Source organism: Halichoerus grypus, chromosome 4, assembly GCF_964656455.1.
Source record: "Halichoerus grypus chromosome 4, mHalGry1.hap1.1, whole genome shotgun sequence".
Lineage (NCBI taxonomy): Eukaryota > Metazoa > Chordata > Mammalia > Carnivora > Phocidae > Halichoerus > Halichoerus grypus.
In genome coordinates, this window is record NC_135715.1 from 70,093,647 (window position 1) to 70,165,735 (window position 72,089).

At 42.0% G+C, this 72,089-nt stretch overlaps 2 protein-coding genes across 3 annotated transcripts in view; both read right to left on the reverse strand.

Moving 5' to 3' along the window:
• Window positions 1-22,126: 22,126 nt before the first annotated feature.
• On the reverse strand, window positions 22,127-52,719 carry TEX26 (testis expressed 26). Of its 2 annotated transcripts, XM_036099655.2 has the most exons (7): window positions 52,364-52,718; window positions 47,044-47,125; window positions 42,565-42,730; window positions 38,055-38,211; window positions 30,143-30,319; window positions 28,271-28,432; window positions 22,127-22,765 (listed from the first exon to the last, which is right to left on the reverse strand). In XM_036099655.2, exons 1-7 carry the CDS (start codon window positions 52,584-52,586, stop codon window positions 22,638-22,640), a joined length of 1,095 nt encoding a protein of 364 aa, XP_035955548.2. In that variant the 5' UTR covers window positions 52,587-52,718; the 3' UTR covers window positions 22,127-22,637. The 2 variants fall into 2 exon arrangements, with proteins under 2 accessions (XP_035955548.2, XP_035955549.2); XM_036099656.2 differs by lacking the exon at window positions 28,271-28,432 and having other exon boundaries at window positions 52,364-52,719.
• A 5,494-nt stretch (window positions 52,720-58,213) lies between these two features.
• Window positions 58,214-72,089, reverse strand: part of MEDAG (mesenteric estrogen dependent adipogenesis) — a 17,141-nt gene continuing 3,265 nt past the window's right edge. The window contains exons 2-5 of the mRNA XM_036099660.2: window positions 64,823-64,932; window positions 61,899-62,011; window positions 61,187-61,472; window positions 58,214-59,389 (exon numbers count right to left, since the gene is read on the reverse strand). Coding sequence (XP_035955553.1) covers window positions 59,265-59,389; window positions 61,187-61,472; window positions 61,899-62,011; window positions 64,823-64,932 — 634 coding nt within the window. The 3' untranslated portion in view covers window positions 58,214-59,264. The remainder of the gene's footprint in view (window positions 59,390-61,186; window positions 61,473-61,898; window positions 62,012-64,822; window positions 64,933-72,089) is intronic.

Here is a 72,089-nt window from a genome sequence, read left to right on the forward strand (position 1 = left end):
ATGAGGGTGGGCATGGTGGCATAGCATTGTTGAAATTATCTGTTCATGTCTTCATTCATTCTCTTACTTGGATCAACATTTATTAAGCCCATGACCTATAGACATTGTGTTAGACCCTGACACTATGAAGACAAAACAGTACAGACAGGTGAGCCAATAATTTTAACACTGCAATAAGTGCCATGTTGGAGGGTATCTGTTGGAGCCCTGTAACAACAAAGGGGAAGCACTTAACTCTGGCTGGACAGGTCAGGGTGGGGAGGTACTTCCCAAAGGAGAAGCCATTGAAGAGATAAGTATTAGTTTTCCAGGAAGACTAGAGGGACTGTGCCTTCCAGGAAGAGACAAAGTGAATAAAACAGAGGCAAGAATGAACTGGATGCTAGATGTAGTCATGGAGCTGCAGGCAGTTGAGCAGGGAGACAAAAGATAGAAGGGCAAAAAATCAGTGGAGGGTCAGATCCTGAAGGAGCAGGTATGTCGTACTAAGGAGATTTCATCCTTAAACAATGGAGAGCCACCTCAGCAAGACATTTTAGAAAGGCAGTTCGTTCTGCAGCAAGGAGGAGAGATTAGAAGGGACAGAGGCTGTCTGGAGCAGTCTAAGAGAGAACTGCAGAGGGCCTGAACCACAGCAGTAGCAGGAATGGAGATATGGGTAGATGTATGAAGTAACAGGCTTCCGTGACTTTGTTGTTGGGCAGATGAATAATGAATGGCTCCAGAGTTCTGGATGACATAAATGGGGAGAGGTTATTAGAAAACCATGGGGGGAGAAAAAGACGTGCCACTTCAGATCAGACTGAACTGAAGCTCCTGTTGAGATAGCTAGGAACAGGTGTCCGCCAGGCAATCAGAAGTAGAGTGCTGGAGTTCAGGGGACTGGTCTGGGAGACCTCCCCACAGAGGTCATTGTAGTATGAGGGGAGGCAAGGAAGGAAGGTGTGTGGAGAGTGTCCTGGTCTCAGAAATGTCAGTGTCACTGACATGCCTATACACAAAGAGCCAAGCACCTAATGGTGATGCTCAAGGTCAACATTTCAGAGGAAAAAATGCACACAGGTTATAAAAAAGGATCAGGTCTTGGGGCAGATATTGGGAAATATGAAGCCAGAAGACTTGAGAACAAGGGAGAGAAGAGCAAGAGGCACACTCTGGAGCCAGAGACATTGGTGCTCGCAGTAAGGTGGAGGTGGGGGTTCCACTGTTCCTGAAATCCAGGGCAACCTTCACTGGCTGCAGGATCTCTCCTTTTGGTTGTCCTTATGGCTTCTGGATCCCAGCATGCTGAAAGCTGCTCCTGTCTCATTTCCTGGGAATGACCCCACTGTTGTCCTCATGCCATCCCTCTACTGGAAGCCCAGCAGCTCCCCATTGCCCTACGGTCTGTACAAACCCGCTGCTCTCTGGTTTTCTGACCTAGGGCAAATCGTTTAACTTCTGTGACCTTAATTTTCTTGTCTGTAAAGTGAGGTGGTTGGATCAACTGATCTCCCAAGGGCTTCTTATGATTCCTCTGCTGCAGTTTAAAGACTCTCTTCACCTCACACCTGTTAGGATGTCTTATTATCAAAAGACAAGGGATAACAAATGTGGGCGAGAATGTGGAGTAAAGGCGATTCCTGTGCACTGGTGGTGGGAATGTAAACTGGTGCAGCCATTATGGAAAACTGTTGGAAGTTCCTCGAAAAATTAAAAATAAAAGTACCATATGATTCAGCGATCCCACTTCTGGGTGTTTATCCAAAAGAAAAAAGAAGGAAATCCTGTCTTTTGCAATAACATGGATGAACCTGGAAAGCATTATGCTAAGTGAAATAGACCAGACAGAGAAAGACAAATACTACATGGTATCAATTATTTGTGGATCTAAAAAAAGTCAAACTCATAAAAACAGAGAAGAAAGGGGTGGTTGTCAGGAGCTGGGGGTAGGGAAAATAGGGAGAGGTTGATAAAAAGGTATAAACTTTCAGTTATAAGGTTAATAAGGTCTGAAGATCTAATGTATAACATGGTGACTACAGGTGATGATACTGCATTATATAATTAAAATTTGCTAAGGGAGTAGAACTTAAATGTTCTCACTTAAAGAAAGGTCGGGGAAAAAAAGACTCTCCTGATGGGTCTCCACCCCTACTCACATAAACCCACATGGTTACAGGGCTCCTCCCCAACCTAGGAATGAACAGTGCTAGTCTCACCTAAGATCCTCTGCTCATATTGTCACCTGAGGCACCTCCTGGCTGTAGTGGGTGTATAAACTGAGGTAGAAGCCTCAATCACAAGTCAAGGCCTGTTGCCATGCACTGGCAGCAGTGGGATATAGCCTAGGTCTCTCTGTCAGTTTGCTCTTCTTTGAATCTGACCAAGACTAGGGCCAGCGAGGGAGGACAGGTCATGTTATAGCATCATAAAACATCACCTAATTCTAGGGAATGCAAGTTGGTACAGCCACTTTGGAAAACAGTGTGGAGGTTCCTCAAAAAATTAAAAATAGAGCTACCCTATGACCCAGCAATTGCACTACTGGGTATTTACCCCAAAGACACAGATGTAGTGAAAAGAAGGGCCATATACACCCCAATGTTCATAGCAGCAATGTCCACAATAGCCAAACTGTGGAAAGAGCCGAGATGCCCTTCAACAGACAAATGGATAAAGAAGATGTGGTTCATATATACAATGGAATATTACTCAGCCATCAGAAAAGATGAATACCCAACTTTTACATCAACGTGGTTGGGACTGGAGGAGATTATACTAAGTGAAATAAGTCAAGCAGAGAAAGTCAATTATCATATGGTTTCACTTATTTGCGGAACATAAGGAATAGCATGGAGGACATTAGGAGAAGGAAGGGAAAAATGAAGGGGGGGAAATCGGAGGGGGAGACAAACCGTGAGAGACTATGGACTCCGAGAAACAAACTGAGGGTTTTAGAGGGGAGGTGGGTGGAGGGATGGGTTAGCCCAGTGATGGGTATTAAGGAGGGCATGTATTGCATGGAGCACTGGGTGTTATACGAAAACAATGAATCATGGAACACTACATCAAAAACTAATGATGTACTGTATGGTCACTAACATAACTTAATAAAATAAAATAAAATTTTAAAAAATCACCTAATTCTAAATGTTTTCATAATTTTTGTGAATATCAGTGTCTCTCTCACCTGGAACATCTCATAATTCAGTTTGTGTCCCCACCCAATATATATGCTGAAGCCCTGATCCCCAGAGTGATAGTACTTGGAGATTCAGTCATGAAAGCAGAATCTTCCTCAATGAGATTAGTGCCCTTGTAAAAAGAAACACAAGAGGGATGATGTTTTTCCATAATGTGAGTATACAAGAAGTTGATTGTTTATAAACTGGGAAGAGAACCCTCAACAAGACTCCCACTGTGCCCACTATGCGAGCACCCTGATGCTTGGGCTTCTGGTCTCCAGAACTGTGAGAAGTTAATGTCTACTTTTATGCCACCCAGTCTGTGGTATTTTGTTATGGACGCCTGAGCTGACTAAGACAGACTCTTTTGACAATGAATTTTGGTTTCTGTTGACGTATTTAAATGGAACCATCATGGACCATTCCTGTGTGCCCTCCCTTCCTGCAGCCCTTTTAATGGGACCTGCCTGCCTCTCACCCCATTCCCAGCGTTGGCATTTGCCCGACCACCTTCTCCTTTCCCTTCATGCCTTTTTGTTTCTTGCTCTTATTTTCTCAACCAACATCTGATCAGGCCCTCTTTGGGCAAAGACCCATTGGGCCCAGTGTTCTAGTTTACTAACCAGCCTGTTCCCTCACCTCTGACCTTCAGCAGCTATGGCAGAGTTTCTTGTCACCTGCTCTCATCCACACAGCTCCTTCCATGGTCCCCACTCTGTCTCCCAGCCTTCTTAAACAGAGTCACGGAAGGGATATTGAAGAAGTCCTATGCAAATAGGAGTTTAAAAAAGCTGAGCAGTTCAATCAAGAACTAATCCAAACCATCACAGGGGTGCATTTGTGCGGCGGTCAGATCAGAGCCAACACTAACATCCTTGGCTCCCTTGGATTCTGTCTGCAGAATGTGCTTACCAGGCTGGGAGACATGGGCCTGTTTCAGATCACGAGCTGGCATGCCCTGGTTGCCCATGGCAACCCAGCTGCGCTGGAGTGTTAGCATTTGTAAATGTGTGTGGGCTTAAAATTATATTATTGATTCTGTCTGGAAGACGATAGTCTGATTTGTATATAGCTCTGAATAAATTACTCATTATCCTTTACAGCCATCAGAGTATGAGTCTCTCTCTTTCTCCTTTTAAAAAAAAATTAGAGAGGCAGCAAATTGTGTCAGCAGATGTGAAATGAAATGTTTCCCATAACAACCATACTACAGGAACCAACATCTAGGGCACCAGCCTGGGAAATTGTCTGGGCATTCCTGAATAGATAACTAATGGGATGCCTTTGGGAAGGATGGAGACTGTATCAGGTAGTCTATTCCAAAGGGACTGTAAGGTGTAGTTTGAATTACAGTGACAAACAGATGGGAACAGAGGAGAAGCAGTCCCACCCTGGGCTTGATCAGTTCAAGCTGAACCCAATCTTTCTCTTCTGTTTTCTTTCACATGTAGTATATACTCGGGCAGATAGAAGTATTGTTCTGATTCATCACCCTTCCCATATCCATGCAACTTGCCCTGTAACTCAGTAGATGGTCCCACAAAAGGCATCATGTACTGCTCTTAGTCTTGTAGCTTGCTTTGACTAGTTGGCCAAAGAGGCAGTCTGCCAGTTATGAGCCTAGGCTTTAAGAGGCTTCAAGTGTTTCCATTTGCCCTCCTGTGCCTTTATTGTCATCACCATGAGAAGAACTTCCCTTGGGAAGCTGCTGCCCCTTTGCTTGGGACCCACAAGTGGAATAAAGTCACCCCCTGTCAAACCCAGCTTCAAGAACTACCCCAGCAATGTCCAACCTAGATGAGCCACTTCAGCCAAGCTGAAGATGCATGGGAAATTAATGCTCATTGCTCTATGCCATCAAGATTTTCTAGGTGCTTATTAAGCAGCAGTGGCTGACTGGTGTAATTCTCCATCTTTTCAATGTCATAGCTTATTAGCATCATTGATGATGGAAAAGACAAGAATAACATCTCTCAGCTTTCCATTTCATTAGTCACTGATCACAAGCCTTATTGAGGGAAAATGTAGGTCATGCATTACAACTTCAATTCACCCTGGGCTCTCATCGTACGCTGCACCACCAAACATGGCATTGCTACCAGGAGCATTATGGAGGCCAATGCCTCTGAGAGAAATTGTAAAATTTCATGTCCACCCCTTCTTTAGTGCTCATGGAAGTCCTGTCAAAAGATTGGTGGGATTATGTTTGAATTAGAGAGGAAGAATGGCATTGTACCTCTCAGAAAGTGCTGTGAATGTTTCTTTCAATTTATCCCAGAATGAACATCTTTATCAGAATGCCACCCATTATTACCCTCATGCTCTTTCTAACCTCCACACTTCCATTCTCCAATCAAGGTATGTACCACATAAGCACATTCAATCAATTTTCAACAAATATTTATTGAGCACCTACTATGGGCTGAACCCTTGGAGTGGCACGTTAGATGCCATGTTGAAAAGTGGTTGTGATGGACAGTTAAGGAAGGTAAGTGTCAAGACGGACTGCCACACATCTGTTCTGAAAAACTAGGCAGATGGAGGTGCTGTTTACTAGGACGGGAAAGCCTGTAGAAGGGCTGGTTTGGGGGAAAACTAAAAGTTCAGTTTTGGATGTACATGTTTGAGATGCTTCTGAAGCACAAAAGTGAGCTGTCAAGTGGGTAGTTAGATGCCAAATGTGGAGCTCAGAGGAGAGTTATGGGCTGAAGATATCAATTTGGAGGGTTGCCAGCATGTAAATGGCATTTAAAACCACAGGACTGGATGAGATTTTCTAAGCAGAGTACACATAGAGAGGGGAAGAGGGCCCAGGCTGAGTCCTAAGGAATCCCAATATTTCAAGGACAGGCAGAGGAAGGGAAGTAAGAGGACCACAAATGAGCAGCTAAAAAGATAGGAAGAAAACCAGAGTGCCCATGCATTTCTACCCAGCAGCATCTCTCCCCCACCCTGCCTTTGATGACAGAACTCTGCCTTTGTTTGTGTAGGTGTTGGGAGCCGTGCCCTTCATGAAAACAAGGCTCCTCCCTAGTCTCAGGGGGTGAATCATGGGGTCTACGACAACATAAGTAACCCACTGTCCTTGCTGGTTTGGGTTTAGTCATGAGCACGTAACACAACTTGGCCAATCAAATGTGAGTGGACGTCCACTGGGTGGCTACTGGGAAAAGTTTCATGCTTTTAAGAAGTGAAGAAAAGGACACAGAATTCTTCTCCTGCCTTAGATGTGGACTCTGGTTGGAGATACCGTAACCACATGCAACCCAGATAAATGTGAGACCAAAAGCCCGAACAAGGAGGATAGAAAGGATACTTGTGTTAAGTAACACTTTGAGTTGTTGAAGTAACCAACCTCGGAGCACTCCCTGCCAACAAAGTGATGTTGTGAGGTAATCAATTTTCTAAATGTGTAGGTGTTGTGGGTCTTCTATGACCTGTAGCACTAAGCCTCCTAGATGGTACCTGTGGTTTCACAAGACAGAGAGCAAAGTGACTCACACCTACTGGTAACATGATTATGCCAAGGGCTTGAAGGTGATGTTTTGGCCATACCTTAATGGTTTCTTTTGACTTCTTTGAGGAACTAGCAATTAACCAATTTTTAAGTGTATTCTTTGTCAATATAAATATTAATTTAATACTATGTTTACAGTTTGTTTCTTTCCACAGTCCAAAAACATATTTTTCTGCCAAGCTAAAAGCACATTTTGTCTTAGCCAACTCAGAAAACATGGATCACTTTTAATTATGATACTTCATCAACACTTGGCCAGTAAGAAGGATGGGTTGAAAGACTGAGTTGGAAGTATTCTAGAGCTTCTTTTTCTGCCAATATGACTGGGCAATGTGAGAAAAAAAAAATAGACACCTAATGGTCAGGACAACAAGAAAATTAGATGGAAACAAATATAAATAAAGTACCCTGAAGTCAAAATGTTTGATGACACTTAGTACTTTAATTAGCCAGATTTTAAGATAATGACTGTAGAGTCCGTACCTTCAAATGGTTTGGGATGTCCTTAAAGCTCTTTGAATAGTGTTCTTTTTATTCAATTAATGCTTCTGAAAGAGCTTTAATTTTGCATTAATCAAAAGCCCTCTCGTGATGTTCTCAGGATTTACTCAAATTCAAGGTTTGTTTTTTTCTTAAGTGCAATTAAATTATCAAGGCAGAGGCTCTGATTACAGATACAAAATTCCATAGCAACAGCCAGTTAAGTACACTGAGCCCAATCCACTGCCGCACACTGATGTTCGTGCCAGGCCAGGGGGTGTGGTCAGGCTCCACAATGAATGCGACAAACTTCCCTTTACCTTCCTTCTGAGGAGCAAAACCTGCTGCCTTGACAACATAAACCATTACGTTATAATATCCACTGTTATGGCAAACAGCTCTCTGTACTGAAGCAGAATTCTAGAAAATTCTATGAGATTAAAAAAAAGAAGCAAGGAATGAAGGTAACTTTTCTTACCTGTTAACATGAGATGTTTCTAACCTTCCCAAAGCAGAGCCTGCTCTTTTTCCTCTCCAGTTCATGCTATCAGACAACACAACCTGCCAGGTACTCCTTTACTAATTAGAATGGTGTCCACTCGGTCCCCTAGGACAATTACTAATGATCAGAGAGATGCCAGCTGAAGAAAATCTTGCTGCTTTTTTGCTGGGATCAGCCAATGCTAATGAGCTCTGCCCACGGTGGTGGCGTGCCCTTCACTGCCAGGGTTTGTAACTGGAGTACCAGGCTAGGTTCCTCTTCTCTCTGCTCCTCCCCAGGTACGTTAATCCCATCACCCGAGAAGGTAATTGATGCTAACATGAAGTTGGAGGTGGGGTGAGGAGGAAATGCCAGGGAGTGAACAGAGAGGAAAATAACTCTGGTATTAAACGTACTCTCTTATCACTTTGCCCTGCTGGGGCACAATAATAATAATAATTACATTTGAGTGATACCCACTGTCCAAAACTGAACCCTTGATTACCCAACCCCACTCCCCCACCTTCCCTAACTCAGATAGCAACTCCATTTTTCCAATTGCTTATGGAAAAACTCTTGGAATTATCTCCTTCTATTTCGTCCCAAACACACATTCAGTCCACCAACAAATTCTATAGGTTCTACTTTTGAAATATCTCCAGAATCCAACCATTCCTTACTTTCCCCACCAACACCTCCTAGTCTGAGCTAACTCATGTCTCTTGCCTGGAATTGGCACTAGCCTCATGTTGGTCTCCCTGTTTTAATTTCTGCCTTCCTACTATACATTCCGTGTAGAGAGACATCTTTTAAAAGCAGAAGTTGGATAATGTCAATCTTCTACTCATGCCATGACTCTCATCTCATTCAAGCAAAATCCATAGCCTGACCTTAACTCCTACCACTATCTTCTGGCTTCTCTAGGACCACACTAATCTTCTCTTAGAACATACAGGGCTTCTGCCATTGTTCCCTCTATGTGGAAGGCCCTTCCTTCATCTAGCCACAAGATTCTCCCCTTCTCTCTGACTTCTGTCAGGAATGAGCTCAATGCCCCCTTATAAATGCCTTCCTGACCACCCCACCGAAAACAGCAACCCCTCATGCCTCTCTGTCACTAGTCTGCTGTATTTTCCTTCATACTTCTGAATTCCACAGTGTATCATATATTTACATGGTGTATTATATGTGAATACATACCTGTATTATGTTTATGTTTTTCTTCATACTGCTGTAACTCTCATTATATCATGCATTTATTAGTTTGTTATTAATTTTTTTAAAGATTTTATTTACTTATTTATTTATTTGAAAAAGAGAGCACGAGCAGGGGCAGAGGGGAGGGAGAAGCAGACTCCCCACCGAGCAGGCAACCTGATGTGGGGCTCCATCCCAGGATCCTGAGATCATGACCTGAACCAAAGGCAGAGGCTTCATTGACTGAACCACCCAGGCACCTCTGGAGATACTCTGACTTTAAGCACTACATGTGATATATCATCTGGTAGCACTCTGATATCCATTCTTCGAGATAAAGTGCACCATGTTAGACATCAGTGTATTTTTGTTTTATTTTACACTAATGTGAAGTTGTACAATTTTATAGAAATGGCATAACATCATTTTGTATTCTACTTTTTTCACTTAGCAAGATGTCTAGACTGTGTTTCTTTATCAATAAATAGAGGCCTTACTGTATGCATGGTGTTCCATTCTGAATTTACTTAACACTCCCTTATTAATGGAAATAAAAATCATTGACATTTTTCTCCAGGTTTAGGGAAAGCTTTGATTTAAAAACCAAACTGGGCATGTAACTTTCCCCATTCATGCAAAGATCTCATTATGGTAAATTCATGAGGGGGAACTCTGAAACGTATTGCCAAACTGAGGTCATACTGCATAGGGTGGGCCCTTGTCCAATTTGAAGAATGTCCTTATGAGAAGAGAGAAATTTGGACAGAGACACAGAGGTAAGATGGTCTTGCGAAGACACAAAGACACAGAAAGAATGCTGTGTGCCATGGAAGCAGAGGTTGAAGTGATGATTCTACAAATCATGAAATGCCTAGGGTTAGCAGAAGCTGGAGGAAGCCTGGAAGGATTCTCTCCTGGAGGCTTTGGAGGGAGCAGGGCCCTGCCAACACCTTAATTTCTGACTTCTAGCCTCCTGAACTGTGAGACAATAATTTCTCTTGTCTCAAGCCACCCAGTTTGTGGTACCTTGTTTCAACAGCCCTAGCAAACTAATGCCCACCCCAACCACACACGAAAGCATCCTTTCCCACCCTTGCCAACTCTGTTTGGTTCATCTTTGCCAGCACGGCAAACCTTTGCTTATCTTTCCATTAAGGTGTTTGTTAATTTCTGATTGATTTATAAAAACTATTTGAATCTACTATTGCTACTTTGTTATATGTGATACTAATACTTCTGTTGTCTCTCACTTTTATGGCAGAGATTCTTTGGGGTGGGGGCTATTTTGGCCATACTGAAGGTTTTAATTTTTAGGTGGACAAATTTAGTAGTCCCTTTATTTAAGAATCTGGGTTTTTTACCCTAGGTAGGAAAAAAGAAATTCTTCTAGTGTCTGGATGATTTCATTTTTTAAACATTTTACATTTATTTATTTTATCCATCTGCAATTTATTAAGCGAGTGATGTACAGATACCTTTCAATGACATTTATTTGATAAGCCATTTCCTTCCCATGGTTTTATACTGGCACCTTTATTATATACCAAATTGTCCTATATACTTTAGTCTTTGCCTGGCCTATTTTTGTTCCATTAATCTGTTCATTTTCCCCTGCACCTGTGACAGAGTGTCGTATGGTAACTTTACCACACATTTTAATACTTGTAAAGGGCATTTTAACTCAATTATTTTCTCCAATTGTCTTCTGGATTAAAATTTTCATGGTTATTCTTGACATTTATTCTTTCCAAATGAGCTTTAGAATTTTTTTGTCACGTTACATACACAGCTATCCATACTCATGAAAATACAGTAGGAAATTTTATTGATATTAAGTTTATAAGTCAGTTTAGGAGAAAGTGGCATTTTTACAGTATTGAATCTTCTGTATGAAACTATACTGCTTCTTTATTTACTCAAGACTTACTTCATGTTCCTTAGAGAATTTTATGAGTTTTCTTCATATGGGTCCTGTGCATTTCTAATTAAATGTTATCCAAAGTATTTTATGGGGGTTTATAGTTACTATAAAAATAAGAAAAGTTAAACTAATAAAATAAAACTAAAAAACTAATAAAATTAGTTAATAACTGACTACTGATTATTTATATCCACCAATTAATTATAAAAAGCTAGTCAATAAGATTTTTAAAAACACCGTATGATTTTTAGTGATATAATTAACATGCCAAAGCATTCATCCTTTTAATTTTTTTAGTTTTATTGAGATATAATTGATATATAACATTGTATAAGTTTAAGGTATACAATGTAATGATTTGATACATGTTGATATTGTGAAATGATCACCACAATAAGTTTGGTTAACATCCATCACCTCATATAGTTACATATTTTTTCTTGTGATGAGAACGTTTAAGATCTATTGTCTTAGCAACTTTCAAATATACGATACAGCATTGCAAATTATATCATGCTGTACATCGCATCCCCAGGACTTATTTATCTTATAAATGGAAGTTGGAAACTGTTAAAAGACAAATAAAAACCATATTTCTGACTTTCAGTTTCTGCTCAGGGATCTGGAGACCTAGAAAGGGTAGAATTTCTACCCTTAGAAGAAGAACAACAGAAAGCTGGACAAACTGCAAGTTTGCAACTTGTTTTGTGCCTATCACAGAGGGCAACCGACAAGCCCCAAGTCTAAGGAGGCACAGACATCTGCAGGATGAGATGGGAAGTAGTATTTGCTGACCTGGGACAGAAGCAGCTGGACGCCAGAAAGAATTCAGCAATAATAGTAATTTGATGGAGACTGAATACGGGCTGGCAAGAGGGTGTGGAGCCCAGGGATGCAGCACATATAGGGGGAGTTCCCACCCCCTTGCAGACTTCTCCATGGACCCCACAAGGAGTTCATAAAAGGGACTGGTGATTCTCCAGAGAAAACATGGCGCAGGCCTTAGGGAGAGTAGCTACCACAGACTCCCTTCTCCCCTACGAAATAAAAGCTTTAATCTGTAGGGGGAAAGAAAATAACACTGCCTTTAGGGTACAGGTGAAAACCCATTGCTGCTGAGAGAAGGGAAGTGAAAATATCCTCTACTCATGGGAGAGGAACAGGAACAAGGACTGGGCTCAGAACTATAGCCGGAGGGGAGGCAGGAGTCCCAAGAAGGCCACATCCCAGGACCCAGGAACACAGTATCTGCCTAATAAGGCTTAACCAGACAACAAAGAACACCCCTCCCCGCCCCCCCCCCACCACCATAAGGCTAACAAGCTCTGTAATGAGTAACAGTAGAATACTGCTGGGAGAATTGCAAGTGCATTCTCAGGAGGTGCATTATACAGGAAAGACCTAAAGTTGAGGATGGAGCAGGAATTGAAAACACCCTCTGGAAAACCAGCTGCTACCCTACAAGGTACTGTTACACTACAAGGTATCGTTAGAGGAATCTGAAGCCTGTGGTGCTACTGAGGGTAACCATAGCAAGTTATACAGTCTCACTCCTGACTGCATAAACCCTAACTCCCACACAAAAGGTCTACTAGAAGAAAAAGCACACCAATGTCCAGTCATGAAAACTGTTTACTCTAGTTTCTACTGTCATACACAAGATGTTCAGCTTTCAGCAAAAAGTTATGAAGCACATGGAAGCACAATTTAAAAAGATAAGTACACTGCCAAGAGACAAAGCAACCAACGGAAAAAGACTCAGATATGGCACACATGTTGGAACTATATGATGGGAAATTTTAAACAACTATGATTAATATATTAAAGTCTAATGGAAATGCAGACAATATACAATATCAAATAGGGTAATATCAACACAGAGATGGAAAATACAAGAAAGAATCAAATGGAAATGCTAGAAATGAAAAATGTAGAAATAGAGATGAAAAACCCCCTTTGGTGGACTCATCAGTAGACTTGACACAATCAAGAAGAGAATCAGTGAACTTGACAGGCCAATAGAAATTAGCCAAACTGAAACACAAAGAGAAAATAGAGCAGAAAAAAAATGAACAATACAAGATATTCAAGAGCTGTCTGACAATGTTCAATAAGAAATGTGTACTTGGAATCACAGAAGAGAAGAGGAGAGAACAGGGCAGAAGAAATATTGAAGAAATAATGGCTAAAAATTTCCCAAAATTGATGACAGACACCAAACTATAGATATAAGAAGCTTAGAGAACATTGGGCAGGATAAATACCAAAATCAAACAAAAGAACAAACAAAAACCTCAATATTATCCTCAAACTCCTGGGCAAAAAAAAAAAAAAAGAAAAGAAAATTTTGAAGGCAGCCACAGAAAAAAAAGACATACTGTAGAGGATAAGAATAAGAATTACAGCACTCCTTGTTAGAAATGATGCAAGCAATAAGGCAATAGAGTAACACCTTTAAATGTTGAAAGCAAAGAAATCCGTCAAACAAAAATTCTGTACCTAGCAAAAAATATCTTCAATAAATGAAAGAGAAATAGACATTCTCAAACAAAAACTGAGAAGAATTTGAAGCTTTTGTCATACCGAAGATAACCCTACCAACAATGAACCTCAAAGCCAGCCCAGCTTATGACAAGATTAACATTAACTCTCACACTAAAGTCTAAAAGAAGGAAAAGCTTTGGAAATGTTAAAGGAATATAGCATCAGACAAAAACTCAGACCTGCGCAAAGACATGAAGAGTGTCGGAAATACAATAAATAAAGATAATATAAAATTTAATTTTTCTAAAAGAAAGCTGCCTGAAAAATAATAGCAATGTATTATATATTTATAGCATAGGTAAAAATAAAATGTATGATAACAACAGTACAAACGAAAGAAGGGGGGAGTTAAGCATATACAATTATAAGGTCTTTAAACTACGTAGGAAGTAGTAAGATATTTGATGGTGGATGTATATTAATTAAAGATGTATATTGGAGAAACTAAGGCAAGCACTAAAAATTATTTGGAAAACAGCATAAATAATAATAGTAGAGACAAAGATGGAATAATAAAAATATGCTGAATTAATCCAAGAGAAGATAGAAAAAGAGGGGAAAAAGAACATACGAAATAAAATGGAAAACAGATATCAAAATGATAAGTTTTAATCTGATCATATCGATTATCACATTAAATGTGAATGGCAGGAGGACACCAGTTGAAAGAGAGAGATTATCAGATTGGATAAAAAAGCAAGTCCAACTATTTGCTATCTACAAGAAACCCACTTTAGTTTTTTAATTTTTTTTAAGTTTTAATTTAAATTCCAATCAGTTAACATACAGTGTACAATACAGGGATTCAACACTTCTTACAACACCCGGTGCTCAACACAAGTGCCCTCCCTAATCCCCATCACCTATTTCCCCCATCCCCCCACCCACAAAATACTAATTCAAAGGGATACATGCACCCTGATGTTGATAGCAGCATTATCTACAATAGCCAAATTATGGAAACAACCCAAGTGCCCCTCGACTGATGAATGGATAAAGAGGATGTGGTATATATATACACAAAGTAACCCACTTTAAATGAAAAGACAAAAGTAAAGGGGTGGGAAAAGTCATACCACACAGAAACTAACCAAAAGAAATCTGAAATAGCTACATTAATATGAGACAAAGAAGACTTCAGAATACGGAATATTATCAGGGTTAAAGAGGGCCAATATAGAATGAAAAAAGAGTCAGTTCTTCAGGAAGACATAGCACTGTGTTTGCACCTAACAAAGCAGCTTCAAAATATAGGCGGGTAAATGAAATGATAAATAGATAAACCACGATTATGTCGGAGACTTGAACACTCCTCTCTCAAATAGAAAATCAGTAAAGATACAGATTTGAACTACACAAACGACATAATTGACATTTACAGAATACTCTACCCAGAAGTACATACACATGGTTTCCAATGTCTCTGATTTCTGTATCTAGCATGGCACGGTGTTTGGCACAACAGTCTCTTAAAAAATATTCTGAAATAAATGTTGAATGAATGATAAAGTTTAAACTGTTCATAATCACATACCTTAGATTTTCTGGAACAACCCCGATTTCATGAAAGGTGATTATTTTTTAAGATGATTCTTTAAATAATTTCACTTCGTTTTGTAAAGCATTTTATAAAATTACATTTAGAAATCATATTCAGTACTTGGCCACACACTCTGCTTTTGGTTTTGGTTCAGAAAGCCTGGCTAGTTGTGTTGCTTAAATTTGGTGTGGCCCCCCAAACCCTTTTAATGTCCTTCTCTAGTCACTCTGTGCCACTGAGGGTTGACCCTTTGGACTGTAGCTCCCTCAATACCTTTCTGGTGGGAGTCCATTGGGCTTGGTCAATGGGAGCCATTGACAGGGGTTCAGATTCTATTAAAGAGCAGGAGAAAACGAGAGCAGAGTACTTCTTCCCCCATCTCTCCCTGTTGCATGTCTCTGGCAGTGGCTCTATCCCTCCATAACTACAACTCCCACGGGACAGGGGCTTCTCCATGCATCTGGGTCTCACTGGGCTCCAGTCACATTGTCCATCAGCCCTAGAGCTAATAGCTAGGTAATAGCTTCCTTCCATTGCTAGTCCATTTAAGTAGAACTCCATTTAAGCTTTATCATATGAAACAAATGGGATGGATTCTCTTTCCTGCTCAGACCTGGACGGAACTAGCAATTTAACCTTAACAGGTACACCTTGCCATCTAGGTCACTTCTTTAGGTCAGTGGCTCTTCATCTTTGCTGAACATTAGAATCACTGGGGAAATTTAGAACCGAGCACTGCTGAGTTCCACCCCCAGAATTTCTGAAGTAACTGGTCCAGGGAGTGGCCAGGGCATCAGGATTTTAAAAAATCTCTCCAGGCCATTCTGTTGTGCAGCCAAGGTTGAGAAGCATTGCTCTGGCTCATACACTTCCTATACAGAGAGATTTTTAGCACATAATGAAAATTCAACTTCAAATGCCCCATTGTGACTTTTCTTTTTCTTTTTCTTTCATTTGTTTAATAAATTAGTGCAGTCTTTAATTTCAAGTGATGTTATTTTTCTACTCTTCCATTCGTGAAAGCACTTTTTAAACAAAATAGAACAAATTTAAACATATTTATATCACAGTTTCCTCAGGAGATTAAAACAAAGAACAGATGTTTCTGGAGAGCATAGAAATCTGTTATATGTACATTTTTTTGATTGGATGTGTGTGCGGGGTGAGTTTTGCAAGAGACTAGAAAGGGAATCAAAAAAGCCATCAGGGGATTCCACAAGAGAAACAATTTCAGAATCATTATCTGTGTTGAAACACTACTCTCTTTGAAATATAATAATAGAGGTACTAGTACTACATAATTAACTCATGTCAGATGCACTGACTGATCTGGTCTCGACAATCCACTCTGAGAAGGAACCATATTAAAGCAATCATTCACATCCTTTGGCACATTAAAATAAGCAGTGGCTACTGGCCTCATGAGAACCTTTCAAGTTTTCAGTGTTTAAAATGCCTTCACCATGAACAGAGAGAACACAGAGGATTTTTAGGGCGATAAAAATACTCTATATATTATAATGATGGATATATGCCATTATACATTTGTACAAACCCATACAACGTCCAACACTAAGAGTGAACTCTAAGGCAAACTATGGACTTTGGGTGATTATAATGTATTAGTGTAGATTCATCCTTGGTAATAAATGTACCACTCTGCTGAGTGATGTTGGTAATGGGGAAAGTTATGCATGTGTGGGGGCAGAGGAATATACGGGAAATCTCTGTACCCTCCTCTCAATTTTGTTGTGTAACTGAAACTGCTCTAAAAGTCTTTAAAAAAATAAACCTTCAAGGGGGACTCATCCCCAGTATTTTGTGAGATTTACTAAAAAAATAAATAAAATAAAATAAAATAAAATGCCTTCACCATTTGGCAGGCTTTAAAATACAAAGGAACCACAACCACACTCTCCTATGTTAAAAGACACCCACTTTTTAAACACTATCTATTTTTAGTGGTGATCAGACTTAATATTTTTAAGAGGCTGAACTGATTCTGCCAAGCCTTTCATTTCATTTTGAGGTTTCCCAAGATGTCTCATCTAAATAAATACTGTGCTTGGATCACTTAGCTATGCTACATTAATCTCAGTAGCATGCAACAAAAACCATCTATTTCTCACTCACCGTTTGTGGGTCACTAGGGTAGGTCGGCTGGGGTAGCTGTACGAGTACATTTGGGCTGCTATAACAAAATATCATAAACTAGGTAGTGCATAAACAAGAATCATTTACTTCTCACAGTTCTGGAGGCTAGAATTCCAACATCATGGAGCCAGCAGGTTAGGTGTCTGGTGATAGCTTCCTGGTTCACATGGCAGTCTTAGGGTCCTCAAAGGCAGAAGGGGCCAGGGGGCTCTGTGTGTCCTGCTTTATAAGAACACTAATCCCAATCATGAGGGCTTTGCCTTTCAAAGGCCCCATCTGCTAATAATCACTTCAAGGATTAGGATCTCAACATATGAATCTGGGGACACACAAACATTCAGACCATAGCAGTAGATCTCCTCCACAAGTCTCTCATCCTTCTCCTGGGACCAGTGGGCAGTCCAGGCTTATGTCTGCTACCATCCTATTGACTGAAGCAAGTCACATGGCCAAGCTCCCAGTCAAAGGTCTACCTACATTCCATCCTTGGTAGGAGAGACTACAAAGTTGCATAGCTAAGGGTATGGATTATATACAGAAAGAGATGAAGAATTAGAGACAATACCACAGTTACCACAGTGCCTCAAGAAGAAGTCAGTTAAATAGCACATCACAATGCTGTATTTACAGGTAGAATTTCTGGCTCTAGAGTGGCAGCCAATTACCTGTCCTACAACTCTGTATGTAGCATGCCTTTCTGTGTCCAGGCAGATGGATGTTAAGACTCAGCTGTAGGCTGTCTCCCACGAGGCAGTAGATTTGGTGTTGGCTTTTCTTGGCCCTCCTGCCCTTAGAATATCAAAACCATTTCCAAAAGAAGTAATGAGAGGTTTGGGAAGAGCAAGGGAAGGTGGAATAGGTGACTGCCAGGTGATATTTTAGGGTGGTGAAACTATTCTGTACAATACTATAATGACTCTATGCTTGTGTCAAAACCCATAGAACTTCACAGAACAAAGAGTAAACTTTGTAAACATTAAAAAAAAATCATTTAGGAGGGAGGTCAGGGATCCCATTTGGGACTCCCAGAGTGTGGAGCCTTCTCCTTAAGATGCATCTACAACGTGGTGTGCAGTGGCTAAGAAATCCAGTCCTAGACAAAGCTTTCCAGTGAAGTTTGAAGAGGAGGATTAGCATTCAACCAAGCCATGTTCATGAGTGATCCACAACTTGAGTCAACAGAAATGTATTAAGTAATCTGGAGCACAGAAACAAGAAGAACAGAGTCCATGCTACCAGGAATCAGCGGCATTCAGGCCATGCACGATCTGAGCCTTGCCTCCTTGGCCTCCTTTTCTATGACTGTGCCCAGCCAACTCCCCATATGTCAGTCACTCTGCATTCTGCCAGTTTCTAGAACACTTCAAGATTTTTCCCACCTTAATGCCCTTGCTTAGCTATTTCCCAAGCCTGGAAAGCTATTGCCTCATCTCTTCACCTGGCTTGCTCTTTCTCCTCTTTTTTTTTTTTTTTTTTAAGATTTATTATTTTAGAGAGATAGATAGATTAGGGGGAGGGACAAAGGGAGAGGGAGAGAGAATCTCACGCACACTCCCCGCTGAGCACAGAGCCCAAAGCAGGGTTTGATCACACGACCCTGAGATCATGACTGGAGCAGAAATCAAGAATCGGACACTTAACCAACTGAGGCACCCGGGCGCCCTGCTCTTTCTCCCCTTAAAGGCTCAGTTTAAATTATCCTTCCCCATAGAAGCCTCTCACTATTCTCTATCACAGCACCATTCATATTTTGCGTAGCACTTATATTCTGTAATTATACTGTTCATTTTTACTTGTTTATGATCTGTCCCTCCCTCTAGAATGTATGCTCCATATCTTTCTTTTCACTACTAATGTATTTCTATTACCTAAAACACTGCTTGGCATATAGTAGATGTTCAATAAATATTGACTGAAGTGGCTATTCATTGTTTAATATTTGGCTCAAGATCCCAGTGGAGTGTGGACCATGCCTTGGAGTGGGTGTCATGAAGATAGTCAGGAAGTCCCACACCGCACACACTAAACTTAGAAAGAATCCATGTGAAATAACTGGTTGGCCACAGCTAAATCCTTAGTCCTCCAAGAAAGGCATCAATAGCAGCTTGATGTTCAGGTGCTGGCCCACAACTGCTAAAGTGGGGCAAACACCAGCTCATAGGTAGAAAATCACCCATCCGAAAGAAAGAGACACCACTGGGACATTACTGCTTCGATACAAAATGAAAGTGGAAAGTGGAACAGGTCCAAATAAGAGATCCATAAAAACCTTAGTGGTCAAGCTGTCCCCCCGCCATGCAAATCTTGCTGGCAGTTGCCAGTCAGGGCAGGGAGCAGAGGAGAGATGCTGCACAGGACTTCCGGGGAAGCAGAGAAGGGGGTGAGACAGAGAAGCCTTGAAGCTACTCCAAATCTCGAGAGCTTCAGACACATTAGAGTGCCTCACAACAACCAAACTGCACACTATTGAGAGGGGCCCGGGCTGTGTGTGAAGCCACAGATTCTTCAGAGATTTGGAGTAGGTACAAAGCTTGTTTTCCTTGAACCCTGTGCCATGATAGAGCAGTAGGCACGGAGCCACGGGAGAAGGCACTCTGCTGGAGCCCACGGCAAGAATCTCGGATTTCAGGCTTCTCTGATAGGCCCAGATGGGCAGATGTGGGAATATGCCTTCCAGAATGGCCATTCCTGTCCCCTTGTTAAACAAGCTGCCCAAGCCTGATAACCATATACAACCTGGAGGGGTTGGCAACAGTGGGATAAACTTTTCCTAGTCTGTGCAGCTGAGGAGGAGCTGTCCATCCCCTTCTTGGAGGAGTCCAGAGGGAGCATGGGACTCTTGCATGTACTTCAGCAGCAAGTGAACCCCTTCTGTGTTAGCCCAGCCCCTTCGCTGCTCATCCAGTAAACAAACACTGGCCAGCCTTCCCTTAAGGCTCATTTTTCTTGGCTCAGAGGCCCCAAAGGACTGGCCTAACCTGAGGGTACAGACAACCCATGATATCCTCTTTGAGCTCTCCATATGTTGAGGGAGAAGACCAGACCCAGTAATTAGAAAAGGTGGTTCCAGTGAAGACAGAGTCAGTGGAGAAGATAAGGATACGTTTAACAAAAACAGAAGTAAACTCTCAAGGAGATTCAATCATAGAGGGGAAAAAAAGGACTTTCGAAAATTAATGGTAAAATAAAATTTGATGCCTGGATTTTAAAATAGGATAAACAGAACATTCATTGCTAAGAACCAAACGGATGTTCTGAGTGGGCAAAAGGAAGAAATATTCAACAGAAGTCAAAAACATTTTTCAAAATGGAAACTATGGGATGAGCCCTGGGTGTTATACGCAACTAATGAATCATTGAACACTACAACAAGAACTTATGATGTACTATATGCTGGCTAACTGAACATAATAAATAAATTAATTAATTAATTACCAAAAAAAAACCCAAAATGGAAACTATAAACAAAAAGTCAAAAAGACTCAAAGGACAGATCTAGGAGGCCTCTCCTGCAAATATTATTATATTCAGAAGGAGAGAAAGTATCATAGAGAGTAACATAGAGAAGAAAGGCCATAATAAAGTATGAAATGAAAGAAATTACCTGAAATTAAAGAAAAATTCCAAATGAAACTGAATATAGCCTTAAAAATTATTGAAATACTACAAAGGTAAAGAGGCAATCTTATAAACTTCCAGAAAAACAAAACCAAAAAACCCAGATCACTTATGACAGTAATTGAGCCAGACCAGTATCTGAGTTACAAACTATACTCTCAAGCAAAAGACAATGGGATGACTGTGGACTATTAAGAAAATCAAAGTTCCAAGAATTCTACACACAGGCAAGATATCATTTAATGCAAAAGAATGATATTTTAGGACAAGTAAGGGTTCAACATGTCGCCACCCTTGTAACCCATGGGAGGAAATACATAGAAACTATTCAAACTGAATAAAAGTCAGAGCATGGATCTGAGCATTTGGGAAAACAAGAGAATGCATGAACAAGTGATAGTTAAACATAAATGAATGATACTGATGATGCGACGGAAAATTTATATGCCCTAGGTCTTCTTTAAATAGGACAGGAAATTGTAAGGAAATCCCTAAGAAAATCTTGAAGGAAAAATTCCAAACTATCTGAGCAATGAAGTGCGTGTGAGTGTGTGTGTCCGTGTGTCCATGTGCATGCACAGATGGAGTAGGGAGTACAATATGGGATGGGAAATTAAAGATCTCTCAGTTAGTGGAGAAGGGAGGAATTATGAAGGAAAGGGTACAGGAGGCATAGGAATGTGTAATTTTTATATATTAATAGAGAAATCCGTATGTAACAATGGCCATGTGTGATTTTTTAAAAACCTCTAGCATAGCGAAAAATAGTATGCTTTAAAAATTAACTGTGTACGGGGTGCCTAGGTGGCTTGTTGGTTAAGCGTCCAACTCTTCATTTTTGGCTCGGGTCATGAACTCAGGGTTGTGAGTCGAGCCCCAAGTCGGGCTCTGCGCTCAGCAGGGAGTTTGCTTGAGTTTCTCTCTCCCTCTTCCCCTTTCCCCACTCATGCTTTCAATGCGCACTCTCTCTCTCAAAACAAACAAACAAAAAAATTAACAGTGCAAGAAAAAAATAAAGTAAATTAGGAAAAGTAAGACTAAAAAGAACAACAAAGAATAACAAAAATAATATGGAAATCCTAAACAAGTATGTCAAGCATCATAATTATTGTGTATGAATTAAATTTTCATATTAGTAATAATATAAAACCCAAACATAAGGTATTTCTAGCAGCATACTGAAAGAAATTTACAAAGAAAGATTGGAAATTAAGGGAAGGCAAATATATACCAAGGAAAGGTAAAGAAAAACAAACCCAGCATGAATGGCAACCTTAATATCAGTTAAAATGCAATTCATGGCCAAAATTATTAATGAAGTCAAAGAGGAATAGCATGTAGTGGGGGAAAAAAATTAATCACTGAAAAAGCTTTGTATGAGTCATAAACACTGATAAACAACATAGCAACTATATATTATACATTTACATATATAAATATATACATAATATATATTATATAAATATATATGAAACCCTAGAAATACAAGAAAACATAGATGAACACATTTTTACTGTGGGATGTTTTTAATATTATTCTTTCAGAATTTGACAGTTCAAGTACACAATTATAGCAAAGATATAAGGGATTTGAGAAATACAATAAACTATACATTTTTTCTCTTCTTATATTCATGTAATATACAAATTAATCACATACTTGGCATAAGAGAAAACCTTGCTAAATTTCCCAAAACAAAGATTTTTTTTAAAAAACTTTGAACAGAAAGTCAACAATGAAAAGTTTTTTAAAAATCCTCTAATTATTAGAAAATTAAGAAGCCTCTTCCGCATAATGTCTGGGTCAAAGAGGAAATCAAAATTGAAACCACGAATTAAGTATCCAGCAGAGAATAGGAAAAAAAAACATTATAGCAAAACCTATTGGATACATGGTGGGGGAGGGGAGGATTTATGGCCTTAAATGATTTTATTGTTTAAAAACAAAATAAAACAAAACAAAATTACACAAAGCCATGAATATATTATTTGGAACAATTTGGATCTTACTTTTTTTCATTATTGAGAAAATGATCCAGTGCTTTTATTGATTTTCAATTTTTTTTCATTTGAACTGTTTCCTTTATTTTTCTGTCCCATGCCAAAGTCACAGTGAGAGCGGATAAAGCGATCGAGAATTTGTCTGTCTGAAAATAACAAAGAAAAACAGGATGAAATTTTCCATTTAACTATTTAAGTGCTAAATAGAGAAATTCTAGGAAGGAGGCAAGTGTCAGATAATAGTACTCTATATACAAATTTGATGAGACCAAAATAATCAAAGGGTATATGTCTAACATCTAAAAAAGGCACAATTGTATAATTATTGATTAAAAAAGAGTAAGCTTAATAGTCAAAGGATCAGCATGGCTTCCTGGAAAGAGCATGGCGTTTTGAACGAAACTGACCTAGGTTTCCATTCTGCCTTGGTGAGCATTAGCACGTCATGTGACCTCTCCATTCCTTCATTTCCTCATCTTTGAATACATACAATAGGACTTACCTTGCACAGTTGTTGGACTGGATTAGGAATGCTGTGTGTGAAGCACCTAGACAGGGCCTGGTCCATAAGAGACAATAAATGGGACAGCCTTACCCTTTATTACTGAGAACACAGTAATAAATAGCGATGACAAAAAAACAATATAGGCTTATTATGAATATTATTATATTCAAAACGCCGTGCTCTTTCCAGGAAGCCGTGCTGATCCTTTGAATATTAAGTTCAATATGGTTCCCAGAGTTTCTTCGAAGTGGGGGGCTGTTTTTCTGCCCACCAACTGTTGGTGTGCTTTGCTATCTTTGACTGACAACTGACCACCAGAGGGCCCTTCAGCTCCCTGGCCTCCATTTCCTCATCTGGAAAGTAAAGGAATCTTGTCTGGTTCTGAACAGCTACAGTTCCCTAATTCTCATTGCCTATATATAATATTTTTAATATTATATTTTTAAATATTATATTATATATTATAAATAAATATTATATTATAAAAATATAATATTTTTTAATATTACAGAGTAGAGCTGTATAATTTTTCTCACTCCTAGCAACTGTCATCCGTGCAGCAAAAACCAAAAGAAAGGAAGAATGCAAGTGGTACATGTTATCATGTTCAATGTCCCTGTTACCATGCTCAGTGTTAGAAATGTCAGCTGAGGTGTAAAGATCAGGAGTGTGTGTGTGTATGTGTGTGTATGTGTGTGTGGTCCTGGCTTACTCTCCAGTTCTTCGTGGTTCTTTGTTTTTGTGACCTAACATCCCCACCCTACTCCATATCTTTTTTGACCTCAACATTGTTTTAAATTGAGGTATCCTTTTCACCAGTGAAACACACTGGTCTTTCACGAGCAGTTCGATGGGTTGATACTTGTGTGCATATAACCCGTACCCATATAATAAGATCACTGCCACCACTCCAGAAAGACCTGTCATGCTCCTTTCCAGTCAGCACCACTCCTACCCCAAGACAGTCACTGTCCTGATTTCTTTCATCACAGAGAAGTGTAGCCTGTTGCAACTCTTCAAATTAACGTAATCACACAAAATGTAAGATTTTGTGTCTGGCTTCTTTCACTCAGCATCGTGTTTTTGAAGTTCATGTTGACTACAACGATAACTGATTCTTTTTTATTATCTAGCATTATTTCATTTTGTGAATATACAAGGTTGTTTACATTTTGCTGTTGGTGGAAATTTGGGCTGTATCCAGTTTGGGACTTAAGAAAACAGTGGCTGCAGACATTTTTGTATAAGTCCTTCAGTGGACACATGTTCTCTTTTCTCTTGGGTAAATACCCAAAAATAGAATTTCTGGGTCTTGGGGGTAAATATAGGTTTAACTCTATGGGAAACTGCCAGATCTGTTACGAATGTTACAGTGATGTTATTATTTGATATGCCTACCAGCAATGGATTGCTCCATATTCTCAACATTTGCTAGTTTTAGTCCTTGTCATTTTAAGCCTAAAATGTCTCTATTTTAAATCTTACACCAAAGAGTTAATTTTAAATAAGCAAGCAAATGAATAAAAAAAAATACTCCTTATGCCAAAGATAAGCATATAAGATGAATCAAGTTCAGCATGAATGAATAAAAAAGATGAGATGGTATCAAATTTAATATCAACTTAAACAACTGTTCAAAAAGGCTACCAGTTGTAATTCAAATGCTACCTGTATTTATTATGCATCGATGCAGATTCATGTCCCCATGTTTTTGCTTATGCTGTTCCCTCTGCTCCCTCTGAATGTCCCTGCTTCTGCTTATCATGTTGATTCATCCTTGATCTTTAAAAGAGGTTTTGGAGCAGCCTTCCCTAAAGCCCTTTCAATCCAGCGGGCTGGGAGTACCCCTTGCAGGCTTCTAATATACCCAAAGACTATTTTGATTACAGAGTTTATCACATTCTACCTATGTGTCTGTCTCCCACACCTGATGACAAGTTCTTTGAAAAGGAGGAATTGTTTTTTATTTATCTTTGTATCAAGTGAGCATTATAGGTATTCAGTCAATGAAGTTCCTTGAGTCACTGAATATATTCTTTTTTTTTTTTTTTTTTTTTTTTTTAAAGATTTTATTTATTTATTTGAGAGAGAGAATGAGAGACAGAGAGCATGAGAGGGGGGAGGGTCAGAGGGAGAAGCAGGCTCCCTGCCGAGCAGGGAGCCCGATGCGGGACTCGATCCCGGGACTCCAGGATCATGACCTGAGCCGAAGGCAGTCGCTTAACCAACTGAGCCACCCAGGCGCCCTGAATATATTCTTAACAATACTGAATCACAGCCTAGGAAGAAATACCCTTTGGATAGCCATATGCATGGGAGTTTGGATTGGAAGAGATGGGGAGGAAGTGATAGTTGAAAGATTCTGAAAACCAGAGTTCAGATAATTTTGTCTTTTAAGGTGGGGGATAAGTAGGGAGATGACGGTCTTTACCAATAGATAACAGAGGCCCAAAGAGTAAGATGTTGGGTGGTCTGAATCACTCAAGATTAAAACAATTTTGAAAACAAAATGGCCACTAAATTCATTTAGTTCAAATCTCTCAAGTTATAATAGAGAAACTCAATACCAAATAGCAAAACATAGAATTATTGGAAACAAAGGGTTTGTCTTAAGCTGCTCCTCCTTTCTTATTTCCCTAGCTTCATTTTGTGTCTTCCTGGAATCTTCTCTATCCAACCTCACACCACCATCTCCCTAGCCCCCTGATTTAGGCCATGATGTTCCCCTCTCTCTTTCAAAATGTACCAGAACAGGTACCAATACTGCCAAGAGGGATAATCCAGTAAAATACTTTAAGCGAGGTAGTAATAATTCATTCAGCCTAGTGTATCTGCCAAGTTTTTTATTCTCTTGCATACTGTCTCAGCCCTACCATACATGAGCTCTGCTGAGACACTCACCATCCGGAAAGAATTAACGTCCTCCCAGACGCTAATGACAACTAAATGACAAGAAAATGACGAGAGTTTTGGGGCATAAGAATTCAAAGGGAACCTCCTCCTTGCTTGTCAGCGTCTGGCATAGCTGGCTGATGAGTAGGTCATTCGTGTGCAAAACTAGGAAAGAGAAACTAAAACCCATAGCAAGCAGATCCTACAAACGTCCAAGTCAGTGCAAAATGTCAAGGCTCTGGGGCCTGAGCATCTGGGTATCTGCCCCCAGTGCCGTCCTAAGGGCACCAGGAAAGCAGGATACCTAAAAAGCAACCAAGGTCTAGATTGGCCCTAAAGCTACCTTGTTAGGTAATAGATCATGTGTCACTTGTTTGGGGAGGAAACCCAACTGGAAAAGCCCAACTGAATCAGCTTAGGCTAGGAATCTTGGAGAAGGTAGCTCCGAGTAGAGTAGAGGATGTCAAAGCACCTGCCGAGTCCTCAGTTCACCCTTGGGGGGCACCACTAAGGCTCGCTTACAGATCACACACACACACAACCGAGGACAGAGGTGCCGGCAGCCCCCGTGGTTTTCCCATGCAGGCTGAGAAGCGCCAACTCCACCTGTATTGCAAGTCCCTGGGCAGATGGGAGCATCTGCTTTGGGCGCACTCTGTAGGGTCAAACAGATGTGGCTCCAAAGGTGAAAAGAACACATTACAAAATGCAGACTATGGCTTTATATATACGAACCCGAGCTGGGATGGAAAGAATGGAAAGCAGGCTAGAGCTTGATGGGTAGCTTCTGCTCTGCCTTCTGGGAAGACCTGAGCAGCCGACCTCAAGGAGCCTCTTGGTTTCCTTCTGAAGTGTCACACTGGCCCAGAAGCTGCTGTTGAGAGGAACGAGGCTCCCAATGGCAAACACGGGCTTCTGCTTGTGCCTTAGAGTGAGGCAAAACACCTGCTTCTGGTACTTCTTGAAACCCAACGTTCGAGCTCTTTTAAGGGCCTTTGGGTCATCAACCCTCAGTCTGCAATCATGGAAAGTATCCTCTTTCCCTCCTTACACACACATACACACACATGCACACCCCCTCGCCAGTCTTGCCTATAGCAGGGTTTCGGTTTCATGTGGGGCACAAGATCCTAGCATAACAGGGTTTCGGTGAGGATTTCAGAGGACCTAGCTCTTCTGATTATAGCTGGGGACAGGCAAAGGACAGAGATTGGGGACCCAAGGCAGGCAGGAGGCAGGGAGCAGTTGGAGGGTTACTGAGGAGCTGGTGGAAGTTCCAAGTTAAGCCTGACCAGAGGGCACAAAACAAGGCAGTGACCGCCACAGAGCCTGAAGCACCAAGTGGCAGGTATAAGATGGTCCATGGTGTGCGGGAAGAAATATTAGAACCTATATTTATAGTCTACATATTTATGTTCTATAACATTATACTGTATCACTTTTTACTTCTTTTTTCAGCATTTAGTATGTTTTATAACTTACATAATACACTAGTTTAGTGGCGTATGGATACACTTTATAGAAATAAATTATGTCTGCATTGGAGCATGTGCTCAAAAACGGGGAGTAACAGGGAGTGTGATCACTAGCAGGGGATGCTGAGGGCAGCTGCTGGAAGAGTTTAGTTTCCTCTCCTCCACCTCCTAGTCTCTGAGTTGACATCTTACACATGCACAGACTGACCAGTTGCCCCTGAGGTGCTCCCAAGCAGATTCCAGTCCCTGGGCCTGGAGCTAGGATAAGTGTTTGTTATACAGCATGAATTAACACCGTCCTGAGAACGGCCTTTGCTCTTCTGGCGGATATTCTATGCAGAGATTCTCATGTACCCTAAAAAGCCTGTCACCAAAAGTACCATCAGACAGGAAATAAAGATTATGCATAAAACAAAACTGTGAGACAGCATAAACACCCACAGAAGAAATCACTTAACTGTAATAAAACCAGAAATCATCCTGGAGAAATGCAACCACGGGTTGAAGGAGTGAAATGAGTGAGATCAGAAAGGAGTGAAAGGCTAGATGTTTCTTTTTTAATAAGCCGGGCTACTGTCACTGGGGCCTCTTTTAAGAAAAATTTATTTTCAGTGGGTTGAGGTTTACACAAAACTATGGGATTTCTTTGAGGCAATGTTTATCTTCTTGTGAACATTTAACTCCAGTGGCTAAACGTTGGGATTATTTCTATTTGGCATAAAAAGCAATGTATTATGATCTGTAAATTCATTCAATAGTAACTCAAGACCTCCTCCTACCTTTGCAGGAAACACTCTGAAGGTACTCTGTGACTTGGGAGGGAGTAAACGAGTTTAAAATCGTTAAGAAATCCAGATAGGTTTTTCCATAATCGCTTTGGTATGTAGTCTGCTTCTTTGTGCGTTCTTGACTCCTCATGTGGCTGCACAGCACAGCAGGGACTAGGGGGACACAGGGGAAGGAAAGACATGGAGGCTGTCACTGAGCAAAGAATTCCTGCCCTTATTTGCCAAATGCGCCCCCAACAGCCATGAGCCCCACTTGGAGCTTAATGAGCAACCTTGAGGTACTGGAAAGCGAGGCACAGTAGGAGTAACTCTTCCCACGATTCAGGCTATGCAGAGCTGCTGTGACTCAGGACGGTTGCCGCGAGCAGTGGGGGTGACTGGGGCTGATGGCCAGAAACTCAAGTGTGACTACCATTCTCAGAAAAGTTCTCCCTGAAATCGACTCTTCCGCAGGTCAGCATGTTGGGATAGTAGCATTCACCTCCTTAGTAAACAAATGCCTTCATAGAAGCTTCTTTCCCTTTCGTACCATCTCCTGTGAAGACGTGGGCTGACACACTGAGGAGTCCCTCAGGGACCCAGGTGAGTGCGGATGAGTAGTGATGATATGTCCAGCCAGCACTCATTGCACATTCAGACTAATAAAGGTATCAGGTGCAAGCAAAACCTAAATCATTTATGTTTGATTCTGAGTATTGCTCATTTAATGTGGGTTCTGATAGTCATGGAATTATAATGACAAAAAAAAAAAGCAATGAAAACATGATGCGAGAACCTAATTTCTACAACATGCCTAATCTTTGTAAATCTTAAGGACACCTTAAATACTGCTTTTTGTTCCAGGTGTACCCTTTACAGGGACCACCGGCCGGTGGGAGGAAGAGACTGGTGAGGGTACTTTGACGCTACATCCTGAGAAGAGTGTTTATAAGGTCTGGAAATGTTTTAAGAAGAGAATATGGAAGATATGTAGCAAGATTTTCATAGAATAATTTATACTAGTTAACCTCTGTAGGAAGAAGTAGAACCAAAGCCAAAGTTTATGCAAGAGAGTTTCCAGATGTTGGGAACTTTCCAACAGTATCCAAAAATGAAAGAGTTGCCTTGGGGGGGGCACTCCCCCAAAGAGTGACGACATCACCCCTTGGCAAGGACGGGATAGAGGGGATTCCCACATGGTGTGAGGTGACTTCTAGGCTGTCTTCTAACCTCGAGATGCTAAGTTTCTATCCTGTGATTTTTGTCTGCAGCGCTACTTGATTCCAACTCCATGCCAGGAATAGATCACTATCTCAGACTGACACCAAATTATACTCTTAACCAGTAGCGTCGAGGTGGCTTGGCCATGGAACTTTTAAAAACTTTTTTGTTGAAAACAATAGGAATCAGGATCATAAAAGATCACTTGAATAGAATGGTTGTCAAATTTGAAGATGCTTGATGGATATACCATGTGGTTAAGCTTCCAGTGGATAATTGACAAGTCTAAAGTGAGTCCTATCCGGTCTCTTTTTTGGTCATTTGATAGCAACTAAGTCCTTCCTTTTGTTTTATAAAGGGGAAGCGTCTGCCAATCCCAACAACTGCTTCCACCCTCCCCCATTACCCCCACCTTCCTCTCCCCCCGCCGCCAGGCAGAGCAGGTACTCATTTCATAGCATAAGCAATCAGTTCTTTTCCAAGGCTTACTCATTCCCTGGGTTTGAAGGGAGGCATAGTTTTGATTCCTTGCAGGGATGCAAGGGATCGCTGGCATTCTTCATAACCGTTACCAAGATTACCTGCCAGGGCCCCGTGTGCCAAAGAATCTTGGAACAAGGACAGAATCTATGAAGTTGCTTTAAAAGATACAGGTGTACTTACCTAGACCCTGAGAAGCAACTGGTAGGCTTGAGTAGCATCCATATTTGAAACTAAAATCCTGCAACTCAGGAATTTTAGCTGGAACTTGGTAATTCCGTCGAAATTCAGTGTCTGCAGGTCGGGGAAGTAACTTTTTCCATTCCAGAGACATGGGAGAACTTTCCTTAATCTTCTGAGCTGGGGTGGGGTTACAAATGCAGAAGTCCTTGTAAGCTATTTAAAATAACATCCTATTTTCCCATTTTGCTTCTGGCAATTCCAATTGATCACACTAAATCTGCTCTTCTTGTATTTAGAGGTACAATCAATGTAATTTTTATGGATATTTCAACCAAGAAATAACTTTCTGCTTTATCAGGCACAGGAAGTATACGCTCCAATGATTAGAAGCAGCTTCTAATGAAGATATCATATGTCAGTTAAGAGTGCTCTTTTGCTCTGCTGGGTGGACACAGAAGGCATTCCTCTTTCCAGTAGGCCTGCCTAGTCCCTGGGGCAGGGGTGGGGAGCAGAGTGAGAGATTTTAGATAAGGCTAGGGTTGACATATAAAACATAAGATGGCAGTTAAATTTGAATTTCAGATAAATAACGAATAATTTCTTGGTATAAGTGTGTATAAGTGCTCATTGTTTATCTACTATATATAATTATTCAAATTTAACAGGCCATCCTATATTTTTATTTGTTAAATCTGGCAGCCCTAGATGGGACAGTGCATATCATCAATTTTCCATTACCTGGAAAAGAACCACTTGAAGCTTATCCCTTACTGCTGGAGGGTTAGGTAACATTGTTGTCATTGGTGGACAATAGCACTATTATTTCTTTGAAATAACTCTGCTAACGACTAGTCATTAAATATATAATCGTTAAATATCTATGAAGCACCGACTGAATGCCAGGTTCCACAAACACTACCAGATAATAGAGGACTTGCAAGCCATCTCCCTTAGAATGAGTTCATCCTTAATCCTTGCCATCAAGTGTTGGTTCAGAGGCACATCATATATAACGCCAACTTTATTCAAGACAAAAGTGTTGAAGACATGGATATCATGCACTATATCCAAACAGTGCCAATTACTATTGAAACTAAACTTGCATCTTGTTCTGAATTCATTCTTCAATAGGTCTTTTCAAAATAAATTCAAATGTACATCAAACAATATATCATGTTATCTACTGGCATCCAAGAGCATTTTAATACTGATTTTTAAAAAATGATCTCTGTCTAGACCAGAAGAGTGAGAGAAAGTTTCACTACATGCTGCCTCTTCATTTAGATGACTCAGGAAAAGAGGACGTGATATTCAATGGGCCTCATAATGACCTCATACACTGCCCAAGGAGAAGACAAGGTTATAGGGAAGAGGCAACTCTAGGGCTTAATATTGGGACATCCTTTAAGATATTTTGGAAAATCATCTGGTATTGTTCCTGGTAAGCACCATCTATAACTTGGTTTGTGTAAATTGGTAATAGCTTTACAGGAGAAAAACAAATTCCTGTTGAAGTACTTGATATGTATGCTTATCCTTCTTCCCTAGAGCTACCACTCAATAGCAAATGTTTTCAGTTCCTATATGTGTTCTGTGCCAAAATTAAATATAATGTAGTCATTGTTCTACCTTGATACAACCTCAACCTAGTGTGATTAGAAAGACATATACAGGACAAACAGATATGGAATGTGATGTCTTATAACCCTAACACTTGAAACCATGGTTCTCACATGGAGATAATACATCAGACTTACCAAGGAAGGTTTTTACAAAACATATTTGCTGAACCTCCCAGACATTGAGAAGCTCTAGAAGTGGGGCCCAGGCACTTACACTGTGAACAAGCTTCCCATATGCTTAAGAATCACTTCCTCAGAGCCTTCAATAGGTGCTACAGAAGGCCAGAGAGCATACAATGAGCTCTGTTAGGGGAGGGAAGGAAGACAAGAATTAAAAGGCAGACACAGCAAAAGATGTGCTTTGATGATGTGTCAACACTGAAGCAAAAGATGTGCAGTGTGTTTTTGAAGTATGGTCTGGCTGGCAGGAGTATAAGATATGCAGGGCAGGGAGAAGTAGCTGAGGGTGAAGCAAGAGAAGTGAGGAACCAGTTTGCAAATCATCTTGAGGGGCTGGTCCACGTAGACCATGACGAACCAGCATAGTGGAGCAATTGGAGATGAAGACTCAGAAAAGACAAAAATCAGGGCCTAGACTTGCTGAGTTCCTTTGAAGATAAAGATTGTCTTACTCTTCATTGCTACCTTAGCACTTATTACAGTAACAGACCTCATTAAATGTTTATCAAATTAATGAGGGAGTGAAAGAAAAAATCAGGAACAATCTGAACCACACTCTAGTGACTATGTGATAAATGCTTACAGTAATCTTTAGTTCTTCTCAACTAATGTTTTTATTGCCTTTATAAAATTTCATGTTAATGAGTTCCTTTAGCATTATTAAGAAGAGAAGTTCTTGATACAAAGGATCCAACCAACCCCTGAAGTCCCCATAGTGGTACTGAAGTTTGGACGGACAGGATAACCATGACTCAGAGCTAAACAGACCCAATGCTAACAGCACTTCCAAGGCCTGGACTCCTCCCAGGGAGCCATCTGTGTTCCTCAGGACCTCACCTCCCACTGTTTCTTTTCCTCTTGATAACAGTGATACTACACTAGCGTAGCTATAGCCCAAAGAGAGAAACCGGCCCATTGAAGATTAGTATGGCATTTGCAGAAAGGCCCAGTTCAAAAGTACATCTACAGCAAGGACTATTCAAAACCACTGGGACCACTGGCCACATAATCTACAGCCAAGTGAGAACTAGTTCTGCTGTCCCAATTCATCAAAGCCAAGTTCTCCAAGCCTGAATGTGAAACAAGCACCCTTCAGTGCTTCTCACTCATTTGCCTTAATACCATAATAAGGATACAAAGCTAAGATATGGTCCCTGTGTTTCAGAAGCTTAAAGCATTAGAGAAACAGGTGAAAAAAAAGAGAATTGCAATATTAGGTGATAAATACTGCAAAAGAGATTAGAATAAGATCTATAACATATGGGAGGGCCACCGATCCAAACTTGGAGGATCAGAGAAGATTCCCAGGAGAGAAGTGAAGCCTATATTTAGACTTAACTTACGGGTAGACATAGGCTAAAAGAAGGGAGGGACAGGTGTTCCATAGGAAGGAAGCAGTGTGTGCAAAAGGCACAAGGCTGCCAGAGGCATGGTGAGTCCAGAGGAAGGAGGGCAGTGGGTCTCATGGAGAGTGTCGGGGGTGGCAAGGGAGAATGTTGGCACAGCAGGCAGGGACCAGATTGCACAGACTCACATTAAGGCATTTAGCTTTTATCCTGAGGACAATGGGGAGTCACTGAAGGGTTTTCAGCTGGAAGGTGATATCAATTTGCACATCTGGAAACTTGCTATGACTATAGGATGGGCTGTGGATTGGAGGTGACAAAACTGGAAAAGGGAGCTGGATTAGAGGTCATCCAAGGAGGAGACACGGGTAGCAGTGGCTTTGGGGAGGAAGAGAAGCAGATGGAGCTAAGAGATTTAGGAGAGACTCTTGGCAGGTCTTGGGTATTTATCTACACATGGGGAAATGGTAATTTGTGCACACTGAAAGGACTTTGATTAGAAGCTCGAAGACATCTTTTAAGAATGCTGACATTTCAAAAGTCTTCCCATCACCCTTAATGTTTATCTGAAGTATGGAGGTCTTTTGATTCTGTACTCATCTAACTTCAAAAAGTGCACTTCCCATATATTTTTTCCATCATTCAGCAAATATTTACAGAGCGTCTCCTCTACACCAGGACTAGATTATATATTTTGCACTAGATTCTGAGTGAATAAAGGCCTTTGGGGCACCCACTGAATAGTGAAGGAAAGAGCAAAACAAAAACAACAAACAAGAATCAGTAAACAAACAACTGAAAATGCAAGGCCCTAGAAGGTAACAAATGAGGTGGTGGCACCCCTCTTCAGATAAAATAGTAAGGAAAGCTCTCATAGGCAAGGTGACATTTAAGCTGGAGTCCATAAAATGACACAGTAAAATCACAGAAGGAGCTGGGAGAAGTACAATGCAGGCAAAGGGGACAGCCTGCACACTGGCTGAAGGTGGGGGAAAAAATTGACATCCTATAGGAATTTTAAAAAGGCCCATGTGGCCGGAGCCTGGTGAATGAGGGGGATGGAGCGTGAAGGAATGGTGAGGAGGGAAGCAAAGTCTAGACCAGCCTTGCAGGACATTATGAACAGAGAGAAGGAACTGAAACTTGGATTTTATTCAAAGTGCAATGCAAAGCCAGTGAAATAAAGCAATAGAATAATATGATCCAGTTTAGATTCATAAAAGATCATCTATACCATATTTGGCTCCTCCTTCCCCAAATTTCACCAGAATGATAGTATATTAGAGGTTAACACATTTTTAGAAGATGGAAATCAAACACAGATGTGCCAAATGAATTAGCAAAGTAGAAGAAGCTAAAACTAAGTGACTGCCGAAGGGGATAACAAAACAGTGAGCTAATCTACACTATAGAACGCCAACAGGCTTCTGTAACAGGTACAGGGGAAGGCAGGTACTGCACCTCAGGCTGAAAACAAGAGGCTTGGGTGAAAGCTTATATACAGAGTGAATAGAGTTCCTGCACCATCTTCTTAACTTCATGCAGTCATTTGGCCGTCCTTTCCTAACCAGAAGTTTATTAGGTGCAAAACTGAACCAAAGAAGCTCTGGATGCCAGGACATCAGGCACAGTGGAAGGTGGGTATAGTGGGATGCCCAACAGGAAAAAGAAGTGTTCAGTGAGAATCTGCACAACATGCAGGAAGATCCCAGTTACCTCCCCAATCCTGGTCTCAGAATGCCAACAGCCAAGTGTTTATCTCCCTGAAGAAACTGACCTTTAAATACAGGCATTTGGGGGTTTCCCAACCAAAAGAGAGCTTATCAACTAATTACCTAAGTCAAGCACCAGCTAACAAGCCCCATCTCTGTATGTAGCTTCCAATCAGAGTTGAGTATCTCCCTTGTAGGTTTTGTGAACCTTAGAGATTAATATTTAGCATACTCTCACTTCAAGAAAAAGAAGTGTCCACAGAATTGAGACAAGTTTTATTAGTGTGATAGTAAATCTGCCTCTGCTCTCTTGTAAATATGAAAAGACCAAATTTTCATTAGACCATTAAAATGCTCAGAGAAAATAGAGACAAAGCAAGGAATAGATGAAAATGTTGAAAATTAAATATATCATAAATATCCTAAAATTTGGAAGAGAATTACTACATGTATAGAACAAGAACAGAATGCTATTTAAAAAATAATCATGTTGAGGGCAGGGGTCTATATATTGCAGTAAATATGCTTATTAATTTTATTCTTCAAACAAAAAAAAAATTAGCAAGAGGAAGAACGAGAGCTTGGACATTAAAAATTCAATGGAAGAACTACATTAAAAGGTAAAGAATTTTTCAGGTTAGCACAAGAAAAATACAAAGAGAAAGATACTGGGAGAGAAAAGGTAAGAAAATTGGAGGATCAATCCAACTAATAGGAGTCCCAGAAGAGAACAGAGAAAAGAGATGGGAAAAAAGTAGGAAGGAACTATGCAGGAAACAATGCCCAGAATTGAAGGACATGACTCTAGCTTCTAGAGCCCCTGAATGTCCAACATAATCAATGACAAAAGATTCTTACTAATGCATACAGCTGTGAAATTTAGAATGTCAGGAATAAAGAGGATCTTAAGCACTTCCAGAAAAAAAAATACAACAGGGTCAGGAATCAAAATGGCATCAGTCTTCGACAAAGAAATTCTGGATGCTAGAAGACATTTGGAGGAATGGATTCTAAGGGAAAGTGATTATCATCCTAGAATTTTATATCCAGCCAAACTATCAGACAAGAGCAAGGAAGAAAAAAAGGACATTTCCAAATTGGAAAGAACACATTCAAAAAAGTTCCTCCCATCTACTCTTTCTTAGGAAACTACTGGAAGATGTGCTTCAGCAAAACCAGGGAAGAGGGACAAGAAAGAGGAAGAGGAAACAAGATCCAATGCAGGCAGGCAGAGGCCAAAGCAATTCCCAGAATGATGAAAAAGGAAGTCCCAGGGCACTGTTGGGCAGCAAACCCACAGAAAAACCAGTCTAGATTAGAGGAGAATGATGAAGGGTGTCAGAAAGATCATCTCTGGGAAAAATACTAGAAGTGGTAGAGTGTTTGAAACTGTGTTGGGAAAAAATCCTGGTAAGTATGTGACAAAGTATTTGGAAAAAATTAGTGACAGGAACATATAAGACTAAGCATATGAAAAAAAAATTCAATTATTAACTCTGGTAAAAAACAAAACAAAACAAAACAAAAAAAAGAAAGAAAGCAAAAAGGAAAGGAAACAATCATAAAATACCACCTGGCTCAGCAGTGAATGTTTACATAATCATATCATCATATCACCACAATATAAACATTAGCAATTGAATTGAACAAGAATTTGTAATATAATTACAGGTACAACTCTTTGGATTTTGCAGTCACATTTTCTTGTCTCAGTATGAAAAGTCAAAGAAATTACAAAGTACCTGTGTTACAGCTGGGTAAACTGATGGTTCCTGTTGACAGGCTCAACAGGAGAGAATGGATGGAAAGGGTGTGATAAAGAGTTACAGGAGAGCCAAATCCTCAACCACCATAACAGGAAGTCAATAATAATGTCTAAAATTGATGAATCAAAAATAGCAGTATATGCATATTATTTTAAAATATGGAGGATTACATAAGAAACAGTTGAAAGGGGGCGCCTGGGTGGCTCAGTCATTAAGCGTCTGCCTTCGGCTCAGGTCATGATCCCAGGGTCCTGGGATCGAGCCCTGCATCGGGCTCCCTGCTCCGCGGGAAGCCTGCTTCTCCCTCTCCCACTCCCCCTGCTTGTGTTCCCTCTCTCGCTGTGTCTCTCTCTGTCAAATAAATAAATAAAATCTTTAAAAAAAAAAAAAAAAAGAAACAGTTGAAAGGATTGAGATAATTACCAATGGGGTCAAAGAACTGCTGTTATTTTATAATAAGCTCTTATGTTACTATTTGATTTCACTGTATGCATACATTAGTTTAATAAAAGTAAGTTTTTTTGTTTTTTTTTTTTAAAGATTTTATTTATTTATTTGAGAGAGCGAGAATGAGAGAGAGAGAGCATATGAGAGGGAGGAGGGTCAGAGGGAGAAGCAGACTCCCCGCTGAGCAGGAAGCCCAATGCGGGACTCGATCCCGGGACTCCAGGATCATGACCTGAGCCGAAGGCAGTCGCTTAACCAACTGAGCCACCCAGGCGCCCAATAAAAGTAAGTTTTAATTTTCACAAATAGCAATAGAGATGAACCATGAGAGACTATGGACTCTGAGAAACAAACTGAGGGTTTTGGGTGGGGGGGATGCCTTAGCCCAGTGATGGGTATTAAGGAGGGTGTGTACTACATGGAGCACTGGGTGTTATACGAAAACAATAAACTGTGGATCACCACATCAAAAACTAATGATGTATTGTATGGTGACTAACATAACATAATAAAATTTAAAAATAAATAAATAAATAAATATAGCAGTAATTGGAAACAGCATGTTTAACTTGACCCCTTCATCTTCGTCATGTTCTTTCATCCTCGTTTTTCAGGCCAGGAAGGCCTTTCCTTTAGGCTCCATGTCCTACAGCATGCACCCACAGCATTTCCCACATGGTCCACCTTTTCATACTTGACTGTCTTTGTTTGCCAACCTGCCTTTTCCTGTGTCTATACTGTGAGTTCCTTGAGAGAAGAGACTGTATCTGTGCTGTTTACCACTGCAACTCCAGTGTACAACACATAACCAGGAAAAGGAGAAAAATGAACACGTTTACCTTTTGCTCTGTCCACAAAGTCTCTTCTAGTATTGGAAATAAACTGGTTTGATATTGCCTTCCTAACCTCTTCCTCTGTAGCAGCGATTTTCCAAGGGAGGTAGCTCTTTATTGATGCTGCTGATTGACCTTGAGGTAGTGTCCAGAGAAAGAAGTCCTATCAATACAGACACAATTTTTAAGAAAATTCACATGGGTTCCTCTAATGGAATGAACACTCTGTGTGTCTGCGTGTACATATTCTTCTGGGTCCTTTACACCCAGCTACCACACTGCAATGTATGCAAGAGCCTGTCAACAGGAACCATCAGTTTACCCAGCTGTAACACAGGTACTTTGTAATTTCTTTGACTTTTCATACTGAGACAAGAAAATGTGACTGCAAAATCCAAAGAGTTGTACCTGCAACCAAAAGTCTCTAGCTAAGACCAGAGGAGAAGACCCATGCTAACTCTGGCTCTAAGTGCCCAAGCAGACAGCTGCTGCTTTCACTCAGAGCCCCAAGCTTTGAGAGACACGCTGCCTCCCATGGAGAGGCCTCAGAATCAGCCTGTAAGAGGGGGAGGGCAGGCCCTTTCTCCTCTTTGCCTGCAAAGGAATTTTATGATTATGAAACTTGAAACCTCCAGGACCTCTTTCCACCTTCCCACTCTCTCATAAACTTGCTTCCTATTTCCCTGAGAAAACTGAAGCCATCTGACGAGGACCTCCATATACAGCCCACCACACTGCCACCCAGCCACCACATCTGCACTCACTTGTGCTGTGATGGGAATGGAGTGGCAGGTGCTCCTAGCAGGGCCCACCACATCTGGTACGCCACAGCCCACTGCCTTTAGTCTACTCCGGCCCAGGACCCCCAAAATTCTCACTTCTCTCCTGCAACTTCCATTTCTCCCTCTCTTTGGTGTCACGGTCGTCAATATCCAAACTTGCCTCCAATTCTCTTAGAAGAGAAAACTCTCTCCTCATTCCACTTTCCCCTCTAGTTATTAAGATATTTCTCAGTCTGCCTTTGTATTAAAATTCCCCAAAATAGTTACATATATTCCCTGTCCCCAAAATGTGTCTTTTAAGTGTCTTTTAATCTTCAGGGCCCCTCTCCATCCCCTTCTTTCCCTTATAATCTATCGAAGAAACCAAGCCATTTGATGTGTAGAGGTTCCCACACTACAGATTGTGTGGAATGCATACTCATTGTGCAGGTTAACAAGTTCCTCTGTTCCCTGTATTTCCTGCAATTGGCAGCTAGATCCAGAGACTGACTTACACTCAGAATAGATCCCTTTGGCAAGACTGTATTTGGCGAGGAGGATCATAACATACAGCTTTTTCTCTTTGTGTGATGTTAGCAGCTGTTGATGCTTAATGCCTAGATTAATGGATGCAAAGGGGTGATATTCCATCATTTCTTTTTCATTTGTTAGCTAAAATATGTTTATAAAGAGACACTTCCCTCATCTACCACTTGGCTTACCAGTGGCATAGTTCATATAGATAAGGCAGAAAAAAAAGCTTGATTTTTTCCCCCTTTGTCAGTTTTTAAGATAATGAATTGGTTTCTTATCCTCTGAAAGTGTCCCCAATTTCTTTTTAAAGAACTCACAGATCTAAGCATATTTGGTGTGTTTCAATCTATTGCATACACTATCCAAATAGAAGCTCAAATCATTTTTGGCCTGTGGGCACCTCTTTAATTTTAATATAACTCTAGTAGTTTTTTATGGGATTTTTTCCTATGTGGCATGACATGATGTTCCAGATTCATCTTGCACATTTCCCACCCCAGATCTGGACTCAGCCAGTTCTCCAAGAAGCCCTCCATCTCACACTAATCAAGCATTCTTCCACCACAACTGCTCTTGTCAAGGCAACCAAGGAACTCTATTCTGCTAAAGTCAATGGCCAACTCTATCCTCATCTTCTTTGACCTGCCGGCAGCATTTCACACAGTGGTCAGTCCTTTTTCTTCATTTTCTTCACTTGGCTTCCAGTACAACACACTATGTTGGGTTTTATCCTTCACAACTGGCTGCCCCTTCTCAGTCCCTTTTGCTGCTTCTTCCATTGGCCTCTTAATGGTGAAGTGCCCCAAGGTTCGGTCCTTGAACCTCTTCTCTTTTCTAGCTTGATGATCTCATCCAGTCTCATTTTCTACCTGACTGCCCACACCTGGATGCATCATAATTGTCACCAATATATCAGCCAGCCCTTGCTTCCCACCACCCTTTCCTTGAAGGAAACCACTAGTTCTACATTTTAACTCCCAGGGCAACTGTTCTTTAGCAGCAGATCCTCTCTGTTAGCAGAGAAGGAGCATCTTGCTAGTCTCATCCTAGTTCAGGCCCTGAGCCACAGTCAAAACTATTCAATGGAAACAATAAATGGCAGAGCAAGAGGGTTCAGCAGAGTAAACAATGCAGCACACCCTCAACTCAGGTCAAGGAGAAGAGCATTCACGTGCTGGAGCGGCTTCAGCCTGGTGTGGAACCCTCACTGGTTGAAAGCACAGAGGGCAGTCTGCCTCACTACTGCTCATCGGCTGAGAATGCACAGGACACCCTACACTCTAGCTCTCATTGGCTGGGAACCTTCAACATACCTAAAGGGAAAATAAATGCTTTGTGTGTATATGTGTGTGTGTATGTACACAAACACAGTATAATATTGTAACTAACTGCTTTTCATTAATTTAAAATCTTAAGGCAAATATTTAAGGGGTAAATTCATTAAAATAAATGGGTGCCATGAGGAACCAAGTTAAACGGGGTATTTATGTTCTAATGAATCCCAAGTCTACATCTATAGCTCTCCTCTTCCACACAAACTCCAGACCTGTATATGCAACTGCTTGTTGGACATATTTACAACCAATATGTCTTCAACTGAACTCACATTTCCCCCATGCCCTTTCCCACCAAACCTGGTCCTTCCCACGTTCCAGCTAAGGAAACAGCAGCAGCATACACCCAGATGTCCAAGTCAAAAACGGAAACATCATCCTTCATTCTTCTTCCTTGTCCTTTATATCTTTTCAGTAGCCAATTCCTGCCCATTCTACCACCTTATTATCTATTGAATGCATCCAGGTGGCTCCACCCCACGTGGCACCATGCCAGGACAAAGCCAAGTAAATGAAATCCTTTACTACAATTGAGCATTGCTTTCTGTGGTGGGAGAAGGCTATACAGTGCCAAGGACACAAAGGGAGTATCAGTTACTTCCATCTAGAGGAGAAGGGAATTAGAGATAGCTCTCTTTAAGCTGCATCTTAAAGAATGTATAAATTTCCTTGGTGGACAGGAGAGGGATTCTAGATAAAGTAAACAAAATGACAAAAGATATGGGAGTTTGAGAATGCATACTGCCAAACATAAATACTTGTGAGTGCCGGCATTGCTGATAATAGCCAAAAGGCGGAAACAACTCCGATGTCCACCAATGAATAAACGAATGAACAAACTGTGGTATACACATACAACAGAATATTATTCAACCCTAAACGGGAACCATAAAAAGAATGAAGTACTGATGGAAACTACAGTGTGGATGAACATTGAAAGCATTATACTAAGTGAAGAAACCAGACACGAAAGGTCAATATTGTATGATTCCCCATAAAAAATATCCACATAGACATCCACATAGGTCACCCACACAGACAGAGAGCAGATTGGTAATTGCCAGAGTCTAGGGAAGAGGGAAGCAGGAAGTAATTTCTTTTTTTTTTTTTTAAGATTTTTTTTTATTCATTTGACACAGAGAGAGACAGCGAGAGAGGGAACACAAGCAGGGGGAGTGGGAGAGGGAGAACCAGGCTTTCCACTGAGCAGGGAGCCCGATGTGGGGCTTGATCCCAGGACCCAGGGACCATGACCTGAGCCGAAGGCAGACGCCCAACGACCGAGCCACTCAGGCGCCCCAGGAAGTAATTTCTTAATGGATGTGGGGTATCCTTTTGGTAGATGGAAATGTTTTGGAATGAGATAAAGGTGGTAGTTCCAGAACATTATGAACATACTAATTGTCAATGAATTCTTCATGTTAAAATGGTTAATGTTGGGGCGGCTGGGTAGCTCAGTCGTTAAGCATCCTTTGGCTCAGGTCATGATCCCAGGGTCCTGGGATCGAGCCCTGCATCGGGCTTCCTGCTCAGTGGGGAGCCTGCTTCTCCCTCTCCCACTCCCCCTTCCCGTGTTCCCTCTCCCACTCCCCCTTCCCGTGTTCCCTCTCTCACTGTGTCTATCTCTGTCAAATAAATAAATAAAATCTTTAAAAAAAATGGCTAATGTTATGCCCTGTGAATTTCATTTCAATTTTTTAAAATCTTTTTAAAAATTTGGAGGATAAGGGAGAAGTGGTTAGAAATAAATGTGAGAAAGTAGACAAAACATAGTATAAGAAGAACCATAACTACAGATGGAGGATTTTTTGGGATATACTCAAACTCTCATTCTTATGGATTACTGGTACAGTATTAAATTCAATAGATATGTAGATATTATCTTACTTGACTGGGGTGAGATTTGTGTCTCCTGATTCCTCTTGAAGTCCCGTTTTTGATCAAATCTTCTTTCGAATATGTTTTCCAAACATACTCATCATTGTACTGTGTCTGGTTGGGAATAGGGTCACTAAGTGAATATGTATATCCTAGTCTTCTGATACTTTTTTGGCTATGAGAAAAGATAGTGGAAATCAGAATAAGGGATTAAATACCAAATCTCACAGCAGGACACATGTCAAATAATTTTGCTTATTACATTTTTTTTTAAAGATTGGCTGGTTCAAGACTTGGTGCCAGAAATAATTTAATTTCCAGATTCCCTTGAAAGAAACAATCCTGTATCTTAGGATGGCTCTTCACAAAAGTATGGGAAGCCTAAAATGGAATTTAAAAGAACAGTCATCTGAAATTCAATAATTTTTTTAATTAATTTTTTTAAAGAGCTGGTACTCTCCTCTATACACCGTACTTCAACGTAACCAAATACCTGGTGAAGAAATGTTTCTCTATGGAAGTGTTCCAGTTAATAAAAGGAAGATACAGAAGAATTGGGATATCACTAGTTTTCAAGGCCCTAATGAAACCATGCATCCAGGCAATGATCACCAGTTCCTACTCACAGTTCAAGAAGAGGTTTCATCAGCTATCACATGCCCTGGATAGACATACACAACACCTAGTAAATATTTTTGTCAAAACACCCAGCTTGAACCAGATGAAGCCTTTGAAATAGTAGATTAAAGGAAATACATGAAAAGAGGAATATTTTAAACAACACAATGGGGCTGAAATCAGAAAAGTCCAGAACAACAATCTGTTTCTTCAACAAAGGAATTCTCAGAAAAGAAAAAGAAGGGGAACTTATAGATTAAATGAGGTTAAAAAACAATAACCAAGAGCAATGTGCAGAACATATTTGGATTTAATTTCTAACAGACTGGTTGTTTTTTTTTTTTTAATTATGAGACATTAGGGGAAAATTTGATTGCTGATTGGCCATTTGATACTAAGGAATTATTTCTTTTTGAGCTGAGACAATGGTATTGCATATTTTTAAGGAGTCCTTATCTTTTAGAGATACATAAAAATAATATTTGGAATTAAAACGATAAAATGCCTGGAATTTGCTTCAGCATTATCCAGCGGGAAGGCTAGGTAGAAGGTATACATAAAAAGTGTCCTTGTGTTGATTATTGTATTTGGATAATGGCTAGGGATTCATGGTATATTCTTTTGTGTACGTCTAAAATATTTCATATTGGCTTTTTCTTTAAAGAAGCCTGGGTTTCTTTAAAGACAGCCTAGGTACTGTCTATAAGAAACCAAACATCTGGAAAGTGGGATACATCTGGATGATGGACGATTTTACTTGTCATTCAGATGTGTAGGCTCAGGTAGGACTGTGGTCCTGAATAAAACTGAAGTGATCAAAGGCACATGAAGATTTTCCAAAGGCAACACAGCACAGATAGCTTGTAATCCAAATTCCATACCCTTACCTTGGGCTTGCCTTTGCAGGTCTGAGAGGGTGGGGAGGGCGTAGGGAAGGGGGATGGCGGAGGGAGTGCATTGCTCTAACCAGGGCATGTGGTCTGTGTGGGGATGTCCTGAATTTAAGTACATTGTAGAGTGCTATGGCTAAGAGTAATGTGTAGTTTTTCATTTCCTAACAATTACAGAATGTTCAGCCCCCTTTGGGGGGGGGGGGAAGCCTCTGAGAAGAGAGCAGAGAATATAGAGTGCTTCAAATGACTCTTTCCACCACATATTTAAAGTAAACATTTTTTTCAGCTTAAAAAAAAAAATCCCTAAGACATGTCATTAGCTAGAAAGAAAAGCATCTCTGAACAGGTACAGGGCAGCAATGCTGATTCTTTTGAATAGAACCGGAATCTTTTCTGAGACTAGCAGATTTGAAAGATTCACTGGGTAAAACTGGTACATAAAAATTTTGTTATTTTTTTCCTTCAGATTTTGTATTCATCAATCAGGTACTTAAGTCTTATTTTTTTAACCCAAACATATTATGAAATATTTAATCCAATGCAGCCAGTCCTCATTTTATCTATATTGTAAAATATGTAACGACACATGGCAGTATATGCTGGCTTGCCAGACCAATTAATTTTCAGCATGTAGAACTTTCTCTCTCATTAAATGTATAGTAAATGTTTGATTTGTATCTATGAGAGAAGATGGATGTTAGCTGAATCTATTGTGGCAATCATTTCACAATGTATGTAAATCAAACCATCATGCCGTATGTCTTCAACTTATACAGTGGTGCATGTCAATTATTCCTCAATAAAACCGGAAAAAAATATCAAACAAGTTTCTTCCAGGTGAAAGAGCAACTGATGTAATTTAATAGTCATTTGTTAAGATGTAGCTTTTCAGTATACTCTTCCAAAAAGAAGTTAGGGAATAACTCAATAACTGGATGACATATCATCTAATTATTTCCTTTCAATAAAATCAAAAGACTAACCCAGCCAAGTTGTCAGCTGCTCAATCATAAAAATCACCTTGTAATTTTTGGTGTATAACTCAGGAAGAGTTCAAAGTCTTGAATGACAATGCCACACTTAACTCCTTTCATTCACATCTACTTATTTATGTGAACAAGTTTGCTTAACATTAGCATCTATAAATTGAAAAATAAACATGAGAAACAGAAAAAAAATTGATGCTAATTGCAGTCCCATTCCAAAAATAATAACACTTAAAACTGAATACATAAATTAATTGCAAACAGAACAGTCACATTTATCTCATTAAGTTACAATTCCAAAGAATTTACTTTTTGTGTTAATTAATTATTAACATTTGTAATGTATTTATTGCTTTGAGCAATTGTGTACTAAAAATAATTGCGATAACTCAATACTTAGGGTCACATAACATGTTTAAAAATTAATTTCAATTAATATACTAAAATAGTTTCAACAAAGTATAATGGAGTGATCAATAAATGGCCTTCAAACACAAAATACATTACAGCAGGGTAAGATTCTATGGAGGAAGTGGAGTGGAATAAGAGTTCAAGAAGCAAAAGGAATGAAATAAACTGTCTATTAAAGAAGACTTTGTGTATTTTTTAAAAAGATCAAAGCAAGTATCGATTTGTTAAGGTGTTTAGGTTACCCATTGGCTGTATTTTTTTAAGTGACTTAATAGTTTTATTTTAAAATGTCAATGTTTAGGATGGGCTATGCACTTTATCTTTCACAATTATTTTAATTTACAATGAAAACTTTTCTGTGAACTTAAAAAATATGCGAATTTGAAGACCACTGACCTAGACTCCATTAGTACCCACTTGCTTTTGGCTTTCATCCCAAATATTTCTTCTTGAGGCAACTGTTACTGACTGGGAAGCTGGCATGATCATTGCCATCAGATGATAAATCTCCCAGTTAGGGGACATAATGTAACTCAGTGGGATAGACAGCAACTCAGATATCAAGAGTCTTGCAACCTGTAGTGTTTGAAAGTCTATCAGGTATTATGCTGGGGGAAAAATTAATGAAAAATTTCGAATAACTTCTTGGTGCTAGTCACTGTTCTAGTGCTTTCATTCCATCCCCTGAACAACCACCTGCGGCAGGGATCATCATGCCCACTTCGCCAACCATAAAACTGAGCCATAGATGGCTTGTTCCCTGCCAAAGGTAGCAGAGCTAATAAGGGTCAGAGCAGGGAGCAGAGGTTAAAACCCATTTCTGCCTGACTCTTCAGCCATGGTCTTGCCCATACTCCATGTGACTTCTCAACAACTTGGAACTTTGGGGGTGAAAAGGTCCTCTTTTTTGGAAACAATTCACACAGGCAGGTGAAGGTTCTCCATGTTGGTTTCCCACCCACCACGGATGCAATGAACGATGACAGGGCTTTCCTGAGCCCACTCTCACTCACCCACCAATGAGCTTAAAGAAGCAGCTGATGGACAGACATTCCCACCATTCACAGTTCAGGTGGAAATGGAGAAGTTGCAAGCCATTTGAGGAAGCAGTAAGCGGCGCAGTGAAGGTAAGGGTGAGTGTGTTATGGCCACCCAGCTTCCAAGACCAATGTTGGTGATGGAAGTGCTAACAATTCTGCATTCAGCCATTCATTCAATTGTCATTGCCTGCCTACTATGTACCAGGTAATGGATTCGATTCATACTCTGTGTTCAGGTAGCACAATTCTGTTAACCTATATACCGGCTCTGTTGTAAAGCAGGACCCGCAGTGAAGGGTCCTTTATGAAGGATTCATATGTTCCTTTTCTTAGTTCTCCTGTAAGAGGTCTGGATACTGTCTAAAGGGGGGAAGGCTATCTGGTGCTTGGAGGAGCACCGTGCATGCAATAGGTTCTCCATGCATACATTTTTATAAGCCTTCTCTGATTACTCTTTCACTTGGTTTTGGACTCTGAATAATAGAATACAGGTGAACAGTTTAAGGTATGTACGTCAACCTGACACAAATCAGGATCTACCGAATTAAAGCAGGCACAGCTCCAGTCTTGGGAGTGTATGCAGTCCTCATGGTGGTGGCATAGGAATCCCAGGTGGTATCACCTGTCAAAAGTACCACAAAACAGTTTGAAATGTGGCAAACCAGAATATTTCCGTCGTATGTTGTTTTAATAATTAAAATAATTTTGTAAGAGAAAAAATTTTTTTGGATAGTGATTTAAAGTCTAAAGGAACAAAGTCCAACTTGCGGCCTCTTATAGGAAAGAGGAAAGCTCAATTGAATGAACTCAGTTCTTCCCTAAATAGAAATAAGTCCATTGTTTTTCCTGAGAACTCGTACATGCTATTTTGAAGAGTTCAAGCAACACATGAAAAATATAAAACAGAAAGTTTGTTTGAGGTGCTATCACTTTAAGACGCCCGCTTTGACTTTAGTGACCAACTTCTCATACACCGTAGTAGATAAACCTATACACACATGACATGATTTTCCACAAAGTTTACATGTCCCGTTTTATCCCAGGCACCTTCTCCTCTCTCCTTCCTTCCTCTGCTCCTTATCACCCTCCTCCTCAGCCCTCCTCCCACCCCATGTGAACAACTGTGCTGGTTTCTTTCCATGCTTTAACATCTGCTGATAGAATTATCTAGAGATTTACATATACAACTATTTTGACATTGGGTTTTAGTTTTCACCATCTCGTTTCACGAAAGTGGGCTCATAATTCACAAAGTGTCCTTTTCTTCTCTCTGTCCCTGAACAGTGTCCTATTCCCATAGGAATAGCCCTCCAACTCATCCGGAGCAGCTCTAATGTGTTCTGAGCAGGATTCCGCAGCACAGGTGAGAATTAAAGTGGTGAGCGTGGGTGGGACCAACAAGAGAGGGAAGATAGATGGAGGAGACCAGTCCAAAGGCTGAAGGAATCAGAGGAGGAGGTGGAGAAGAGCAGTCCGTAAGGACAGAGGAATACCAGGGCATGTGGTGTCCTGAAGGCCACAGGAAGGAGGGGTTTCCAGGAGGGAGAGGGAGGGATCGCCTATGGGAAATGCTGCTGGCTGGGTCCAGGAGGACGAAGACAGAGAATTAACCGTGGGGCATGTGCTCACAACAACAGAATTTTTCTGCCCCAACCTCTCATTGTCCACAAAGTACCACCACACTTCTTGGGAGTAAAGATTTTAAATGTAACTCAGTCGTTCTCTCATTCTTCCTACCTGGGCAATTCACCTGTTTACATTTCATTGGAACCTGGGTTGAAACGGTCCCCTTTAATGTCTGAATACCCTGCTGTGTGGAGTCAAGCGCCTCACTGCTAGACCCCCGTAGCCACCTCATGGCCTGTGATGTTCCCACTCACACATCCTAAATATAATTGTTATAAAGTATTCTTCTTGAATACATCTTCAGTTTCCAAATAGTCCTAAAATCTATATGCACTGTCCAGCATATAGGGCCCTGACCAAACATTTAGTTTTTGCTGTCTGTGTACTTCTTCCTGTGTCATCTCCCCATCTCCCAGCCAGTTCTTTTTTCTGATTTAACAGGCCCTTGGGTGCAGCCGGGCAGCCGGACTTTCTCCTCCGTGACAGTTTCCCCACCGCCTTCTCTCTGGTTGGGATTCACCTCCACCAGCTTCCCCAGTCTAACAAAAGTCTAGCCCCTGCCTGTTCCACCCTGTGCCTCTGCACACACACTCTGGATGCCCCCACCCAGGTCCCACTTGACGAGAAATGACGTTCTTCTCTGACGCTGCTGGTTTGTGGGAGTCATTTCGTGCTTTCAAGCATTTTGTTCCAACGGCAGAATAAATGTTCCTTGTTCAGAGAATTCCAAGTATGGACAAGTAAGTGGGAAGAAATTGGGAGGCAGAGTTGCTCTTAAAAGAAACCTTCGCTTAACCTGATATGAACCTCGAAGTGTGACCCTTGCAAGGCTCAGGAAAGATCCTCCGCACAGAGACTACACAACATTTCACCCTCTTTTTCCTAAAGCAGACAATACTAACCCAGACCAGACCAATTTCCTTCTAGGCCCGCATATGCCTCAAAAACCCTGGCAACACAGCATCCAGACAACATCTCCCCGTCAATCACACGGGCAAGCCAGATACACCTCTGGGTATCCCTGTCTCTGGCCTTTCCCCTTCCTGAGGACAGGCTGGGGGCTGGCAGCCTCCTATTGCTAAGATCCTATTCCAGAAGGTACCAGGTGCAGGAGAGGCCATGCCTGGCTGCCTCTAGGACCTGAGACCAAATGGACCTCCCTCACCCTAATTCTAACCCACTTGGATGACTAAAATGGCGAGATGCGCAATTTCCATTACATCTTTCTACAATTTTTTGTTTAATGACTTTTCTTACTAGAAGTCTTTACATCAAGTCTGTGTCTGTGCTTCCTATTTCCATTGACACAGCTTCTGAAAATACAATGTGATTAGAATTAATCCTCTTCATTAATAGAAATAGTAACTTAAAAATCTATGATCTTAAGATTCTAAACACCTGTTTCCAGAATGTGCTACCGCCTGTTTTTGCATTCATTCTCGGTAAATATCTCAGTGTTTTTCCCTGTAATCTGTGTCCACCTCTCTCAGGATTCTGTCTTCCTGTTTCTACCTTCTCTCATTTTTGTTCATTCTACAGTCAAGTCCTGAGCCCCTCCTGTGGACCAAGCCTCCTGCTGGGCCCTAGTACATAGAGATCCTGTCCTGCCCTTGGGGAACTCCCAGGTGAGTAGAGGAGACAGCAAATCTCCAGTGAGCACAAGCTTATAGATGCGCTGCTGGGCCATGTGCCATGGGAGCTCCCAAGGAAGGTGAAATTCTTTCTGGGTGGATGAGAGAAGGGCCATCGAGGGTGGGTCCAGGAGGTACTTCATAGAATAGGTAGCATCTGAGCCAGGACTTAAAGTGGGACTTGGACAGGGACCACGGGAGGACGCGGAGTGAAGCATTTTTCAGAGAAAGGAGCATGAGGTATGAAAGTCTGAGACCCGGCAAGTGGCCCAATGTGAGCGAGGCAGGGGAAGAAGTGGCCAGTGACAGGTCAGCAAGGCCTGGTTTGCCCTGCTCTACCCTGGCGCTTTATCACCCCTGAAGGTATTCACTATTATGAAAATTTATTATGAGGTTTTGAAAATATTATAAAATAGTAATTAGCAGGTGCATATTATATTACACTTTACAGAGCATTTCCACATATGGAATCTTGTTTTATCCTCCACAATAGCCCAACAGATGGGCAGGTATGAACAGTACCTGATAATTCTAAGTTTGCCTTGCTGTTGGGAGGATTAAAGGGGATGGTAGATTCAAGCATTTAGAGTAGGCTGAACAGGGACCCAAAAGATACATCCACATCCAAACCACAGAACCTGCGAATGGTACCAAGTAAGGAAAAAGGGCCTTTGCAGATGCAGTTAAGGATGATGAGATGAGGAGATCATGCTGGATTATCGGTGGGCCCCAAATGCCATTTCATCGCCCTCATGAGAGGCAGAGGGAGATGTCACACAGAAGAGTACGCGATGTGACCCTAGAGGGGCAGACTGAAGTGAGGAGCCCACAAAAAGGCTGACAGCCCCCAGAAGCTGCAAGAGGCAAGAAAGAATTCGGCCCCCGAGCTACTCTGGGAGTGCAGCCATGCCAGCACCTTGATTTTGGGCTTCTGGCCTCCAGAATGTGAGATGATAAATTTCCTTTGTTCCAAGCCACCAGTTCATGGTTATTAATGGCAGTCCTTCAAGCTGATACAGCAATTACAAGCCCATATCTAGTAATAGTTCAATAGCAAGTAGCCCATGGTAGTCAATGTCAACCTCATCTTATTTTTGGATCAAACCTAGCCAGTGACACCTCAGTCCCACCTTTTGGAACGTGACACTTCTAGCAGTGGAAGATAGAGTGGCAGAGAGAGCCCCAAGATTGGGCACGAAGAGTCAAACTCACCCACAGGAAGGGAAACTTTGGGGGCAGAACCAATGAGCCTTGCTGATCAAAGTGAGGTGTCAGCGAAGCACCCTCCTAACTGAGCCTGCAAAGTCTGGGAGGACAAGGAGTGTAATTTTGTACATAGTAGTTCGAGGCCCTTCTATGACATCCAAATGGAACTATTTGGTAGGCAGTTGGATACTTTGGTTTGAAAATTAGGAGTGAGTGAGAGAGAAGATTAGAAAGCCGCCGGCACATTTCAGTAGACTTGAAGTCCTTGGTAGGACATGGCCACTACACAGAGAACCAAGAAGGATAGATCTTGGAGGACTCTCACATTCCCCAGACAAGAAGGGGGAGAGGAGGCAGTGAAAGAAACCAAGACAGGTGGCTGAAAAGAGAGGAGGAGATTAAAAAGGAATGTAGTGGGGGAATCCTGGGAAGGAGGTTCTCTCCCCGCCTCTTTTTTTTTTTTTTTTTTTGCCTTGTTATCATATAGAAACAGAGTGTTTTCAATATATTTTGTACGAATTAAGTATTTTCATTTTCTATCCTTTTACAAAGGGATGAATGGAATGAAAATACGCATTTCATTCTTTCTGGCAGGTCTACAATTCTAGGGTATTTGCAGCTGAACGGTTCCCACAGCCCTGTAGCCACCATGGAACCACAATTACCCAGCTAGAGGGCTGCGGTGGGTTATTATTGCCATGAGAAAGGCCAGGATGGAGCTGACTACACAGTAATCACACCACTAGCATCACAGCTAGAATGCTCTCCCTCCGCTGACACAAAAAGCTGACTTTGTAAACCTGCTGCATTTGCATACAAAATTAGCATCAAAAGCTCTACCTCTGTTAAATGCAAAATCTTATTGAAAGAGAAATCAGCAAAGGTTAGGTAGAAGTGGCAACTGAATGCCAAGTTCCCAGCCTCTGCTACGGCCACGTTGGGGGAGGCTGCCTCTGCAGATCCACTTAGGGGTCCTGCATTCTGCACCTCCCAGCCTTCTGTGCTCTTCCCTAGATCCTGCGTGGGGATCGGTCTCTGCTGGGTCTGCTGTCTTCAGAGCCTCTGACTTCTGTACCTTCTTTGTCTTTGACCTTCTTCTCCTGGAAAGGCACTGTTCTCTCCCTTCTCCTGAACCCTCCTAGGCACTTCGTGGGCGGTGTTTAAAAACACTTGAGCGGTTTAGGGAGAGGATCTGCAGAAATATGGCGAAGGGCTGTAGAGGTCTGACTCCCAGACTCTCCATGGATTGAGTCCCACCCATAAGAGGGAGGCAAACAGCCTTGCAGACAGAAGCAGCCTTTGCTCTAGGGTACCCCATTCCCAGGAAAAAGCCTGCCCCCCTTCCGCTGCCCCCTCCCCCCCCTCCCCCCCGCCGCTGGCAGGGTCCGCAGCCTTACTTGGCTGAATCTTGTGGCCGCTTTGAGAGGAGCACGCGGCCTCGGGCCCAGTCCGTGCCATTCTGCTCAAAAGAGGCCGTGACGGTGCCCTCTGCTCCTGCTGGACTGGGTGCTGTGGGCTGCGCGTGGCTGCTTTGTGACGCGTCGCCATGGAGATGCGGGTCACTTTCCGCAGCTCAGCTGGGGGCCGACAGGTGCGGGAGGGGGAGGGCGAGAGCTTCATCAGGCAGGCTGGGGGATGGGGTGCGGAAAGCCCAGATGTGTTTCCAGCAATACGGCTGCTTACTTCCGTGTGTTCCTATAGTTCTGGCAGTGAGCTTTCCTGAGCATTGTCTTGCATATCTGGGGAGAGAAGCGAAAAGATGAGTTGTTGAAGAGAAAGTCCTATTGTCAGATTTGCAATTGCAAATTTTCATCTCTTGGTTAACTTTCAACTTTCAGTGACTGTAGGCAAAGTTGTCATAGATCTTTGCATTACTAAGGAAACAAGAGTGGGCGGGGATGTGTGTGACACCTTTCTCTTCACCAGGGGAGGTTTCTGGCATGAACCATTGAGTTTTGTGATTCGATGTAATTGTTCTATCCCCACAGACTCAACTGTGTCTCTCCCCGCCCCCGTGTGTGTGTTACAGTTTTCCAAGAGTGTGGAGGGTCTTTTATCTTCATATCCTTGGCAACTAGCTTGGTAGTTTGACACATAGTAGGCACTTAGTAAAATTGAATGCTTCCAGGCTAGGACACAGCTATTAGCCACCTGGGTGCAAAGAAAAGAGAGGAAATACTCATTAGAGACTGCTGGCAACGCATTTAGAAAGCAATTTACAACCATTCCTTCTCTACAAAGGGGTTATTTGAAAAAGTAGGACCTTAGGTGAAGTTGACGTTTAAAAAAAGGAGTTTATCAAAGGACACAGAATAGGCATCAAAGTAAGCATCCCAAGTGCATATGCAAGGTATTGCTTAAAAATTAAGAACTAAACTAGAATTTTCTGAGAGGGGTCCTATCCATATAATGGAACACATATAACACATTCTAGACTCTCAGATTTTATAGCTATGAATGGTGGTGGAGCACATAGAAGGTATAGCGTTCTGTCGATGTTATTAAAAGGAATGAGTCTAAATTAGGATTTAGTAGTGGCATCTAAATGAGGAAAATAACACCCGATAACAGATTACTGTCAGAAAATGACAGAGCTAATTAGCATAGCATAATTTAAGAAAAATATTTTTTTTTAAACAGAGCAGGGAGTCTATAGAATTTTGAAAGTGAATTCTTTTTTTTTTTTTAAGATTTTATTTATTTATTTGACAGAGAGAGACACAGTGAGAGAGGGAGCACAAGCAGGGGGAGTGGGAGAGGGAGAAGCAGGCTTCCCGCGGAGCAGGGAGCCCGATGCGGGGCTCGATCCCAGGACCCTGGGATCATGACCCGAGCCGAAGGCAGACGCTTAATGAATGAGCCACCCAGGCGCCCCCGAAAGTGAATTCTTATTAATATCTTACATTTGTCTCCTCTTAGGCAAGATGTGAAATTGTGGCCTACGCACCAAATCGGGAGCTGGGAAATCTGTTTGTACTTTCTACCTGGGGCCCTTGGGATCAAGCAGATACTTCTCTGAGCCCCAAGTTATCTGTAAAATGACTATACTAGTGCCTGTCTTGCCGGGCTGTAAAGATGAATAATTCTAACAATAATTTATAAATTATAAAGCCGCATAAACCTAAGGTATTGCTCTTTTGTCTTATTGCTATTCTGAGCTCCATTCTTTTTATAGTCTTTCATTCCTGCTTCAAAATGGATTTTTGGTACAAGTCCATTTTATCACGACCGGTATAGCACTATTCCTGCCTCTGAATTTGGGTTGCTTGAGGCAACCCCTTTCAATGATTAAGATGATTTTTTTTTTCCTTTCTACTTTCCCTCAACAAACACTGCCTATGTACTGAAAATGAGCTGCATGATGACGTTAAGGGCAATGCCCTGGATATTATGGGAGCTTGGGGAGCTGGTCCTAGAACAGGAAATGCCTGAGCTGAGTTCTCAAGGATGTCTAGGAGGCAATCAAGGGGAGACAGAGAGCTGCCACCAGGCGGAGCAAAGGCCCAGGAGGCAGGGGACAGCACAGCATGGGATTGCCACACTGGAAAGAGTGAAGGGGGAGCTGGGGAACACTGAGCCAAAGGTCCTGTGGGCCGTCGTGCTGAGAAATTGGGCTTCCCCTGAGCAGGAGAATTATTCACTGGAGTGGGTTACAGCAACAGAGCAAAGTGATCAGGTCAGAACCTTGCATAACTCCTGGCCTCTTTTTCCAGGGGAAAGAGAAGCAACATCATCCATATCACCTACCAGAAATAGTTAACCATTTAGAAATTAAGACATGCAGCTTACTAATATGGCTTTTACAGAGTTTCAAATTGATCAACAATTTGAGAGTAGTTGTATTGAAGGGGCTAAATGTTAAATGGTTTTTTCCAATTTAAATCATTATAATAAATTTCTTCCCGCGTACATACACACATACACACACACACAGAAGGAACATGACGTGAAGGAGTAGCAACAGGTGGGTGGTAGCAGGAGGGGACAGCAAGGGTAGAACACCCAGCTTTTGGCTATGAAGGAGAAGGAAGACTCCAGCTGGAGAAGAGGGAGTGGGTCAGGTAGAGAGTTAGTACCCAAACCGGAGAGGAAGAACCAAGTTCTTAGGCTGTGGGTAAGAAGCAGGGAGAGAGATGGAGCTTGCCTGCTGTGTGGAAAGAGCAGATGGGGCCCAGACCTGGAGAAGACGAATGTGCTCCTCCTCAAACCGAGCGTATCCACCAACACCTGGGCATCTTGAGAACACGGATTCTGACTCAATAAGTCAGGTGGGGCCTGAGATTCTGTTTGTCTAACAAGATCCCCAGATGATTCAATAAGTTTGAGATGGACAGTTCCAGAGCCTGGTCCTAGGATGAGCAGCCTCTGCATCACCCAGGAGCTTGCTAGAACACAGACCTACTGAATTAGAGTCTGCAGCTTAGCAAGACCTCCAAGAGATTCCTAGGCACATTCAAATTGGAGAAGTTCTGCTCCAGGAAATATGACAGGCAAGGGTGTCTCCTGAATGAGAAGGAGAATGGGAAATTAGTTGATGGGAGGATTCAAAGAGCAAGCCAACAAAGGATGTGTAAAAGATTTGGCAGGGGACTGCTTCCAAAAGCCTGGGAGAGGTCACAAACGATCTCCAGTGTTGCCTAAGTACTCTGGATATGGATATACTGAGTGAAGTTTCTCCAGCTTAGTACATCTGGGCAAAAGTCTTTCTATTACTAAGTAATATGCAATGCTTTTATTCAAGTGTCTTCATGTTAAAAAAAAAAAAAGCCTATTGCTTTTTCTCCTTTGTTTTAGCTGATTGATTAATTTGTAAAACATGTTCTCAATTTCTGTGATGGAGTCTGTATTATTCAGGGTTTTCTAGAGAAACAAAACAATAGAGAGAGAGAGAGAGAGTGTGTGTGTGTGTGTGTGTGTGTGTGTGTGTGTGTGGAGAGAGAGAGAGACTTATTTCATTTTAATGAATTGGCTCACACAGTTGTGCAGCCTGACAAGCCCAAAGTCTGCAAAGGAGGCCGGCAGTTGGGGGGCCCAGGGCAGAGCGGATGTTGCAGTTCAAGTTTGAAGGCCACCTGTGCAGAATCTTCTCTTGCTCAGGGGAGGTCAGGCTTTTGTTCTATTTAGGCCTTCAACTGATGGGAGAGGTGCACTGATATTGTAGGGGGCAATTCTGCTTTACTTAAAGTCCGCCAATTTAAATATTAGTCTCATCCAAAAATACTCTCCTAGAAATATCAAGAATAATGTTTGGACACCATGGCCCAGCCAAATTGACACATAAAATTAGCCATCACAGGTCCAGATCTTTCTGAAGTCACCTAATTCATTATCTACCACTCGGAGGGGTTGTTGTTAAGTAGCCAAGAATGATTGCCATCCTTTTACTGAAAGATCCAGAAAAGAAAGTTCTACAATGTTCTCTATTTTGTTAGGACAGTCCAATCTAATGGGGCAGATTCTAAGCCCTGCTTCTAATGTGCCACTCGCCAAATTTACTCACATTTAATCCAAATAAAGCCATAGCAGTAAGTTCAGACTGTTGATTCTATCAAAACCTTGTCAATCCAGTATAAATGTCACCTCCCTCCTGGGCCAGCTCTGCCCTCCCGGCTTCTTGTGTGTTCCTCTTCTCTGAACTCGAGAGGTTAAGTGGGCCAGGCCAGCCATTGGGTAATTACTAATGCTTTACACTGTTGGTTCTTTCAAGTGTATTCAAGTATTGAACATCAAGTGTGAACATTCCTTTTAAATCTGTTATACCAGCATTTACCCATCCAAATGAATGTTCTCTTCTTCAAAGTAATAATTTATTCTAATGACACTGCCATTGCTTAAAGCATTTTTGAAATTCTTTAGGAACTCCTTTCAGAACTAGATGCATATTCTTTTGAATTTCTTAAATAGGGGCATAACTTGGCTCTTTGAAGATAGATTGGGGATTTGAAACAGTAAAAAGACATTCACATTCGAGCTGATAATTAAGGTAGGCAATCAAGTTGGGCAATGTTATCCTTCAGCCAAAAATCAAACTCTAACCATGAGGTAATGAGAAAAAAACCTCCCTCACTCTGTAGATAATGTCTGGATTTGCATTCTTGTTGGAATAAATTAATAGCCTCCAAGGTGACTCTTGTACTGAGAGCTTCAATAAATCAATCACTTGGATAGATCAGTCCTCACATATTTGTTTTAAAACTAAGTTTTATAGTTTTACATCATTAATTTTACCTCCAAAACTGGATCCCTAAGTGTTTTAGATGTTCTCTTTTTTGAACGTCTCTCGTAGCACTCATTTTATTTTTCTTCTCAGCTTGCACATCTGTCTTCTAAGACTGGACACTCCTTGAAAGCAAGGGCCGTGCTTTAGACACTTTACATACCAGCACCCACCTGAGTGCACTGCACAGAGTAGGCACGCAATCATACGTGTTGAATGAATGACTTGAATGAATGGATGAATTGAATGAACGGATGAATTGCTTAGATCATTGTTGTCCTATAGATTTATTGATCTTGAACTGTTAAAATATCTGAATTAGGCTGCATTTATACCCAGATTGAAGCCCACTTAACCCAGAAAGATCTGTCCCAATATACTTTTCACCAATTTTAAAGATCACCCAATAGCACTTCTTTGTGACGCATGCTAATAAATATATTGGCACAGGGTATATTCCCTTAGAAGCACTTCATAAAACTTTGCTGAGTGAATACTGAATGAGTGAATGTATTCAATGAAAATTGCTTTTAGTTCAATGAAAAAAAAAAGGTTTTAATTATAAAAGAAAACTTCCAGATCTTTAGTCCATTCTTGGAGTGATTACTGATGGTTTTTCTCAGTTCAGCTACTTTTAAAAAATTCTTCTTTGTCAACTTTTGTGAACAGAGTCCCTATTTCTTTTGGGAAGTATTTAATATTTGATATCCATCTAAGGTTTGTTTGCACCGGTATAAAACTTATTTTATTGTGAACCCTCTTCATTTTGCACTGAGTTGAATAACAAATGTGTAGCCTCTTCTGTTATTAAGGAACTTTTTTTCCTTTTGTGAAAGATCAGTATCAAATTCTTTTTCTTTTCTCCAAATGCTTTGGAGACCGTTCTTCAAAAAGCCCTTCTTGAGAAAGTAGCTGAGAAAACCACAATTCTAATTGTCATTTAGTAAGTTACAAGGCAAATATACCACCTGCAAAGCACAATGGCAAGATCACACATACACGCTTGGTCACAAATTTAATTGATTCCATGTTGAATGCTAAGAAAAGTTTTAATTGCACAAATAGAGTACCCAACATATCAATATAAATGAAGGGACAATCAGTAGTGCTATCAAAATGTATAATACAGGAAGTTGTTTAAAAAGGATAGAAAAATTATACTCAGGACCCATAAATCTTCCTCATAATAAGCATATGTAGTGACTCGTTCATGCAGGTTTTTATATGTAAATAGAATTTTTTTTTCTTTTTGAAGAATTCCATTGTAGCTATGATATGAAAAATGTATTGATGTAACAGTGTATTATGGTCATGTTATAGCTTTTCTATTTTGCTTTCAGTGTTAGGATGGCTTAAAGCTTATTTAAAGTACCCAACTGACTTAATGTGTTTCCAAATAGAGGATCCTGCCCTGTACATTATCTTTCCCCTGTCACTGTTTGGTACCACATCACCTGGCCACTTTCCACGCAGGCCACTTTGATGAGAGAGATCAGCAAGGCAGCTCAAATTTCAGGCAGTGGGTGGCAAGGTCACTGTCCTCTCAACCTGGCCAATCCTCCGGCACCCCTTACTAGAATGTTCCTCCTAAGGATGAGAAACCTACCTGTCTTCCAGTGAAAAATGTCCTAGGCGTTTTGTAAGCCATGTTTGCAAGAAAACAGCACTGCTAATCACCTGCTTGCTGGGTTTGGGTTCAGACAAGGAGGTCCCAAGCAGAGGGCCACTGACTTACGCAGTATGGAGAGTGAATGCTCAAAGGCTGCCAGGGGAGCTCCCAGGACGCCAGGATACTAAGCAAAGCGTTCAGCCCGGCAGGACTCTGCTGCTCCCTCGGCCTCTTTGGAGAAGTGTTACAAGGAGAGGCCATCCGGCCAAAGCCCTCCCTGTCTGAAGTCAGCTGCAATGGGCCTGCCAGGGCGTGGCCCAGGAAATGGAAGATAGGAGCCCTCTGTGGGAGCAGAGGGGTTGACAAGCAGGTGGAAGTGCCCGCCTCCCACTGCCTCTCGCCTCCCCTCAGCCTTCTGTCCTCCAACAGGCCTGCCTGGCGGGTAGCAGTGACCACAACATGTTCAATCCAATCAGATAAATTGGTCGGGTGTCTCTTCAGATTCCAGAACGCTTGGAAACGGCAATTCTGCCAAAAGAACCTCAGTCAGAGATGATCTGGGTGACAGATTGCAGTTGAAAACTTCATCTAATGAACCTGAGGGAAGTAACAAGGCACATTATTATCATCACTGGAAAAACAAGAACAAAACAAACAACAGTGGCTTAAAACTCCTACAACATACAACGTAACCATTTCGATAATTAGTGGAGACTCCTGACTTCCTCAGAAAAAAACTCAGAAAGCTGAAGAGTTTTTTCTGGCTGTTTGTCTACCAGCAGGACATGGACCATGTGCTTTTCCACGGGACGGAGTAGATGCGCAGTTTTCCCACTTGTGACAAAAGGCCCAGAGCTGGGGCCCAGGGGCCTAGGACAGAAGTCTGTTTCGGCGAGGTGGACAGAGCCGGGCCGATTCACCAGGGCAGAGCCAGTGGACGCCAGGGCAGAGGATGCGTCCTGGCTGGGCCACCTGTGGTGCATAATGAAGGCTCAGGAGGCCTGGAAGAATCCCTCCCCACTGCTCTGGAGTGCAAGTGGCCCCAGGCCTGGCTCCTAGCAAACTTGCAAGGAAGCGCTGCCCAACTTCCCATGCCCCTCGGTGTCCCCTGGATGGCAGTGGACATCCCAGGGAGCCACACACAGACGGAAAGGGGGACGGATGTGCGACAGAAACCCCCACCCCTACAGGCTGCCGAGGCCAGGGTGGGGTTGGAGGGGAGTCACAGGAGGAACCAGGCACCCGGGGCTGCAGCAAGGGCCCACGTGCCTGCAGTGGGGCAAAGCACAAAGCATCTTTGTAAGGAACACCCAGACAGAGAAGGCCAAAGAGACAGGGAGGGAGAGGCGGAGGGAGGGAGCTGGAAAGGAGGAGACAGAGAAGGAAAGACAGAAAGGGTGGTGGCAGAGGAGCAAGGGAGGAGGAAGAGGAAGAGAGACAGAGAAAGAGGGGGCAGGGGGAAGAGGGGAAAGAGGAAGGAGGAGTAGGAGGGTGAGGGAGAGCACGCGCATGCGCAGGAGTGGGGACTCCTTCCAGGATAAGAAATACTTAAGAGTAAGCACTTTTGCTATAAACATTGGAAGAAAGCAACTTTCATTAAATAGAATTAATCAAGACTCTGTTTTTTACATCTGAACATTTTTTAAACTGCAGGTTCATAGAGATTGGTGTGATTCTGTTTGTCTTTGTTTGTGTCTTTTCTTCTTGCAATTGGCAGCAAGAGTCCTGGTTCAAGGAAGTTTCTTTCCAGCCCAGACTAGCATGGGACAGGAGAATGGCTCAGCAGAAGGCAAATCCAGACAAGACCTGATGGATGTCATCTGCCTTAGCCGCAAGCAGACTGAAAAGTCTCACCAACTCCTGGGGAGGAGGCACTGGATATTCAAATCTAGATTAAAATCTGTTAGGTAAAGCGTTCTCCAGATTTGTTCTTTTGTGGTCTTATAAACTCTGGAGAACCCTTTCACATATTTTTAAAGATAGATATCTTGACCATGTACAGTCCTCCCCCAGCTGACACTGTTAACATTCTGTTGCCTTGAATGTGCCCATCAGGAAAGCATCATTCTTTCCTAATATTTAAATTATTGTTAATATTTAAATGAGTAGTAATATGTATTTAAATGAATAATATATTTTAAAATTATATTCTGGGTTTGCTGCACATTATAACTGCTGTGTCAGAAAACTTTAAGGAGCCTAAAAAGAAAAGTCACCGTATTTCTTCTTAGTAGTAAACATTTCTTGCTTCTTACTTTCTGAATTATGTGATATTATATTTCCCCTTTATCAAGAGGCCTTTCTTTTTCAGTTAATTGACTTTCCACTCCCGTGATATTATTCTACCCTTTTATTTAACTACCTTCCTCAGGTATTTGGGAATTTTTAACATACCTCTGGAAGTTACACTGAATTTTCGGTCAGAGAAACTGCTCCTTCGGATTAAAGGTTCACTCATTTTTTCCAGAAATAATTTAATTGTCTCCTTCTTTTCTGGGCTTGTACTTGACAAATTCAGAACTTTTCCTTTAACCTTTACAGTGGAATTGCTGAGCCCAAACCAATAGAAGAAATCAAATAAAGCATCAGCTTTGAATTCATACACAAAGCTCAAATTTTCTCTGTTAACCACCCCATTTCCTGGAGGGAAAAAATTTTTTACTGCCTCTTGAAAGTCAAACTGAAAGAGAGAGAAGCATTTAATTAATGTCATGGATATAACTATAATGTTATATTACAGAATTATATATTACTATGGAATTATAGCATTGAATTAACAACAGTCCGAATATCCAAGATGCCACACCCCTTATTTCTTTTTCCTTCTGACAGATATTTTTAAACAGTTGGCTTTCGTTTTTTAAAATAGACCTTTGCATTTGCATCCTAGCCATCCAAAGCCCTTGAACTGTGTGGTCAAATTGACATTTATTGTTTCTAGATCAGTTGCTAGAAACCAAGTACATTTTATTGGTAGTGATAATGAAACAATAGAAAATCTATGTGTCTGGTTATAATTAAGCTCTAGGGACTCGGCCTTGCATGAAATGCACAGACCCCTTTCTATGTGGTTAGCAGCCCTGGATTCATATTGACCAAAGCTTACCTGAAGCCGGTAGCTTTCTCCAATCACTGAGGAGATGACCATGTCCATCCCTTGCTCTATCTGTCTTCTTATTTTGGGGTGCCTTGTGTTCACAAGAAATGCGTATGTTCTTTCTAGAAATTAGGAAGCAGAATTCAAATAGAAGTGTGCATGTGTGACATAAACATACCTCTTAGCATTTGATAAAGCAGTGATTCGGACCTTATTGGGAGATTTTATTCATTTGTAACGTCCCTCAAGGCTCCCTCAGACCCTCACTGCAAAGCCTAACCAGATTTCTAGAAATGTTCCTGAGAATTTTGTAGATATGAAGGAAGCTCTGGGATACTGTAATAGCTGGTTAGGAAATCAGCTCCCCTAAGTGCACTTTGTCATCCTAATGATCACAGATGAGAACTGAGTCCCAGGGCATGGGTCCAGCATGGGGGGCTAAAGTCAAAACAGCCTTGCTGGATGGTTAAACAGTGATTTGGCTCTCACCAACATTTCCTCATTTGCAAAGCAGAACATCAGCCAAGTCCAGGGAAGGAAGCTGCCCCAGGCCTTCTCCCCCCATCACCCGTCTCTCCTCATCCTTCCCCAAAGACCTGGCATGCATTCTGCCAAAGGGCTAGTCCAGGGTTCTAAGGATCAAGACAATTTGAGATTGAGTCTCCTCCACACCGCACCCCAACACTGTCCCCAGCAGGAGAAGTCCTTCCCATTGTTTAAACAATACCACGTCTCTGCCCAGGCAGACAGTTGTTTTGTTGATGGTGGTGGTGGTTTGATTTGGGGTTTTTTTTTCTTTCTTTGTTTCTTTTAATTCCTTATGTCCAATTCTGTCTGATTCTATATAATCTAAGCAAAGAGAGGGTTGCTTGCTCATTAGGAAATTTGAAATATTATAAACCAAGAGTTTCTTAACTTTTCCAGGCCCCAGAATCAAGCTCCATGGCTTTAATTAGTCAAGCATTTTTTTTCTAGACGGACATGTAACATAGATGGTCACTCTCTGTTTAAAGGCCATGGACCAGCCATTATGTGATTTTGAGAACTGAGCATTTTGCATAGGCTTTGAGAGACAAACCTGTGGTCTACCAGTAATGAGTCTTACATCCCTGAGGAATACATATTGAGCTAATTTTTGCACTACACTTATTCATCTTATTTTTTCTACCCCTGTTTCCTTTCTCCCAAATTACCATTTTGGGGGGGCACTTTAAATATAAATTACCTTATATGCTCTTTGAGGTAAGAGATAAAGCAAGCAAGCTATTTGATACCTTGAATTAACTTTCACATAAACAAAACTAAGATCTTTAGGTTCATTAGATACTAAGGGCTACCACACTCTACAATTGTGCTGATTGGGCAGGTTATGCACTGCACAACTCAAGAGGATGCCATTGACATTCATAGACATCGTCTATTTGTATAGTTGTTACGACAAACTTCAGCAAAGGATTAGTAAATTGTGTTGAGTCACTGGTGGCTTTTTTCTAACTTGCACAAAAGTGCCGTTTAGCAGCAAGGTTGGACGTGTTACCTTACTTAAAATTTTCATAATTTAAACTTGACCATCTTAAGCTTCTGTATCATAGAAGCTCTTTAGTTCATGGTTTTCCTCACAATTACGCAGCACTGGGTTTCTGTACCTCCTTCCACGATAGCTGTCATACAACTGTGTACCTTTTGTAGGCCACCTGCGAATCCACAAATACTTCCTGTACCATTCCCTGCACTTTCATTAAAATGCTAAAATGGAGAGGTCTCTTATTCTTTCTTAAGATTTCCTCCTGAGAGATCGACGCAGGAGGTGTACTTGATATGTCTGTGAATTACATTCCTGGAGAACTCTCCAGCTTTCCGGTCATCATCAAGCCAAATAACATCAGGGGCTCAGATGCTCTAACAAGCACGGCTTGTTACCTTGTATTCTGCTCCCAGCCCTTCCTGCCGAGAGAGCATTGCGACTGAATTATTAAGTGAGCAGAGAATCTGAATGATTCTGAATGAAATGAACAGAGAATCAGCTCCACGAATCTGAATGAGAATGAATGTTTGAGAAAGTCTATTTGGAATTTGTAGATCGTTTCTTATTACCTTGGACTCATTTTAAGAATGCTATCTGGAAGGAGAATTAAGAAATTCTGCCTCTATCCCAGAGCATGATGCCCGTTACTTTCCCCACATAACATGGAGCAGGAAAAAGGGAAAATGGAAATATTTTCATATCAGAACTGGAATTAATAGAGTTGTTAGCAGTTAATCTGATTTCTTGGAAGAAGCGATAAAGAGATACCCCTAAAATTGAAATTTGAAGGCCATAGCGTGAAACATAAAAGCATCTACAGCTGTTATTATTTCTTTACCTTAGTTTCCTTATCTATAAAATGGGTATAAGCACCTCATAGGTAGGATGACTATGTATCCTATTTCCCCTGGGTCAGTGCCCGTTTATACCTCAGTCCCAGCATAATTATTAATAGTCCCTACTTTCATGCTCAAAACTCTTCCCATTTGGACGAAAGCCCTACAGGGCTGTTGTGTCAATTAATGACACAGGAGTACGCCTCACATACATATGTAAGCAATTGGTATGTGGTAGACAGTATTACAGATCATCACCATCATCCCAGCCATTTTTTCAAGCCCGGCCAACTCGGAACACAATAGCACTTCCTGCCTAGACGGGAAGTGAAGACAAAACCCTGAAACAGAGGGCTCTGCCCTCAGATCACTGAGGGGTTCTGCAGGCTTGTGCTGTGCTTCAGGTGGTCTAACGCTCCAAGCCCCTCCTCCCTCCCGGCTCCTCCTCGCTCCCGGCCTTGTCACAGCTGACACCCACCCTGCTTACCCCGTGCACAATTTCTACCTCATTGGCGTGCCACAGCCCACAGCCTCAGGAGGCAGGATCCAACCAAAAATATTTATATACCTACCTTTGGAGGTGTCTTTTTTGGTCTGTACATTAACAAAGAACAGCATTGGTTTGCTCAGTATAGTTTCCCTGTAGTCTTTATAATCGCAGTAGTTGGTCAGTTCCACATATCTATGGAAAAAGCAGAGATAATTGTAAATGTAATATACCCTCCTATCTAGGGTTTAGGAGGGTATATATATCCAGGAGGAGGATGTCCTGGACAGGTGCCTGCCACATCCACAGATCTCGTGAGGGAAGTCGCCTAAAATGTGTCCTATGGAGGGAGTCATATTTTATAACATATAAATAAATCCCCTCCCTAGTCTGATGAGAGATCGGGACACAACCGTAAGATGGCTGTGGTCTTTGGGGTGGCCTGGCACCAATGCTTGGCTCTCAGGGGCAGCCCTCACAACTTAGGGCCAGTACCATCTATTTTTTGGGCTATAAGAGTTAATTTGGAGCAATAAGAGCTCTGTGTCTGTCCAGATTGAAAAGGAATTACACTCAACGAGGGGGATAAGCTGGGTCTACTCCAGTCATCCTGCCAAACTGGTGGGTCTGAAATTTTCCTTTTCTTCTCCTCCCCTCCTCCCTTCTCTAATCCCAAGATAAGATCCCAGCCCCCCTGTAGATTACACAATCAACCAATAGTCATATGAACTAATTCATATCTCCCTGCCCCTGAGCTTTGTGCAATAAAAAAAAAAAAAAAGACCACACTAATGTTGGATTTTTGCCCATGACCCTATTCGACTTAGCCTCCTTGGTTTTCATTCATTATTCCAGCCTGGGGAGTTCTTTTTCGCATTTTGACTCTGTCATCCAGCATGCCAGCTTTCTCCCCCTAGTCTATGAATTTTCCAAGTAGTCTTTCTACCTGCATTGGTGAGAAAAAGACAGATTGAAGTGCAAATCGGCTTCCCTCAAGAAGATGGCTAATTTCCTATCCACACCCAAGCTCAGAGACCACGTGGACGCAGGCAGGCAGAATGGCATCGAGCAGGCTGGAGGAGGCACCTGCCACAATCCCTCGCCAACACAGACCTGGGTCCCCATTGACGGGCACAGCTGTGTGCATCTGCATGGAGTGAATGGCTGACCTGGCTGACAGCACGGGCTACTTTTGCTGTGCTGAGGTGTGTTTGCTTCTTACATCTAGTCACGGGCAGAGACAGCGCGAGTGTTTCTCTCTGGCTTGTTGTCTGTCCAGTGCCTGACATGAAAATCACAGCCTTGGAGGGATCTCCGCGGCAGGGAGCTGCGACCACGCAGTCCTTTCGGCCTCCTGCCCCATCCCACTTCCCACAACCCACTCAGAGGGGCCGGCACACGAGACCCGGACCGGGGCATGGTTTGTGAGCACGTGGGAGAATATCTATCCCCAAGGCAGAAAAACACAGCTTCAGCTTGTCTGTCTCCCAGCTTGGCTTCTTAGAAATCTGTATCATTATCTTTTTCCTGTGATTGTCAGGCCTGATTTCAAGAGCTTTTAAAACCTGACCCCTGATGGAGCCTCTAAAAGGCTTCCTGCCTTGTATTTCACCAGGCTTTTAATGTACTCTCGGCTTCCCATGCCAGGGGCACCGGGGGTGGTCAGGGGGCTTGTCCTGGGGTGGGGAAGGGAATGCAGGGCGGGTGTGTTCCAGGGGAGGGAAGGGGGTGCAGGTGTTGACCCTCAGGAGTGGGGTGAGGAGGGCAGGAGTCGGGGAGAAGGGGTGGGGGACTAGTGGGAATAACAAGGGAATGGACTGAGGAAGATAATGCAGACCAGGGATTTCTATATGGTTCTTCTGTCGTCCCGCTCACCTGAGCAGCACAGTGCCCAGTGAGAATGGGGAGAGGTGGGGCACCCGAAGGAGAGTGAGTGGCCCTTGTGTTCCATACCAGCAGGGAGAAAGTGTTCCTGTTCCTTTTTGTCCCAGATGACCAGCAGCCAAAAGGCACTAAAAAAAGGAAGCAAAAGAGAAGGGAGAAAGGGAATTGCCATTTGCGGAGTTCATTTGCTCCCGTTCATTCATTCACTCATAATCGGGCACTGATTATGCGCTGGGCACCAGATAGTCATCGCACATGTTTTATCACACCGGAGGGGCTCAGGACCTGCGAGGTGGGGCTGGGATAGAGGGTGGCAGTACAGGGGTTCCCTATGTCCTCCCAGCCCCTCTGCCATCCAGGACCTGGCACGGGCAAACAAGAGTGGCCTGGCAGAGGCTTCGGAGAGCCAGCGAGATCTGTGGTTACAGGGGGTGTGGGGAGAGGTGCCGAGGACGAAAAATGGAAGAAAACCCTTGTAGCCATGGAAGAAAAAAGGACAGTTCCGATCGGAGTAAACATCAACAAGATAGATGCGTGATGCTGGGGCAGAGTCAGGGGCCACCTGTGACCCATCCAAGGCAGATTTTCATATTCTCCTGCCTTGTTTGCCATGGAGTTAATTTATAGTCACTTAAACATTTCATATTTTCCTCAGGGTGACGCCTCTGCTCTCAATATCCATGGTCTGAGTGTCATTCTCTAGGGCATGCACACGGCATTGATGTACAGCGCGTCTGGAAAATCTGCCATCCCAATTACTATTCTGATGTTGCAAATGACAGCACAGTACCTGCCTCTGCCTTTGAGACCCGTCAACATCCAATCTGAGCGACCATCGATTTTATTCTGACAAATCCACAGCTTATAGGAAAAGGATGAAAATCTCAATTTAGAAATGACCGCTGGTTGGGAAAGTAATCAGTTTTCCCCAAAATACTGTGGAAGGTTTTGTGGAATGCTTTGGGGCTCCAAGAGTTGTTGTTTCTCATGATCAGAGAAGGGGGGCCGGGCCAGGGGAGACGGGGGGGGGGGGCTTCTGGATAGCCACACACTGAGTTTAATGCATAACCTATACATGAGTCCTCCTTTCTGGAGTCCGAATTTAATAAGATGCCCTGAATAATAAAACTATGCTCCACATAATTTAATCTTCCTTTGATGATTTAGAGGCACTTTTAGGATGTTAACAGGGCTGTATACATCACCACAGAGCATGTCAGTTATCACGATGCCACAGATGTGTGAAAATGCTGCTCTTTATACGAGAGCTCTGTAACAGAATTTACAGACAAGAGATTGTAACAAGATCCCTACTTAATGAACTCTCTGTTTAAACCAGGTCACAAATAAGAAATACCTTCTTAATTCATTATTGCCAGCCTACCAGTGATGGAACAGTTGTTAAACACCTTCAAATTCCAGTGAAATTAATAAATGCAAGCATTCCTTTGGAATTCACTCTTACAAAATTTGGATATGTAAGTCACTAAAATACAAAAAGACTGAGGACCTGGTTGTGAAGTCCCACAGGTATTCAAGTATCTGACATTCAATCACTGGTTTTAAGAGGAGCCTTACCAGACTACTTTAGGGACTAGTTATTTCATCTCTAATCATGCGTATTTCTGAATTACTAATGCAAATACTGCTTCTGTGTGCTGGATGTTTATTATATTTGCCGAAGTTATTCAGGATAAAAAACAAAGGGTTTAAGATAGCTCCTTTAAATTCTCATGTCTTCATTGCTTTTACCCTGGCCCCAAAATGCTTCTAGGCTGAAACTTTCTATGCCTGGCTTCAGTCCAGAGATTGAAAGGCCGACCAATGTGATGCAATGCTTAGTGATTCGAAATAAGAAGATCTAATTCATGCCCTAATTGACTGGCTGTGTGAACTCAGCCGCAGAGCCACAATTCACTGTGACCTTGAGTGAGTTACTTCACCTATCTGAACCCGTGCCCTCATCTGTAGAAGGGATATAACAGGATCTCCTTCTGTGCGAGGATTCAGGGCAGCCCAAGTAATGGACACATATGTACTGGGGCCCATAGTAGCTGCTTAACAAACATGGTTAGTATCTTTAATCCTGGCCAACTCTACTGGCCATAGGGTGAAGTTCTATAGACTCGTGACACACAACCAGGGCTGTGTTCATCTGAGTGACCAGGAAAAAGGACAACAGGAGCATCTGAAAAATACATGAGCAAGAGTTTCTCCTTCCTTGCTCCAATTTCTTTCCTCCGTTTTTCAGTTCGGAAGGCTAACGCAAAGCTTAGTGAAGGCAATGCCTGGAAGATGAGACCAAGAAAAAAACACTGTATTTTTGCTTCTAGCAAATCTGGAATGGCTGAGAGATCATTCCCCTCTGAGATGCCTACCTTTTTCTGGAGGTTCCTTTAGCTTTCACATCATTTCTGGCACGATCTGCAAAGCTGCCCTAAATTTCCTTTGGCTCTGGTGCTTTAATGCTCAGAGGCCAATAAGAATTCAAACCTATGGCTTCCATCTGAGGGGGTGTGTGTGTGCATGTGTGTGTTCATTTAAAAAAATATGGAGCAGGGAGCCCAGAAAAAGAGGAACACATATGGAACAGTCCTTGTGTAGAAGGCCCAGAAATTGCTTAGGCTTTCATAATCCTTCGCTGTGACACTAAGTAAAAGTACTCTGCCCTTGGGAGCAAGCGGGAGGGCCCTGCTGTGTTTCAAGTGTTAACGTGACAGCTTTATGTGGGGCCTCAACCTGAGCTGTCAGACAGCTCCTTTTCTCTCACTTCCTCCCCTCCTTCTGCCCCAACTCTAGGGAAATTAAGCAAAATTTTCTGATTTATCACTCTACTGTCTGGTGATTCGAATCAAGGACACACATGTTCATCTACTCATTCATTCATTCATTCGTTACTGATGCTCAGTACATGCCCCCCCCCCCACCGCAACTCCAGCTCCCTGCCCCCATCATGGGGCAGAAATGATGCATTCATGCATCCACTTTTCCATGCAATAAACACGAAGCATGTGTGCTAGGCACTGAGGACACAAAAAGCAAAAGGAAATAGTCTTGCTTTCGAGGAGCATCTAGTCTATTAGAAAGACATAAGAAAATGCGCCATTTCAGTATAAAATGATAGACTGGTAAAACCTTGTTGCTGAGAGCGTGATCACTCGACCATCAGCACTAACATCACCGAGGAGCTGGTAAAACTGCAGAGTCCTGGGCTCCTCCCCGGTCTTATTCAACCCAAAAATTGTGATTTAATAAGATCCCCGGGAGAACTGCATGCTTATTTCAAGTTTGATCGAAGACATGGTCCCTGCCATTAAGAGGCTTACAAAGGAGTTAATGATTCAAACATACAAATGCCAGAGAAATGCAGAGCTCTCTGCATTCAGGTGTTATGTTCTGGTTATTTAAATAAGAAAGAGCAAAGCAGGAGGGGTCTGGAGTTAGAACCATTTCCTGAGCTGAGACAGACAAGAGGGATTGTTCTGTCCAGCCAAAGGTCCCACCATTAAGTGGGCCAATGCAGGAGGGAGGCGTCCCCAGCAGTAATCACGGGTTAGCCGAGCCTCAGGGACTGGGGGGTGGCTGCGCTGGGGCCTGCAGAGGGAGCATCTGACAGGGACCAGGTGAGCTGAGAGTAAGAAGGGGACCAGAGTGTGGCTGGAGGTCCAGAGCAAGGCTCCTGAGGAAAGAAGGCAGTAATGGCACGTGGTTTTTGAATCATCAGATCTGGGTTCAATTTCTGTCTCTGTGACCTCAGCAAGTTTTTTTTTTTTTTAGCTTTGCTGAGATTAATTTCCTCCCCTGTAAGATCTGGCTAACAAACGGTACCCCATCAGGTGGCTAACAGGATAATGTGTGTGAGGCACTTGGCTTATGGGGCTGCTTAATGATATTATAGGCTAACGTTTGTCAAGCGATCAATATGTGCCAGTAACTGCTTTAAGGACCTTATAAATTTAAATTCTGAACAACAACCCTATAAGGCTGTTGCTACTATTATTTCCATTACACCCTGAGGAGACTGACTCACGGAGATTAAGACATCTTCCAAGTCCTTCAGCTACTAAGCTGCAGAACCAGGATTCAAACTGAGGCAGTCTGGTCCTGGCCCCCGTGCTTGTCCGCACTGATTCTAGACTGCATCCCATGCGAATTATAGCTCAACACATAAAGGATGGTTACTTCATCACTAGCATCACACGTCCTAGCGAGGGGCTGCTGTCCTGGGCAGGTCACCAAATCTGAGACTCACACCGGGATCAAGGCAGAGGACCAGTCACATGCCTCCTGCCTCCAGTCGGGTTGCCTCGGAGAGGGGAGCCTGGGCCCGCAGACACAGCCCGACAGTCCCTGGGGCAGGGGCGGGGGAGACCTCCCCAGGCTGCAGCCCTGACTCCGCCTCAGCTGGGCCCCTTTTCCAGCCCCTGCCCCAGGTGGCTGAGCTCCCGGCGGGTGTCCCCGTCACCATCTAACAGCTGGTAGCCTATGGGCAGGAGCAGCTCGCATCTCTGCTTTTAGTGGCTTCCTCACGGCCACCGGATTTCCTTGCTCTGTGGGCCTGATTATATGAGATGCGTACTGTCTGCTGTAATCCCAGTCATTTGTCGACTCGGGAGACTTGTGAGAAGGCGGCTGCTGTCTACAGGAAGCGGAGATCCTTGCAGCTCCGAGGCTGAGAGCAGAGGTTTACCGCGAGCCAAGGCGACTCGGAAGGCCTGGCTGGTTCGACGACTCACCAGCTCCTCGTTAAGGTAGCCTGTTTAATCTGAGGCCTAATTTCCTCACCTGGGAAAAGAAGGGAAACACCAATCGTGCCAACTTTGTAAGTTTTTGTGAGGTAAGAGTTGTGAACTACTTTGTGCCATTCCTGCCACTTGAGTGAACTTGAGCAGCTGCCGTTATTATGACCGAACAACATCCTCTCGTGCTCGGAGACCTCTGAGAAGAAGCATGGCGTTCCTACGTGCCCAACACGTGCCTCTACAGCTCCCTAAGAGGCCGCATCGCGTCACAGGGAAAAAACGTGTGTGCGTTAATGGTTATTTACCCCTGGCATCCCGAGCAGGTTTTGTTCATAACACAGATGGAAATTCTGAGCTTGAAAGAAAAAAATAACAAGGAAGATCTTACCATTCACTCCCCCAAATTTAGAATAGATTTTTCGAGAAGGCTCTCAGGAGCTCTACAGCCCTGGTGGCCATCCCTAAACCTCCCCGCTCCATCCCAGGTTCCCTCAGGTTTATTTAGTAGGCACGAATTTCTAAAACGATCAAGTATCAGATGACACACCTGAGTAAGTTGAGCCATCCTCTTGTCATCCTCTTATTGTCTGAATGGGTGAATCACATGAATGTCAGGGTCAGTAGCCCAAAGCCTCTTCCTGAGGAAAGGGCCTCATGAAAGTCACAGCACACGTTTCTGAGGCCTTAAAAAGGAAATCCTGCTTACACTGTAAGCTTACCCACACC

Coding starts and splice junctions, on each gene's coding strand:
- TEX26 (XM_036099655.2), bottom strand. CDS start 52,586: ATGAAGCTCTCGCCCTCCCCCTCCCGCACCTGTCGGCCCCCAGCTGAG. Junction 30,320..38,054: donor CTTTGTGGACAGAGCAAAAG/GTAAACGTGTTC, acceptor ACCCCACCCCAG/CTCAGAAGATTAAGGAAAGT. Junction 22,766..28,270: donor TCAGAGTGTTTCCTGCAAAG/GTAGGAGGAGGT, acceptor TGTTATTTTCAG/ACAGACAAATTCTCGATCGC.